Source organism: Prunus mume, linkage group LG5, assembly GCF_029339155.1.
Source record: "Prunus mume cultivar Tortuosa linkage group LG5, ASM2933915v1, whole genome shotgun sequence".
NCBI classification, from domain to species: Eukaryota; Viridiplantae; Streptophyta; class Magnoliopsida; order Rosales; family Rosaceae; genus Prunus; species Prunus mume.
In genome coordinates this window covers 12,980,518-13,046,480 of record NC_142702.1, presented here as the reverse complement: position 1 = coordinate 13,046,480, position 65,963 = coordinate 12,980,518, and the positions used below count along the sequence as shown (strand labels likewise).

The following is a 65,963-nucleotide window of genomic DNA, read 5'->3' as shown; positions in this document are numbered from 1 at the left end:
CGTGGTAGCCTGAAACACCAATAAACAGCGGTGTTAGATGCTTTTTCATACACTGACGGCTCGTTCTCCATCATCCGCCACCATTTCCGGTGATCCAGTATGGAAACTCATCTATTTCTCGAGCCCTAGCTGCTGGTTGGGTAGGATTTCAGAAATTTCTAGCGTAGATAACTCGATCTTGGATCCAAAGTTTAGCCGAATTTCGGGTTGAGATTCCAACCACTTTCGGCCAGTTTTTTTGGGTAGGTCCAAGAACAAAAGTCGCTCCAAATAGGGTGTTATACCTAGGGTAGGAGTCTTGAGCCGTGGTTTAGAGTTTTTCCGGCGGAGTGTTATCGCTTTAGGCACCACGCGCCAGCGCTTGTGGCGGCATGTGGACAGCAGGGTGGGGACCAGAGTTAGTCCTAGAATGATCTCTTAGTCCTCACGAGCACGTAGGATTTCGCGGATCTCAATTTGGATACCGTTTGAACCCGAACGGATCTCGCCTACTGTGCGATTTCCGGATTCAATACGTTTGAACCGTTGGATCGTAGTTAATTCCAAGTATGTTGATCTAGACAGTTCCAGGATCATATAGTAGTTGACAGATCGTAAAACGAAGTCCCAGTTACTCCATAAATGTCAGCCCTAGAGTGAGGTTTATAATAAAACAAACTAGTTATAGGTCAGGTACAGAGGAAAGAACTACGTGTGGCTTGATCCCTCGTAAAGTGCGTACGAGCAGCCTACGATTATCGGCGCAGCCACGAGTTAGGGCTCTGGGGTTTATGTTATTATTTTCAGGCATTTTGGTCCTTACGACCCACGCTTGCAGTGTCGGTTTTAAAGCTGGATTCGCCCGATTTCAAAGTGGAATTGGGTCGGGTCGTTTCACCTCGAGAAAGAAGGATAGAAGAAAACAGAGGATTTTAATGTTTCAGTATATATCTCTATCGAAAACGCAGAGGTATTACATGACTATATTCCTATCTCAGTCAAAAAACAGACCCTAGTTTTTAGGGAGCAAGTACTCATCTCCAGCCATTCGACCATAGGAGGCTACGATCTTTCCACTTGGAGAAAGATCGGATGACCCAGATACAAACCAAATAGGACAAAAATAACAGCTGTGCTGGTTTCTAAAAATAGAAATAAAGCTGTTACATATTTAAACTAACGGCTATTTAAAAAAAAACTAATTCCTCATCTCTTCAATTCCAATCTGCAGGATTGTCATCTGCAGGTTGATTTAAGCTGAGTATGCAGCTTAATTCTCAATAGAAAGGAGGTGATGTCGTTCTAAACACGTGGTTCCCCTCAGGTTTACAATACTAGGGTTTGCTGGATTGTTATCCGATAGGAAATATGAGTCCTAACCAGTCTTGTTGTGCATTTAAGCTCACCAAACGACGGACAAGATTGTAATCCATTTTAATTGAAAAAGTCTTGTCCAGTCCAGCCCACCAAACAGGCCCAAAAGGATTAGGAATTTAGGACCGGGAACCATTCGATGTACCAGACCCCTACAATTACGTTTCTTTGGAATTTTACCATCTCTGTTGTCCGCAATATGGATTCGTAGGTCATCTCCTCCTTCTAGAAGATTATAGATCTGGGTAGTAAATTTCATTTGTGATCTTTGTGCTTGAACCAATATTCTTCCTTCTTAAAATTCCTAGAGAACACTTCGGGTGCAATGTATCCCATGGTGCCTCTAACTGTAGTCATTGACACTGTAGTCTGACCCTTGGAACATAATTTGGCCAAACCAAAATCATAAATTTTTGGAGTGAAGTTGTGGTCTGGCAAAACATTATGGGGTTTAATATCAAAATGGAGGATTCGTTGATCACATTCCTGGTGAAGATTTTCAATTCCTTTGGCTATGCTTATTGCAATGTCATGCAACATTTCCCAACCAAGGAAATGGCTTACTATCTGCTGATGAAACGAAATCCTATAGCGAACCATTGGGCAAGAACTCATAAACAAGAGCTCGTCTAAATCCATCAGCACAAAAGCCAACCAAGCAAACTACGTCTACGAACTCTTCCCCATTTCCCTTAGAATTTTTATGTACTTCCACAACAACAAAGAATTCAGAAGAAAGCTTTCCTTTAAAAATAGTTCCTAGGCTCCTTGTTCCAACTTGTCTAAGTTCTATCATGTCTTTGAATCTCAAATATTAACCTTGATCAGACATTGTGAATAAAGATCTTCTTCTCCTACTTGGCACTTTATCTCTATCTCTGGATGGGGTGAGTTTTCTATTATGAGTGTTTTTGCTGATAGGGAAGGGACCTTATTTATAAGGACCTGTTCCAGTACCTTACCCATCAAGGAGTACTCGGACAGATTCTGTTTGCTTAGGAATTTGATATTTTAATCCATATATAGAATTAGGAATTCTTAAGATATTCCTATCTCAATGTAAACACACTATTTGATTGAGTATCCTACTGGTATTAGGATTAATACTCCCTGATCAATTAGAGCTCCTCCAAACTAGATATGATTATAGGACCACAATTTAGACTAAGACACGGATTTGTCTTACAGTCTCCCACTTAGTCAAATAATCACTAAGGAAAACTCGTATTGATCACTTTAAGGCCTTATGAAAGTATAGGAGACTATCGAGATTTATTGATCATACAATTATCAAAGTCTTTATAATCACACTTAAAACTCTTCAACACCACATAAGTCTTCGATCAAGATTAAAACTATAGAATGTAAATGACCTTACTGAAAGTGCTTTAAACAAAGGTCATCTAATTCCTCTGTCCCTATAAATGACTACCAAGGTCTCAATTTGCATAACCAAAAAACAAACTGTCATTAATACAATCCTCTCTTGGCCACCTTAAACGCATGCTATGCCACCCACATATATTCAAGTAATCACATGTGCATATAAACTAGATTGCAATTAATTTATTCTGATCAGTCAATTTTTTGTGTAAAAACATCATTTTTTCGTTCATACCTGTACTTACCTTTTCGGAATCTGCTTCAAGGGATTGAACCTCGTTTGCAGTCTTGCTATTTTCCAACTTCAACTCAACAACAGATTTGACGAACTTGACATTTTGTTTATTGAGTTTTTGTGACGCAGGGAGCAAGTCATCCTACTTCTTCATGATAAACTCAATTTTCATATCTTCACAATCATCATCCTCATGTGATTCATCCAAGCTAATTGTGGTTATGAGTGCAACCGTCTTTTCTTCATTCTCTGATTCCGATTCACTATCACTTGTATTCGATGTTTTGTTCTTCCCGTCCTTTTACTTCTTCAAAGTGTTATCACATTTAGAAGATGTGACCATAACCTCCACATTTGAAGCATTTGACTTTTCCTTTTGAATTTTTCTTGTCATTTGACCTGCAAGATTTAGAAACAAAATCAAAATTATAAATATTTCTAATTTTTCAAAATTCATACCAGAGTTGTTTCGTGGGTCTTGATACTAAAAGTTTCGATTCTTAAGAAAATTCTAGAGCTGTCTCAAAGTAGCATGATCCATCCTACAATATTTTGGACCTCGCTAAGTGTGTATAGCGACCTGCTTTGATGCCAATTGAAATTACCTGTAGGATGACTAAGACTGCCTAGAGATGTTGTGTAGCATCCCACATCAACCAACGAAGAAGAGGTGATGTGCCTTATATGTATATGCCCATCTCCATCTAGGACGAGGCCTTTTGGAAACTCACTAGCTTCGGAGTTATGGGAACTTCGACATTAAGCGAGTTGGGGCTAGAGCAATCCCAAGATGGGTGATCCACTGGGAAGTTGCTCGTAATTTCCTAGAAACAAAACTGTGAGGGTAGAGAGGGGGGGACTAAAGCGGACAATATCGTGCTATGGCGGAGCCGATCCCGGGATGTGACAATTTGGTATCAGAGCCACTCTGCCGTGTGGTGCGAGTATGCCGACAAGAACGTCGGGCCCCTAAAGAGGGTCGATTGTAACATCCCATATCGACCAACGGAGAGAGGGTGATATGCCTTATATGTACATGCCCACCTCCATCTAAGCACGAGGCCTTTTGGAAGTTCACTGGCTTCAAAATCATGGGAACTCCGAAGTTAAGCGAGTTGGGGCTAGAGCAATCCTAAGATTGGGGACCTACTGGGAAGTTGCTCGTGAGTTCCCATAAACAAAAGCGTGAGGGTAGAGAGGGGGGCCCAAAGCACACAATATCATGCTACGGCAGAGCCGATCTAGGGATGTGACAGGGGGAATAGACCAATTAAAGATTATAATCAATAAACAAAAAATAAACTTGGGTAGCAGGATTGATATGGCTTATCAATCCTGAAAAGTGCTGAATATAAAATAAAGGAACACGCAGATAATTATTTTACGTGGTAAAACCCCACCTCTAGGGAAAATCCACGAGACTCCTCAGCCCAATACAAATCCACTGTACAACGATGATTACAAGATCACAGGACCCGCCCCGAATTTCCCGAAACCCGAGATGAATCCTGTGGAAACCTCGGCATCACACCCATGCCGGGCTCACTCACTAAAAATGTAGCCTCCTTTTGCAAAAGGAGTAGGGGCACGAGACTTTCTCGAAATTTCAGCAGAGTATCCCCTGTAAATTAAATATTCCCCAAAATTTCCACCTGCAAAAAAACACATTTTAATAACCCAACCAAAAGCATGCACAATATAATTTCATGAAATTTAAATAATCGGCCTCCGGCCTTCACATAACATAAATTAACTTCCCAAATTTAGCATGCATCCTCTATCATCTAACTCCCCCAAAATATCTAACATATGAGGTTTAACCTCCTAACACAAACACAAGTAGTTTAGGGCCTCAACCTAAACCGTGCAACACTCCAAAAAGGATTTCAAACCTAACTGAACCACAATCACACAATAATCACACTCACTTAGTCCACCGATCAAGCCTCAATTCAACCAAGTCTTAGGACCAACAACAAGGTCAGGTTTAACCCGCGGCTGCACCTAGTAACCCTAGGCTGCCTACGTACCCTTACTGAGGGATCAAGCCACACGTAGTTCTTTCTAAAACCCTTTTACTTTAAATCACAATCTCACATATCTCCCCATACGCCGGATCTACCAATGCCACGTATGGAGTCTGCAACACTCTGGCTACTCAAGACACGTCGACCTCAACACAATACCACATATCTCCCCATACGCCGGATATACCGACGTAACATATGGGGTCTGTCAACACGCCGACTACTCCTACGACACGTGCAACCTCAACACAATATCACGTATCTCCCCATATGCGGATATACCAACGCCATGTATGGGAGTGCATCAATACGTCGGCTACTCCTACGACACGTGTGACCTCATCATCACACGTTGGTACTTACACAGTAAAATTAAACATCTTCATATCTTTATACTATATTTATATATACTTTCCAATATTGCATAAAGCTCAACCCTAATGTAGCATCCGATAATCCCCCAATTAAAGACAATAAATTAATATCTTAAATCCACATAATCCACATAACTCCACAATGCTCAAAACCTGTCACTAGGGCATTATAATCCTCCTAGCAAGGTAAGACTACCTCGGAAGACCCAAGCAAACTACCCACACCTGGTCAAACAGGCCCATGAGGCCCACGACCTCCAAATTTCGATCCGAAAGTTTCCATAGGTTCTACAAGGCTTAGGACACAAGTCCTGCAAGTTTGGTCCAGATCGGACGGTCGGATCGCTTACGATCGCACTATCGGACAGTTACTATAAAATCCAAACTTTAAGTTGTTAAATCGGAACATCCGGGGCTCCGATTCACTATCCGTAAATTCCTATACGATCCTAGAAATACCTTAATCAACATATATTAAATCCAAGACTATCCAACGGTTCAAACCAAACGAACCCAGATAACGCGCAATAGGCGATATCTGTTCGAGACTCATACGCTATCCAAATTTAAATATGAGCACACCTACGCTCTCGTGAGGACCAGCAGATTACCTTGGGACATAATGCCCCTTTCTACAGTGCCCACGGGCCGCCAGCACGTGAGTGTCCAAAGCGATAACCCATCATCGGAAAAACCCAAAATCACGGCTCAAGACTCCTACCCTAGGTGTAACACCCTATTTGGAGTCACTTTTGTTCTTGGGCATACCCCAAAAAATGACCGGAAGTGGCCGAAATTGCGATCCCAAAACTGGCCGAATTTCAATTCGTAGATCAAGCTACCTAGGCTCAAAATTTATGAAATCCTACCCAACCATCAGCTAGATCATGAAGAAAGGATGAATTTCTATACCTGGATTGCCAAAAATGGCGGCAAGACGATGGAGAACGAAGCCGACGAAGTTTCGAGCGAAACCGGCGTTCTCTTCGTTTTCCGCGAAATCACGGCGGCGGTGGGGCCTGGCTGGGGTTGGAAGAGGACGGTGACCGGTCATTTTGGTACCTGCCCCATCAACTGTGGTGGCGAGGAGAGCACGGCCGGCCAAAACGTGGCCAGCTATTATAGCCATCGCCAGAGAGGAGAGAGAGAGAGAGAGAACATGCGGGGAGAGAGAAAGAGAAAAAGGAGGGAATTTCTGACTTTTATCCAAAAATCCCTTTTCCTAATAATTACGATTATGCCACTGAGTTTCATTCGATCATAACTCTCTCGTTATAACTCCGATGTGAGTCCACTACGTCTCTACGTCAGTATGACCTATGTAATGGTACAGCCGGAATTCCCAAATTCCTTTCGAATAAGAAAATGACCAAAATACCCCTATCCTAAGGGTAAATTCGTAATTTCACTCAAATTAATTAAAACAGGAAATAAATTTGGAGTCGAGGTGTTACACAAGAAGTACTCACACACTTATCCTAGACACATTACTTCTTCGTAACTCAACTTCTGTCATGGGATGATCTTCGACACTCCTTATGTTGAACGCAATATTGGTTACCATTGCTTCAAGCTCGCTGGAGGAAAATCGCCACCACGGTCTTGGTGCCCTCAACCATATGAGTCACCGACATGCATATGAATGCAATGTTAATGATGAAAGGATTTGATAAATCACCAAGTAAATATGGAACACTTGATGACTTATCTAAAAAATATGCACAACAGCTTTCTTAAGAATTTTAGATGCTCAAACAAAATATGAAAGCTGTATCAAAACCAAGGAGAGGCATGCCCTCTTTATATAGATCTTCTCCTTATGTCAAGGGAATTGCTTTAAAGCCTAAAAAGATTAATTATTGCATAAAACCCAATTGATTCTATCAATTGCGCCAGGTTTTATGCATGCCTTCAATTACCTACCAATCCTATTCCAATCCCATCTCTTAATATAAGGAAACCAATTATAGCACGATGCAAACAATGAATCATCAAGGACGTGCACTCCAAGTTTGGGATACAAAGGAATATTTTAACTTAAATCAAAATAGAGTCCAACTAGGAAAGTAATTTTAAGATATAAAATCTATTAACATAAAAATACTTGATTGAAAATAACTCAAACTAGGAATCCTATAATGAATGCATGATTATGTCATGATTTACTTGAAATCAGTTTCCTCATATCGATCAAGTCACACTTTGAAAATTCGGAATTGAATGTGTTGCATCAAAACTTCCAATAAAAGATATTCACACCCTAATTCCTGACCTATACTAGAGTTTAGAAAATGACAATACAATTTTGATACTAACACAAAGAGAAAACTAACTAGGAAAAACTTAGTTAGAAGGCCATCCACACGTCACCACCTGGTGCATGTCAGCCTCTAACCACCCAAACACGGAAAAATCTACTTTGAAACCTTGTTATAGAATTTTTATGGAAAACGATTCTGCTGAAGTTTTGTACATTAGCTACAAATGTAAGCCCAATAGTCATGTCGACTATCTGAACACAAAGCAAATTTTCCGCGTCGTTATTATAAGTGCCTTGCAAACGATCTTTTCCATCATTTTTCTGTCGTGTGGACTGTGTCAATAGAATTTTCACATAATTTCTTGGCAGGGTGCCTTTATTTTCTCGTGGAAGAAACAAACGGGAGAAAATGACCTCTCATGAATAACAAAAGTCATTAAAAAAAAATCATTGAGTTTTCCGCTTTTAACTCAATTTTTTTCTACTTACCCGCCTATGTAATTTGTTTTTGGTGAATTGAGCCTAATAACCGGAGTCCAAGCTAAGCAACTTTATTTCCATAACTTGTTCTTTTTTTTTTCTTTTTCTTTTTTGGTACTCTAGTTTACTTTTTTGGCGTGAGGTTTGGAATGTTCATTCTTTTTGCTCTTTCACCGAACTTCTTCTTGGTCTTCTTCCGTTCCTCTCTCGTTGCGTCAAAGACGTCGTTTATTCTTATTTTGTACCATATTATAATATATGAGTAAAGTATTTATTTATGTTTTTTTTCAGTTTATAAAGTGACAGTCAAAATTACTGAAGAATCTCCGTTTAAGTAAAGCTAAGAACCTTACATTTCTCCTCCATCCTAACTTTTATTACAGTCGAATGATGAGAAAGCATTCTTCTCCTCCATCTCCTTCTTTTCCCTCTTCTTCTTCTTCTTCTTCTTCTTCTTTTCACTCAATCATGGACATACGATGTGTTTTTGAGTTATAGAGGTGAAGATACACGCAAAACTTTTATCGACCACTTATACACTGCTTTGGATCGTCAAGGAATACACACTTTCATTGACGATGAGCTTCCAAGAGGAGAAGAAATATCACCTGCACTTCTGAACGCAATCGAAGAGTCAAAGATTTCTGTCATTGTATTTTCAGAAAACTATGCATCTTCAAGTTGGTGCTTGGATGAACTTGTTAAGATCCTTGAATATAAAAAATCAAAGCAACAACTTGTTATGCCAATTTTCTACAAGGTGGATCCCTCATATGTACGAAATCAAAGAAGTAGTTTTGGTGATGCACTTGCTGACCATGAACGCAAATTCAAAGATGACATGGAGAAAGTACTTGAATGGAGAAGAGCTCTTACGGAAGCAGCAAATTTGTCTGGGTTGCATTTCAAGGAGGGCGGGTACATAATTTCTAATAATTATTGCATGACATAATTCCGTTATAATAATTATTGCATGACATAATTCCGTTATATATATACATATAGGACATAATTTCTAATATGGACTGTTTGATTAACAATGATTGGACAGTTAGATCCACTTTAAATATTGATATCTTGTTGCTGGTGGTACTAGGAGGGTGTAGAAACTGATGGATCGAGAATCAGACGTTTGTAGGTCCCAAATCAATGATTCTTAGTGATGTGGTCAGATGGTCATTATATTTGGCGATAATCGGGCCGTTAGACCGTCTTCTACTTTTAGTATCCCCTTGTGGGTGTTTTCTAGGATTGTGTATGAACTTTCAAGTCAAGAATCAGAGTCTGATTCTCGTTGTCGTGTTCCAATCGTGCGATCTACAAAAATTCGACTGTTGGATTATGGCCAAATTGATTGGATGCACTTTTGTGATTCATTTTGGCCTAGTGCAACTTTTGGATCGGAAATATGACGTTAAGAACCCGAGTCAGTTTTCGAAGGTGTCATGATGTGGGGCGCATTCAACCTCAATTAGTGTAAATGTCCGACCCACCCTACCCTCTTAACTCTCTCCATAAAATCTGATGGGTTTCTTTGTTTACTTTGTTTTCACTTCCATCAACTGATTAAAAACCTTGTAATTTTGTTCCTTGAATTACTATGATCTCAGATGGAGAGTTATTTGATCCATCTACTAGTTTGAGTCCAAATGGACGCACATTTTCTCCGACTATGACTGTGAGCCCCAAAGAAGACAGAACTTAGAATGAAAATAATTAAAAATTAAAAGAAAAACAATAAAATCTCTCCCATGATCACCATGTCGGCGATCTTCCCATCGCCCCACCCAACCAACCCCATCCTTCCTTCTCCCATTACCCGACCACACCCAAACTGGCAGCAACCCTCAAACTCAATCAATTTCAACCTAACGTTAGAGCTGGTTGGGCCAGGCTTTGGCCCATCGGTCCTTGGGCTACCCAATTTGGTACGTGGGCTGCAGGCCAAATGATGATCCATATGGATGTAGTGAGTTTAGTTACGTACTTTTCTTAAGGTTATTGGCGTGTTTAGTGGTCACTGAGGATTTATGAAAAGGCTTTGAAATGTTAAAGAGGGGAATTATGAAGTGAACTAAGTATACTTCCCCGATTCAGCAATTCTGGTAAGTTCAAAGTTTGCGGGAATGTGTTTCATACAAGTGTGTGATAAGCAGATCCCTCCCTCTGCTTTTGTGAATGTATTTCACACAAGTGTATGGCTAAAACATTTCTCGCCCTACTTTTGTGAATGTATTTCAAACAAGCGTATGACCATCAGATCTTCGCTCTGCTTGTGTGAATGTTTTTTCACACAAGTTGATGACCTATTTCACACAAGTGTATGACCAACATATTCTTTGCTATGCTGAGTGAACGTGTTTTACACAAATGTATGACCGGCAGGTTCCTTGAAGGGAATTTCTATTGTAGGGATTTCTAAAATCCTAAGAAGCTATGAGAGAATAAACCATCTACCATATGCATATCTAATATGAAATCAAATAAAACGAAAGTAAGGAAATAACTAGAGGTTCAGACAAGTCTCATCTTAGGTCCTAATCTTTATAAGTTTATGAAAGTATGACCAATGACTCTCTAATACAAATATTGTATGAAGGTTAAGAACATATACCCTTTGAGCAAATCCTGAAACCAAGGATGGTGTTCAAGTAGAGTGAATGGTCCCTTAGTTGTTGACTCTCCACTTTGTTCTCCAAATAGGCACAATGAAGTTATGTTTCCCCAAAGTATCTTCACCAAGGTAGAATAAGAATAGAAGAATGAGGAACCAAGAGCAGAAATGGGTGCTAGCCTTTTCTTTTCTATAGTGGCCGGCCAAGGGACACTAGGGAGGAGGCTTGATGTTTTCCTCTCTTCCTAAATGTCTAACTTGAAACCTTAACGAGGTGTTGTGCAATGGGTATGATTATATACAGACATATTGTCACACATGTGCCACTAAAGACCCATTTGCTGCACCCTCCTCTTCCTTGGCTTTTTTGGGCTATTTTGGTCTACCACATTAATCTTACAATGTGTCTCACTTTGCCTGAGTCTATAAAGTCTGTTTTCCCATAAATGCTTAAGTCATGTAGGACCAAAACTAAAGTTCCATAACTTTATTTAATTCATTGAACTAATCCAATTAGTTTAATTGATTTAATTACTTAACTAATTAAATCACTAACTCGTCTAACAAACATTAGTCTTAGTCAACCTTTTGTTGACCACATCAAGTCTCAGGTCAACAATTTGACCTTTGACTTTTGACTTTGACCAAGCCGCAGCACGATATTGTTCGCTTTGGGCCCCCCTCTCTGCCCTCACGGTTTTGTTTCTGGGAACTCATAAGCAACTTCCCAGTGGGTCACCATCTTGAGATTGCTCTAGCCCTAACTCGCTTAACTTCGGAGTTCCCATGACTCAAGCCAGTGAGCTCCTAAAAGGCCTCATGTTAGATTGAGGCGAGTATGTACATATAAGGCACATCACCCCCTCTCCGTTGGTCGATGTGGGATGTTACATACAAGGCTTCCATGGCTACCCAAGCTAAATAAAATTCATTTAGGGAACCTAGTACGTTTGTGATTACAATGCAATTTGGTCATTCTCTATTACAATACTCTATGTCCTATTGTTGGGATATAGTTAACTTGTGTCAAATCCCTAACATGACATCTCAAGGTTATATAATTCAGTTGGATGCAATTGCAAACATTTTTGTTTCAATTCTCTTCCTGTACTTTGGCCAAAGATTCAAGAATCATATCTTCAGAGTATACTCTCTTTTTACTAAGAGTATAGATTCCTTGTTGTACATTTACATGCCTCTGTGCATATGCTGAGTATCTTGAGGAAGACCTTTAAGTCACGTTGACAGACCCGCCTGAATTTCCCAACCCGAGGCGGATCCCGTCTTAGTGCCGACATCATACTGATGCCGGGCCCACTTACTAAAACCCAAGACATCCTACCAAAATTTTGGCAGAGTCTCCCCTGTAAAATGCCCAAACCAACAATAAACAACCTGCAAAATTTACATCAAAACACAACCCAACTGCCAGCATGCTTTTACATACTACAATCTAACACAAAATGGCCTCCGGCCTCAAGTAGTAGCCTAACATGGGCAATAACAGAGCGTCTACAGAATTTGTTTACAACAAATAGGGGAGTAGAAAGAATTTATACAGACCCTATCAAGCAGACAAGTTCGAGCTCGTGACTTGCTCGAATGCCTTGAGAGCAACTCATGTCATGGCGCAAAAGAAAGATGTGAGTGGACAGAAATAAAGTTTCACTTTAAATCAACATAGTAACCCCACCATGTAAAAATAATGCTCTAGCATGCAGTTTCACAATTCAGAAACCAAAACTCAAACACAAAAATCCCAAGTCCAAAACATCTCCACATCTCAAGCCCACAACTCATTTCCCAAAATATATGCAACTCTCAACAACCCGTAAATACCCATATATAAATATATATATATATAGCTAGGATTCTAATATAAAATATACTCCTCTCCAAACTAATGTACCGGGGAGACAATCCAACCGGGGGATTGTTAGCTGGTACGCAGGATTTCCGAACACTAACCCGCGTCCGGGGATGAGTAGTCCAACCGGAGGACGGAACTCCATAGCTCACACGCCGGCACTGCCAACGACACGTGTAGCTCACAAATCTCATAACAAGTCCTACGCGCGCAGACAGTATCATCACCCCACCGCACCGCCAACGATGTGTGTGATGATACTCAAGCAATATACATACTCTCCCATACGCACGCCAACGACACGTATGGAAAGTGTCTCACACCGCACTGCCAACGCCATGTGTGAGACCCGTAATCTCATGGCCTTCCCACCCCACCGGCACTGCCAACGACGTGTGTGGGAAGCCTAGTAACTAGGGAATGGTACTCACCTACCATACTCATACATCTCACAACCATCCCTCAACTTCTATCTTTCCACAATCTCACCACAACAACCTCTCATACTCTATACATAGACAATATAGATAGCCATCCCAAAATCCATATCAACATAATCATCGTACTCAAATATATATGTCTATACTCAAATATATAGCCAAGATATATAAACATATTCAAATCATCAACCAAAGGCTTATTAAATCAAAGTCACCATCATTTAAAGTATATGCACAAAACTTTCATAATTAAAAACCATGCATATGCTTAAAACAAAGTCCACTCACAAGTAATCCCAAGCTGCCCGGCCCCGTGAGGGTCCCGCCTGCTGCGAGTGATCAACCGAAGTACCTATTCCAAGATACAAATCCTTGATTAACATCACGTACTTCCAAAACGGAAATTCACGAAAGGAAATACTTAAATCCCCAAGTTCCCGGTGCGCTCACGTCCAAAGGAACGTCCTAAGGTCCGATTCTGATTGGGATTCGCTTCCCAATCGCACGGTAAACGCGATTTCCTAAACTTCACATTATTGAATCGGAACATCCGGGGCTCCAATTCACGATCCGCGAATTCCTACAGGTTTCTAAGAGTACCTAGATCAACATACTTCAATTTGGAAACGATCCAACGGTCAGAGCTTATCGAACCCGGATAACGCACAATATGCGAAATCCGTTCGATAGTCAAACGATATCCAAATTGAGATCCGCGAAATCCTACGCACTCGTGACAACCTAAGGATCTCAACAGGATGGAAAACAACTTCACCCACCTTGCCCACGCGCCGGCAGCGCGCGGGTGTGTAGAGAGATTTCCGGCGACGGAAAATCTCCAAACCAACGTTCACCCTTCCAATCCTAGATACTACTCGAAGAATGGAGCGACTTTTTCAGCTACGGCAACGTCCAATTCGGACGGCAAGTGGCCGGAATTTCAAATTGAAATCCGGCCAAAACCTAGGTTTCCAATTCGAGAATTTAGCCTGCAAATCTATCAAAACCTATCCCACAGCCAGCTAGAACACACAAAATGGATGAGAAACCTCACCTTACCCGTCGGAAATGGTGGCTGGAGGAGAGAGATCGAGCGGCTGGAAGTTCCAATTCCGCCACGATTCTGCATTTTCCGCGAGTCCCGAGGGTTTCTGTATCTTGGCCGGGAAGAGAGAGGGAGAGGCATGGTTCGAACGGACCGGTCTCGCTCGGACGGGTGGTCTGAGGTGGCGGGTGTGTGGTGGTTTCCGATCGGTGAATGTGACGGAAGGGAAAAATCGCAAGGAGAAGAAGAAGACGGGAGGAAGAGAGAAGAAGACGCGGGAGGAAGAGAGAGAAAGTGAGGTAAATGTGAAAATCTGATTTTACCCCAAACCGACTTCAAATAATTACAGTTACGCCACCGAACAAGTTTTGATCGCCAAAGCCGTTAAATCTCCGATTCAGGCCTACCGCCTGTCTACGCTTTCGTCTCAGTACCACTTACGCAACCACACCACTCACGGTCCCAAAATCTTCCCGGATAAGAAAGTGACCAAAATCACCCTTAACCCAGGAGTAATTTAATATTTTCCCCTAATTAAATTAAATAGGAAAATAAACGGAGTCGGGGTGTTACACACGTCCTTTTGATACGACTGTATTGTGCTCTCAAAAAACAAACAACTCACCCATAAGACAACCGTGATGTCTCAGGTCTAAGGACTAATTTGCATTATCATAACTTAGAATTCTTTGTTTGATACTTCTGAGTAGGTCTTCCATACAAGAATTATTGATTTGATCAGGTTCAATGAACTCCATCTCTATAGAGCACCTACACACCTATCTCAGTGCTTCTAGACGAATGACTTGAGACTAGTCATCCTTTCAATTGAGCAGACATAGTAAGTACTAGTCCTTGCGGATTACCATTGTCCAATTGGTGATCATATGACCAAGAACAGTTTACGATTCAATATTACTATGATGGAAAGGTCTCTTGAATCTAACTTCTTTAGACTTTATCCATGAAAATGTTACTTTGTGTATGTTATGTATATTAATGTAATATCCTTTGATTATTCATTATATTATATTCTTAGAATATTCCATTTTAAATTGGCTTCTAAGGCATATATCTAACATTCCTGGCTCCGTTGGCCTTTTAATATATATATAAATATATATATATATATATATACAGAGAGCTTCTATTGAGGGATCCCTCAAATAAGCTTATTTGAGGGATACCCCTTGTAGGGCCCACTCCGGATTGTATTTCACTAATCCAAACCGTCTATTTTGTAGATACACATTCAAAGATCATCTCTACAAAAAATAACTTGAATCCGATATCATTTGACCATTCAATTGAGTTATTGAAATTTTAGTAATTTCTTGAAGCACCGTGTTCATTGATTTTGTAGGACACAATTGGATGTTGAAACGGTTTCCGATTTGTCTAATTTTTTGTAAGGATGATCTATGAATGAAAACCTAAAAAATAGATGGTTTGGATTATTGGAAAAAAAATTGTAGGGTGCCCTAAAGGGCGTCCCTCAAATAAAATTATTTGAGGGATCCCTTAATAGAAGGGGACTGTATATATATATATTCCAGCAACTTATATCTATTCTTTTCATACGGTTTTCTTTATAATAAATATAAAAATATAAATATATGAATACACATTGAATCTATCATGTGCTTTTAAAATGGTAGGTATGAAGCTAAATTTATCAATAAAGTCGTTGAGGAGATTTCAGTTCAAGTACTCAACAACACATATTTGGATGGGCCAGCATACCCAGTTGGAATAATGCCTTGTGTAACAGATGTCAATAAGCTTTTAAGTGTTGATGGAAACGGTCATTGCATGGTTGGTATATGGGGAAGTCCTGGAATAGGCAAGACAACAATTGCGAAAGCTGTTTATAATTCAATTGCAAACAAGTTTGAAGGTAGCTGTTTCCTGGCCGATGTTAGAGATAAATCAATGTATGGAGGACTAATCAAATTACAAGAGGCTCTTCTTTGTCAAGTCCTAGGAAGCATAAACTTCCAATTGTTCAGTCTTGATAAAGGAATCAATGTTATCAAGAACCGGCTGAGCCGTAAGAGGATTCTCTTAATTCTTGACGATGTGAATCAGTTGGATCAGTTAGAAAAGTTAGCTGGAACTGGTTGGTTTGGTGAGGGAAGTAGAGTTATTGTAACAACAAGAGATAGGGGATTGCTAGCTCGTCATGGAATTGAGTTAATATATGAGGTCAAAAAATTAGCTCATCGAGATGCACTTGAGCTTTTCAGTATGATTTGCTTCAAAAGAAAGGAGCCTCAAGGTGATTATTTGGCACTTGCAAGGCGTGCAATAGCCTATGCTCAACACCTTCCATTAGCTCTGACAATTTTAGGTTCACATCTACGTAATCAAAAATTAGAGTATTGGCATGCTACATTAGGAAGTTATGAAGCTGATCCTTACTTAGATATTCAGAAAATACTTCGAACGAGTTATGATGGATTGAATTATCATGTGCAACAAGTTTTTCTGGACATTGCATGTTTCTTCAAGGGTGAAGATGTGGACTATGTGATACAAGTACTTAAAGGCCCTAAGCTTAACTTTCCTGAGAATTGTATTCGGGTGCTCGTAGAGAATGCCATCATAACTCTTGAATGCAATATGATTTTGATGCACGACTTACTTGAACAAATGGGTAAGAATATTGTTCATGAAGAATCTCCCAATGAGCCAGGAAAACGTAGTAGATTGTGGTTTCATGAGGATGTGCGCGAGGTTCTAGCTGACAATTCTGTAAGTAGAATATACATATGTATCCACACATATTCTTATATTCAGTTGAGAAAAGGCTTCAAGTAACTTATATTTTTCTTATCAAATCTCCTAGAAAGTAAAATTCGAAACAGTACTCATATTGTTATTTGATAAAAGGGCTTGGTTGGTTAATAATATTGCTTTTCAATACTACGTACAGGGGACAAATACACTTAAAGGCATCATAGTAAATTTGCCGAAACCCGATGAGATACCTTTGAATGCAAAATGCTTCTCAGCCATGAAGAACCTTGAATTTTTTATAAACCATAATGCAAGCCTTTCTGGAGATACCGTTGATTATTTCTCCAACAAGTTGAGAGTGATTCATTGGGGCAACTGTCAGTTGCAATATTTGCCATCCAGTTTCCAACCAAAGGATCTTGTCCTATTCAGTATGCCTTGCAGTCGTATCAAACAACTTGGAGACGGGTGTAAGGTACTTTGAAGTTTTTTTTTTTCATCCATTATCATTTCAAAGAGTTTTTATTATTTATTTATTTTGGAACCTTATCATTTGATTATTTCCTTTTTGTTTTTTGGTCTCACAGAATCTGGCCAAGCTGATGTCCCTAAATTTAACGGACTGTAAATTCCTAGCAAGAATCCCTGACTTGTCTGGAATGGAAAACTTAAAATACTTGACCCTTAGTGGATGTAAGAGTTTAATTGAGGTCGATTCTTCTATAGGATTTCTTGATAAACTTGCTACATTGGACCTCTCAAGATGCTCCAACCTTGTCAATTTTCCACCAATGATTAGGTTGAAATCTCTAGAGATGTTGATTCTTAGCGGTTGCAAAAGGCTTGAGAATTTCCCAGAAATTGTAGACAAGATGGATTCCCTTAGGGAATTGGAAATCCAAGAAAGTGGCATAAGAGAATTACCTTCATCAATTGCATATCTCAGTGGACTCGAAAGTTTATGGGCATATGGTTGTGAATCCCTTACAAATATATCATCTAGTGTTTATGATCTTCAAAATCTGAGTGATATTGATCTCAGAGAGTGCCCAAAACTCGGCACATTTCAAAACATGATAAACTCGGAAATTTCGTCCTCATCTGGATCAATGCCACTTTCAGCTAACTCAAATATTTCACAAGACAAGTGTAATCTCTCCAAAAGTGGTCCCTTCCTGAGTCTTAATCTTTCGGGAAACAATTTTGTTGCCCTTCCTGTGTGCATAAGCAAATTGGTCAATTTGGATAGAATTTACTTGTTTGGTTGCAAGCTGCTTCGAGAAATTCCAGAAGCGCTTCCAGAAAAACTGAACGACCTCAACCTTGCCGATTGCAAATCATTGGAAAAATTTTCAAAGCTGCCAAGTATATTCGAACATAATGAGTTACCGGAGCTTCAGGGTCTAGACTTGACTAATTGCCAAAGACTATGCGCGGACAAGGGTGATTATTACCTGGCAAAGCTGGAAATTTTTTACAAAATCAGGTTGCTCTCTCTCTCTCTCTCTCTCTCTCTATATATATATATATATATATTAATATTGTTAAGTTTAATGCCTATATTCTTATCAAATCAAGATTCTTAACTACAAAAAATGCAGCAGGAATCTCAAGCGCTCTCGTTTCGAAATTGTACTTCCTGGCAATGAAGTCCCCAATTGGTTCAGTTGTTGTGTAGTGCATGAACCTGTTTTAGAGTTCCCCTCTTCCCGGTTTATTAAAATTCCTCGGAACTTGGTGTGGGAGAAGGCAGGATTGGTCGTGTGTGTTGTTTTCGAGTATACCAAAAGGGATGACAGATTTACGGAGAGTGGGGAATATCGTTTGATGTGCGATGTGCACGTTAGGATCAATGGAAGACTTGTGGAATCATTTCCCCATGGTCATTATTTGACAATGACGGAGTCCACTCATGTGTGGTTCACTTACACTCCGTGGAATATATCCTGGGGACAGCCGGATGGAGGGAGCTGCTGTGAAGTAACATTCACATTTGATTGGGTTGGGAGGTCCAAATGCGTCAAATTCCTGAGTTGTGGGGTCCACCTACTATACCCTCAGGATGGTGATGGTAATGGTGATGATACTCAAGTGGATGATCATGAACCCTCAGCTGTCATGACGGTTGATGATGATTGTGGTGAGGACAATGATAATACCAACGTCAATACTGAGCTTTCCTTGTCTTTTGGACGAACAAGTCCTCGAAAGAGGCCTCATGGAGCAGTGTCTACTACTAACGACAACGTTGATGATCAAGAGCAATGGCATTCTTTGCCTTTGGATCAACCCGGGAATAATCTTCGGAAGCGGAGGCATATTGATTTTGATATTGCATCCACTTCACACCCCAACCTATGATTTATTTACATGGGTACGTAATTTACTTTCAGCCAAATTAAATACTTGTCTTTCTCAACACAAGTTTTCATTTTAGTTTTTTTTTTTTTTTTTTTGGTGTTGTTTTAGGCCACTTCTTATAAACTGGCATTCTCAAGCTCGTGTTGCTTTTTGGATTAGCTGAATGTGCGTTGCAGTATTCGGCAATATACTCCTAGTTTCCAAAATTAATTGGAGGAATAACTTTCTCTTGGATTGAAGGATAAACATCTTGTGTTGAGCTTGTAAATAATAAGACATCCTTTGTGAAGAGTAGCGTTGTTGTTTGTTTGCGAAAATTGACTTTTAGCTTCAGATAATATATGTTGCAAAAGGTACCTAAGAATTGAAGTATTGGGAACCGATGCATATGATATAGTCATACGCTTCGGATATTATCCGTTGCTAAAGATTATTTACGACTTAGCTATTTACATAATCGCCGATGCTTAAGTTGTTAACATGTGCCAAAAGAGCGTTGACCTCCGATGCCTGCCTTGCATCCCCATATTTTCAAATGTTTCAAGCTTGGTTTTCTCTTATTCCAAACTCCATAAGGGATATTGTTGATACTCTTGGTTGGTACTCAATTGAGTATGTAATTTGTTGTTTTCAAAGCTTCTTGTCACACCCCAACCCTCGGATTTACAAAACCTTGGGTTACGACGTGATTCACACCTTAATTATAGAATTTAATAAAAACTATAACTAAAATGTGAAGAAGACATTTAAATAAATAAAATAGATATTTCACATAAAATATTCAGCAGAAACGCGGAAACGATAACGTTTGAAACCATAAAATTTTTACATTATTTTACAAGTTAGAACTACTCGAGAGTTCACTTAAAGAGTAGCTCATTATTCAACCACAAACTATGTTACATTCTATAGACATGCCAAAAATCATCACAAGCTCTAGATTTCAGGTTCGGTACCTGCAAAATCTATTAGGGGGTGAGCGAAACCACAGCTCAGTAGGGACATAAACCTTTTTACTATAAATTGATATAATTAAATTAAGTGACAAATAATCAAGCAGCCAAATTTCACATTATTAGTAACAATGCATGAATACTCTTCATCTAATCCCGTTAATTCATATAACTGGACAAGCAAACCTGCACGTTCCATACCATGCTTTTACCACTTGGTCCCGAATGCCCATTTATATGAACTAACACCCATTTCAACTGTCCCATAATTCCCCTTTTGTTAGTCATCTTGTCTAACTCCCTTTCGCCAGTCCCGAATCACCCAATAAAAACCATGTGCACTGTGGGATCCCTGAGACTTGGTACCTGCCAAGAGTTAGACTCAACTACACAAAAGACTATTCCCATTACCCTCTTTTTCCACCATTATTTTCTCTACCCAAGAACTCCAAATAATTTCCATGACATTATATAGTTCACATATCTCATAAAAACAATGTAATCATTTAAATATCACCAATGTACATATAATCATGCCCACATTGTTCAAACAGTTAAGAGTACGTAAATCAAACAGTACCATGTATAATATTATGCTCACGAAATTTAATTAAATCAATCTCTGAAAAAGGCCCCCCAAGAAACCCCTACCTTATTTCCAAAGCTAACTCCAAGTTAAGAAAAACACAAGCTCCGACCTCTAACTCCTCCAAAAATATTACCACTCTCTCTCTCTCTCTTTCTTTTTCTCTCTACCAATATGGTCTTCTCGTTTCTTAAGCAAGCTATGCATGCCCTTTACAAGATGTGTAAACATTTGTACATGCAACTCTCTATTTATACTAGAAATAAGGCGGCAACTATTAGTATATCATTGGTTGATATGTTTGGAGGTTGGAGATAAGTGCTAACATTTGGTTTTGAGATGATATTTTGATGAAGTAAAGCCAGCTAGCATTTGGATAGCAATGCAACAATCTTATATGTTTACATGTCCCTTAAGTAACTAAGAAATGGTGCCACCTCAAGCTTAAGTTATCCACCTCATGCTTCCTATATAATTAATATAATAAAATATATACTATAACAAGCTATGCATGCAGCAAGCTAGGACGTTTGTGTCTTCTCTACATTTTTAATATAATAATATATATATATATATAATTATTAAAATGGTCAAACAACTATATATATAATTAAAATTATTAAATTTGCATTAAGTGAAGCAAATAAAACATAGACTTCCATAAAATAATTTATAATTTATAATTTTAATACTTACCAAAATAAAATATTAACACTTTTAAGAATAAGGATTCTCACACTTCTGCCCACAGAAAAATTGGTAAGTTTGTGCAAGACATCATGCTTCTTATCATATCTTTTAGAGTTATGTTTCTCCTTTCTGCAATTCCATTTTGCTGTGGAGTCCCTGGATTAGTGTATTGAGCAATGATTCCTTCTTGATGTAGAAATCTTGCAAAAGGACCAGGATTCCTCCTAGTCTCATCGAATCTCCCATAAAACTCCCCTCCACTGTCAGACCTTACAACTTTTATCTTTTGGTCTAGTTGGTTTTCCACTTCAGTTTATAAATTTTGAACATATCCAAAGCACTTGATTTTTCTTTGATCAGTTAAACATGTCCAAATCTCGGGTAGTCATCTGTAAAAGTGATGAAATAGTTAAACCCTTAGTGAGTTGGAGTTGGGAATGGTCCACATATGTTTGCACGGATTAATTCCAATACACTTTGACTTCCCACAGCACCTTTCTTTCTTAGGTTGGTCAATTTTTCCTTTGTGCATTCTATACATATATCATCTGCATTATCATGATTCAATGGTGGTAGAACTAATTTTTTGCATAGTGTATTGATTAATTCTTTCCTTTGAAATATGTCCAAGTCTCTTATACTACAGTTTAAATGATAATTCTTTGCATGGTTTGGATTGAACTGAGTTGATTTGCATAGTTTCTTTGCAGTTTAATCGAAACATACCATCCACAATACTTCCTTTTCCAATTAAACTTTTATTTCTGAAAATAGAACAACCAAAATCATCAAAGTTCAAAGTGAACTTTGACTTTACAAGCCTAGTAACTGAGATGAGATTCTTCCTCATTGAGGGAACATAAACCACACCTTCTAAATCAAAGACAAAACCACAATCTAGCTTAATCCTAACTACTCCAATATTATCTACTTGCACTTTTTCTCCAGTACCTATGAACACCTTCAATTCATCGTTGCTTGGCAACCTCCTCTTTATGAACCCCTGCGAAGAATTAGTCACATGAATAGATGCACCACTGTCTACCATGAATCATTAGTAAAATCAACTAAATTAGATTCAAAGCAAACCAAAATTTGATCGCTTTTACCTTTAGTTTTCTGTTTGTCCAACTATTTCTTATACCTTTTGCATTCCTTTTTCATATGTCCAGTTTTCTTACAGAAGAAGTATTTCAATCCCATTGGTTTCAGATCTTTTGAACTGTTATTTTCCTTTTCCTTTCTTTCTCTTTTCCAGCAGCAGTGCCTTTGTTCCTATATTCCTTATTTTTCTTTGACTGCACCAGATTCACCATTTTGGTACCTCTTTCTCTTATTATATTGTGTTCTTATTGAACGCATCTGGTGATAAGATCATTCAATGTCCAGCTTTCCTTTTGAGCAATGTAGGTATCTCCGAGAGACGTAAACTCCTTAGGCAGCGAATTCAAAGCAAGATGAACCATCATATCTTCATCTACATTCAATTCCAAATCCTGCAACTTAGTTCCAATGTCAATCAGATTCATGATATGAGCTCTCATACATCCTTGTCCATCATATCTCATATTAATCAACTAATTTATTATAAGGTACTTTTGACAGCTTTCTCATACTCCTTAAATCTCTGTGCAATAGCTTCATAATATTGTTTAGCATTCTCAAATTTGGGGATGCTACCTCTCACAGATGATGCCATTGACCTTTGCATAATCAACATACTCATATGATTAGCCTTTTCCCACTTGGCATATTTTGGTTCTCAATGCTGCAGAAGCATCTGCAGCTAGTTCTTGACCTCTAAGCACATAGTCATAATCAAGAAAACCTAAAGAAATCTCTAGATCTTGCTTCCATTTTTGGTAGTTCGATCCAGTCAGTATTTCAATGGATTGATAGTTTGAAGGATTCACTGTAAACATATAACAAATAATAAATAACTATCCCCACTAAACTTTACTTAAACATTATCAATTCACGTACACCTGTGGGTTGTGATTTGAACATGTTCCTAAATACTGGATTTTGAGTTTGAATAAACTTCCTACACAAGTAGAACTTCTCATTTGTGGATTGAGAAGTCTTCTTGTTAGTATGTTCAGTCCCTTCATCCGTATTGTACCATCACATCTATTATCAATATGTGTACTTACTATTTGTGGATAGAAGTAATCACAAAAGGCTACCAGTTGTGATGCAAGTATAGATCAATCTTTCGATTGAAAATTACTCTTGCAACAATTAAGCAGCTGTGGCTTACTTAATTTACGAAATAATAATTCACAGTCTTTGACCAATATCCTTTCAAGCATGATCGAGCAAATATTCTTGATGTCCTTGATCATACCTTATCACATAAGATATGCAATTGGTTAAAGTCTACATGCTTCATGACTAATGATCAAAATTTTATTTTAGTAGCGATCTTTTATAAATCAGTAGGATAGATTAGAGAGCAAGACCTAGTGCTCTAATACCACATGTAAGTTCTGTCATGTCTTTGAGTCTCAAACACTATAACATTGATCAGTCATTGTGAATAAGGATCTTCTTCTCCTACTCAGCACTTTATCTCTATCTCTGGATGGGGTGAGTTTTCTGTTATGAGTGTGTTTTCGCCAATAGGGAAGGGACCTTATTTATAAGCATCTGTTCCAGTACCTTACCCATCAAGGAGTACTCAAACAGATATCGTTTGCTTAGGAATAGGATGTTTTAGTCCATATAGAATTAGGAATTCTTAAGATACTCTTATCTCAATGTAAACTCACTATTTGATTGAGTATCCTACTAGCATTAGGATTAATACTTCCTGATCAATTAAAGCTCCTCCAAACCAGATATGAAGAAGACCACAATTTAGACTAAGACACAGATTTGTCTTACAACTTGTCCTTTGATTGATTTGTGATCCTCTTAATATATACGTAGGAATATCTACTTGGCTTGAAAGCTTTGTAATCCTATAAAAACTTTTCGATTTTTAATCGATTCTCTTTTTCCTTTTGATCAGCACTATAGATACCATGCACTGCAATGACCAATACTAAAAAAATGGGTGAACCCAGCATTGCACCTGCAAGTAAATACAATCCATGAGCAAACACATATCTTCCAATATCTTCTAGACTAGACATGTAACTGTAGGGGACTTTTTCTTCCTGCAACTACAATGGGCTGGGCTGCCGTAAAGGCATCGAGAAGATCCCCTTTGTTCGGGTTCAAAATTAAACCCCAAGAATACTTCGAAAGGGCAGCAAAGCCTTAGGAAATATTTTGGCTATCTTCACCAACCAGAATAATGGTAACTTACAGATGGTTTTGGCATGCTTACAAATAATCCTTTTAGCTCAGCGTGAGTGGCATGTGGCATGGGAGTAAAATCAACATGAGTTTAGCACTAAAAGAGAATTTAGGCTTGCTTTATGAGAAAAGAAAGTATTAAGGTAAGGAAGGAGATGTTTTGTGAGGGATTTGGCTAGGAAAGAGAAAATGAAGAGTAGAGTTCTTCTGGCAGCTGCTAGAAGAACAAAATGGAGAAGGAGATGAACAGTGCACGAGGTTGCTAGGTTTTTGCAAGTTAGATAAAAGGTCTGCTCTCTGAATCTGAGTTGCCCTCGTTAGGTAGGAGAAGCCTCAATTTATAGCCGCTAGAAACCACCATTTTTCAAGAAACCCTAATGGCTTCTACCCATTTTGGCTAAGCTTTTTCCTCCTTTCTCCTCTTCTACTTTGACTTCCCTATCTTGGCAAAAATTGCCTCTGTCTATTTGCACGAATTCAGGAAATTTGGGAGCTCAATACCCCCTTTCCCGCAGCTATTCAGTGGGAACTTCCATTCTTAGCTACTATTTTTTCTTCTTTCCTTCCCCCTTCTTTGGCCAAATCTGATGAAGGAAAGGAAGTGAAAATATATGCCGGTCCAAAGGGTGCTTCTGATAGCCTGCAAGCTAGTATTCCTTGGTTCTTTGAGCGTCTCTGGCTTGGAACTTGCTCCTGCATGTGATGGAACCTCCCAGCAGCTTTGCTAATGAATCTGCCAACCTTCCTCACGTGGCTTCTATTTTTTCAAAAAGGCTGAGGCTTTTGTGGGTTATTTTTTGGAGTTTTATATGGGCTAAGGTGGTTCCCTAAGCAAATGGGCTTTTTGTTAAACATTGGGCTTTTTGTTTGTATTAATAGGCTACTTTGCTTGGGCTATAGGGCTATTTTCTCTCTTATTCTTACAAACATGTTTGGCCCTAAGAAATGGGCTTGAGTCTCGAGGCTCCCAAGCAACCCGAGACTTTCCATTTCCAGGCACATTAATGGGTCTCATGTTGATTTATTACCGTCCATACCACAACCCACTCAAGCAAGCCCCGGTGTTTGAGTGGCTTGGGCCCACTTAGGCTTGTAGCGTGGTTGGGTGTAAGATAACGATTTCGTGCTTGGCATGACATGTCGATTGACATGTTTTAATTTATCGTCCTGCGATGTTTAATGTAACACCCCTACCCCAAATTTATCTCATGTTTTAATTAATTAGAGTGAAATTAAGAGGATATTTTAGTCATTTTCTTATTCGGAAGGAATTTGGGAATTTTTGTACCGTTGCGTAGAGCACGGTGAGATGAGTCAGTGGACACGTAGTGGGCTCGAATCGGAGTTGTAACGAGAGAGTTACGATCGAATGAAGCTCAATGGCACGATCGTAAATATTTGGAAAATGAATTTTTGATAAAAAGACGGAACGCCCCGTCTCTCTCTCTCTCTCTCTTTTCCTTCGCGCGACACCCCGGTACTTATTCACCGACGGCTCGTTTTGGCCACCGCCGCCACGGTGCACCACCGACCACCACGATCGGGTTCGAACCGCCACCCCAAAGAACCTTTCCCGACCATCCCCGACGGCAAGAATCACCGGAATCCGCCGAAAAAGCTCGGAATCGCTCCGGTTTTGAAAGAAACTTCGCCGCCCGCTCCGTCGTCGTCATCCGCCACCATTTTCGACGATCCGTATGGATCTTGAACCTCTCAAGCTGTTCTTGATGCATGTTGGGTTAGATTCGGGAGATCTCTGCGTTTTGGAGATCGATTAAGAGAGGGAAGTTTGGCCGGTTTTTGGCCTCCGATTCCGGCCACTTCCGGTCAGTTTTTGGGGTATGCTCAAGAACAAAAGTGGCTCCAAATTAGGTGTATTACCTAGGGTAGGAGTCTTGGCTCTCGATTTGGAAGTTTTCCGGCTATGCGATATCGCTTTGACACCCACGCGCTGCCGGCGCGTGGCAGCACGTGGGCATTGTAGTTGAGGGGCATTTTTGTCCCACTGCGATCCTCTCAATGTCACGAGCGCGTAGGTGTGCTCGGATCTCATTTTGGATACTGTTAGAGTTCCGAACGAATATCGCATATCGCGTATTTTCCGGGTTCGCTAGGTTTGGACCGTTGGATGGTCCTGAAATTATAATATGTTGATCTAGGTATTACCAGGATCGCGTAGGATTTGACGGATCGTAAAATGGAGTCCCGGATACTCCGAAAATACCAACCCTAGGGTTAGGGTTTTAGTGACCGTCCGATCATGCGATCGTGAGAGATCTGACCGTCCGATCTGGACCAAACTTACAGGACATGTGTCCTAGACCTTGTAGAACCTATAGGAACTTTCGGATCATAATTTGGAGGTCGTGAGCCCCGCGGGCCTGTTTGACCAAGTTTGGGTAGTTTGACCCTAGGTTGACCGCTAGACTTTTGTTGTAGTTCTACCATCCCAGGAGGGTTAGAATGACCTTAGTGACAGGTCTTGAGCGTTGTTGAGTTAAATGGTTTATATGCGAATTTAGGATATTATTATATGATTTAAATTGCGGAATTATCAGATGCTATATCAGGGTTGAGGTTTATGTAGGAGTAGAAATTATATATTATATATTTAATTGTGTGGATGTATACAGCTAAATAAAGTGATCGAATGTTAGTTTACAGTGCTATACGCACTACCCACGACTCCATATTGTGATTATGTTGAGACCTTTAAACCCGTTGGTGAGAATGTAGTCAGCCCAAAGGGAAAGCAGTGTGATGGTGGTGAGAATGTAGCCAGGCCTAGTGTTGAGGTCGCACGCGCTTTTGGATTAGCGGCAGTTGATGCGGACTCTCACGTGGCGGGTGCGTCGATGAGTGGAGATGTGATTGTGTGTAGGCTGGTGAGAATGTAGCCAAGCCTGTTGAGGTCGCACGCGCCTTTGGATTAGCGGCGTGTTGACACCCATCGTGGCGGTTCGTCGGCGATGAGGGGAGATGTGATTGTGTGAGGGTCGTGAGAATGTAGCCTGTGCCCAAGAGTTGAGGTCGCACGCGCCTTTGGATTAGCCGGCGTGTTGATGCACCCCACGTGGCCGGGTGCGTCCCGGCGATGAGGGGAGATGTGATTGTGTGAGGCTGGTGAGAATGTAGCCAGCCCAGTTGAGTCGCACGCGCCTTTGGATTAGCCGGCGTGATGCACCATACGTGGTGCGTCCCGACGATGAGGAGATGTGATTGTATGCGGGCTGGTGAGAATGTAGCCAGCCCAATATTGAGGTCGCGCGCGTCTTTGGATTAGCGGCGTGTTGATGACCATACGTGGCGGTCGCGCCCGACTTATGAGGAGAGATATGATTGTGTGAGGGTGGTGAGAATGTAGCGGGCCCGGTGTTGAGGTCGCACGCGCTTTGGATTAGCGGCGTGTTGCACCCCATACATAGCCAAAAAGTGCGTCCGGCGTATGAGGGAGATATGATTGTGTGAGGCTGGTGAGAATGTAGTCGCCCGTGTTGAGGTCGCACGCGCTTTGGATTAACCGGCGTGTTGGCGGACCTCATCGTGGCGGTGCGTCCCGATGAGTGGAGATGTGATTGTGTAGGCTGGTGAGAATGTAGCCAAGCCCGGTGTTGAGGTCGCACGCGTCTTTGGATTAGCCGGCGTGTTGATGCGGACTCCTACACGTGGCGGGTGCGTCCCGACGTATGAGGAGATGTGATTGTGTGAGGGCTGGTGAGAATGTAGCCAGCCCAGGTGTTGAGGTCGCACGCGTCTTTGGATTAGCCGGCGTGTTGCGGACCCCATACGTGGCGGGTGCGTCCCGACGTATGAGGAGATGTGATTGTGTGCGGGCTGGTGAGAATGTAGCCAGTGCCCAATATTGAGGTCGCACGCGTCTTTGGATTAGCCGGCGTGTTGCGGACCATACGTGGCGGCTGCGTCCCGACTTATGAGGAGAGATATGATTGTGTGAGTGGTGAGAATGTAGCCAGCCCGTGTTGAGGTCGCACGCGCCTTTGGATTAGCCGCGTGTTGATGCACCCATACATAGCCAGGCGTCCGGCGTATGAGGGGAGATATGATTGTGTGAGGCTGGTGAGAATGTAGTCGAGCCCGGTGTTGAGGTCGCACGCGCCTTTGGATTAACCGGCGTGATGCACCCATACGTGTCTGGTGCGTCCGCACGTATGAGGATATGTGATTGTGTGAGGGCTTGTGAGAATGTAGCCCGGTGTTGAGGTCGCACGCGCCTTTGGATTAGCCGTGTTTGGGGTGCGTCCGTATGAGGAGATAGGATTGTGTGAGGGTGGTGAGAATGTAGCGTGCCCGTGTTGAGGTCGCACGCGCGTCTTTGGATTAGTCGGCGTGTTGACGGACCCATACATGGCGGGTGCGTCCGACGTATGAGGAGATATGATTGTGTGAGGGCTGGTGAGAATGTAGCGGCCCGGTGTTGAGGTCGCACGCGCGTCTTTGGATTAGCCGGCGTGTTGACGACTCATACGTGGCGGTGTGTCCCGACGTATAAGAAATATGATTGTGTGAGGCTGGTGAGAATGTAGCCAGGCCCGGTGTTGAGGTCGCACGCGTCTTTGGATTAGCCGAGGTGTTGATGCACCCCATCACGTGGCCGAGTCGTCGGCGTATGAGAGGAGATGTGATTGTGTGCGGGCTAGTGAGAATGTAGCGGACCAGTGTTGAGGTCGCACGCGCTTTGTATTAGCCGTCGTGTTGACGACCCCATATGTGGTCGGGTGCGTCCCGACGTATGAGGGGAGATATGATTGTGTGAGGGCTGGTGAGAATGTAGTCGAGCGCAGTGTTGAGGTCGCACGCGTCTTTGGATTAGCCGGCGTGTTGACAGACCCCATACGAGGCCGGGTGCGTCCCGTCGTATGAGGGGTGATATTGTGATTGTGTTTGGTGAGTTGTGATGGATAAATCATAGAATGTATGTATTTGTGTGGTGGTAATGGTTTATTTGATATTAGGGGCCAGGATAGATGCGAAAGAGTTACATGTGGCTTGATCCCTCAGTAGGGTACGTAGGCAGCCTGAAGTTACTAGGTGCAGCCACAGATTAGACCCCACTTAGGTGGTCTTATTGAGATTGGTTCGGACCTCATTGTTGGTCCCGAAACTTGGTTGAATTGATGCTCGTCCTGGGGACTAAGTGAGTGAAGGTGTACATAAATAGATCTTGAATTCATTATATGCATATTTGATGCATTAAGTTATTTTAAAAACATTGTGGGCAGTTCTGCTAGAATCGTTTGAAGGCCGGAGGCCATTTGTGTAAATTGCATGAGATTATATTGTGCGTGCGGCCGATTGGGTTATAAAATGTGTTTTATGCAGGTGGAAATTTGGGGAAATGTTCAATTTACAGGGGAAACTCTGTCGAAATTTTGGCAGAAAGTCTCGTGCCATTAATCCTCTTTGGTAAACGAGGACATAGTTCTTAGAAGTGAACCCGGCGTGGGTGTGATGCCTAGGTCTGTGCAGGGGTTCTTCTTGGGTTCTGGGAAATTCGGGACGGGTCCTGTCATTTAATTTTGGCATGGGCTTGTAGACCCAGTATATTTTATCTCAACTCTTAGCGAATTTATTTATTTAGCATGGCACATGAACTATAATTCGCATGTGATGGATTTTTGTGTACTCTTCTTTACGCTTTTTCTTATTGGACTGTCGTTTCGGGCTGATAATTTATTCGGGCCCAATCATGAATTTTTTGGATCTCAACAGTAAGAAAGCAAAAGAAAAGATTGGTCTTAGAGCTCGTTTGGGAGTGCTTTTGGAGCAGTGAAAAGTGCTTCTAAATGGGTGAAAGTGCTTCTGTCTTTTGAAAATGTTGTTTGGCAAAAATTGCAAAAGAGCTTTGGGTGAGATCCAAAAGCACCTTGAGTGGTTTTGGAGGAAGCACTTGAGAGGTGCTGCTTCTTAAAAGTGCTGCAGGACAAAAACAAGGGAAGCACTTAGTTCCTTTTAATTAAACTTTTAAAATGCCAAAAATACCCATATTTTTTTTTTCAAATGCCAAAATAGCATTTCTTTCCTTTTCTTCTGGCACGTTCTATTGAAATAGGATTAAGGATTTAAAAAATAAACTGAGACGATTGAAAACCCACCACGACCCTCAAACTTGGAACGCATTTCCTTCAGCCCTCACCCATGTTTCGTAGAGTAATAATCCTCATCTACTCACTGCATAATAGTAAGGGGGCAAACAGACTTAGCATCACCAATTGTAGACAATGGAAGAGGATCCACTCTTCCATTGATCGATTATACTAATTCAGTTCTGTATTTCGTACAAAAAGGTTTGAGGTTTTCTTTTGTTTTTCTAGGTTCGTTTCTTCCTTTGTGATGTCGAAAATTGAGAAGTAAATCATATGGTTTGTTGTCACATCCCGAATCGGCTGCGCTGTAGCACGATATTGTCTGCTTTGGGCCCCTTGCCTTTACGGTTTTGTTTCTGGGAACTCATGAGAAACCTCCTAGTGGGCTACCTATCCTAGGATTGCTCTAGCCTATCTCGCTTAACTTCAGAGTTCCCATGACTCCGAAGCCAATGAGCTCCCAAAAGGCCTCGTGCTAAATGAAGGTGGGCACAAATGTACATATAAAGCACATCACCCCCTCTCCATTGGTCGATGTAAGATGTTACAATCCACCATCCTTAGGAGCCTAACGTCCTTGTCGGCACACTCACACCACACAGCAGAGTGGCTTACCATTCTGTCACATCCCGGATTAGCTGCGCCGTAGCACGATATTGTCCGTTTTGGGCCCCTTGCCCTCATGGTTTTGTTTCTGGAAACTCGTGAGTAACTTCCCAGTGGGTCACCCATCTTGGGATTACTCTAGCTCAAACTCGCTTAACTTCGGATTTCCCATGACTCCGAAGCCCGTGAGCTCCCAAAAGGCCTCGTGCTAGATGGAGGTGGGCATGTACATAAAAGGCACATCACCCATTCTACGTTGGTCGATGTGGAATGTTACATTCGTTGTCACAAGGAGGAAGATCGAAGGAAAAAGAACTTGGGCAATCAGTATAGGAACCACAAGTCTGCTCATCAATATGGTAGTTCATGTCTTTGTGTGGCTGATTTTCTCTTTGCATGTGTATATTTTATTTCAGAAATTTGGTATGATTTTGTGTGCTCATTTATTTATTTATTTATTTATTTTGGTCGATTTATAGTATTTGCAAGATGTTGCAGTGTATGCGAGAGTCAAGAAGAGGCTGTGAGCATGACGAGATTCTTGGCAGGCTAGAAAAGGTTGAAAATGGTTTTTCTTTTTCTTCCTGTTTTTGTAACTCTAATATTATGTTTTTGGCAGACATCTATTTAAATACAATTCTGAAAAAATATTTATGAAACAAATATTGCATAGGGGCAATTGATGATACACAAATCCTAGTAATCATGCTTAGAGAAAGACAAGTACCATATATTGGAAGAAAACATATCACTACTCGAAATGTTTATTACAATATTTTTAAAGTACTTTTGAATTTGGGATTCTTTAGGTGAAATTACATGTAGAATAACTAAGAATGCCTAGAGGGGGGCTGAATAGGCCAATTTAAAATTATAATAAATAAATAAAAATAAACTTCAGTAACATGATTGATATATCAATCTTGAAACATGTTGAGCATAAAATAAAGGAACATGCAACGAATTATTCTATGTGTAACGATTCGGTCCAAAATAAATTGGTAATTATTAATTTATTAAGATAAAATACCATTTTGCCCCTAAAATATTTTATTAGGTTTAAAGTCGACTTTTTGACTGTGAAGGAATTTGGGAATTTCAACTGTACTGTTGCATAGAGCAAGGCGAGATGAGTCCGTAGACACGTAGTGTGGCCGAATTGGAGTTGTAACGAAAAAGATATTATCAAAATACCCTCAATGGCATAATCATAGTTTTTGTGAAAAGGGTTTGATAAAATCTGATTCTCTCTCTCTCTCTCTCTCTCTCTCTCTCTCTCCGTGCGCAGCCTCTCCCTCTCCTCGCGACAACAACCACAGCTGGCCAGCTTTTGGCCGACGATTCTCTCATCCGCCACCAAAGTTAACGGGGCTGGTACCAAAATGACCGAGGCACCATTCTCTTCCAACCCAGTAAGCCCGCCACCGTGATTTTGCCGAAAAATCGAATAGAAACGGCTGATTTTTTGCTCGAATTTCTCCGACTTTGTTCTCCGTCATCCGGCCATCAATTCTAGTGAGTGATGTATGTTTTCTCACCTATTTTTCATGATCCAGCTGATGGTTGGGTAGGTTTTCATCAATTCTGAGCCTAGGTAGCTTGATTTTCAAATTGAATTTCGACCAGTTTTGGGATTGCGATTTGGCCACTTCCGGTCACTTTTTGGGATAGGTCCGAGAACAAAAGTAGTTCCAATTACGGTGTTACACCTAGGATAGAAGTCCTAAGCCGTGATTTTGAGATTTTCCGACGAAGCGTAATCGCTTTGGACACCCACGCATTGCCGGCGTGTGTGGCGGCGCGTGGGCACTTTAGAAAAAGGGCATTGTGCCCCGACGTAATCTTCTGGTCCTCACGAGTGCGTAGGTGTGCTCGGATTTCAATTTGGATACTGTTTTAGTCTCGAACAGATTTCGCCTTTTGTGCGTTATCCGAGTTCGATAAGTTTGAACCGTTGGATAGTCTTGAATTTAATATATGTCAATTTAGACATTCCTAGGATCGTGTAGGAATTCACAGATCATGGATTTGAGCCTCGGTCTTTTTTAAGTGGGTCCGGCATCGGTGTGATGTCGGAATTTCCACAGATTCGTCCTCGGGTTTCAAAGAATTCGGGGCAGGTCCTGTCATTACGTGGTAAAACCCCACCTTTTCTAGACTAGCTCGTAGACTTCCCCAAGACATCTGCTGCATCATCAAAAGAAACAACAAATTGTTTCTTCCCTTGTGGAACCCACATACCCATATTCTTCATTTTCTTCTATTTTAATTTTTTTTGTTTCCATGTGGCTGACTTCTCTCTTTGGATATGCAGATTAAGGAGGTGCCTTGCCATGGGCCATATTGAGAGCTTTGAGATTCCTTTGTTTGTTGAGAAAGCGATTTGTCTTCTTGTTTCATAAACCAAAGACAAAGCTTGGTTGGGTATTTGCTTTTGCCTATTCTTCTTTTCTTGTCTCCTCGTATTTGCTTATTTTTCAGTGTTACTCCACCGAATATGTTTTCTTTCTTCAATGATAGTCCACCAAATTTGTTTCCATTTTTCAGTGATCATTTACCGAATCCGTTATTGAGTGTGTTCTTAATATTATTATTTTTAGATATGAAGAGGACTCACAGAGGTACTACTGAGGCTTCATCATCTCGACCTGATAGACAGTGTCCCACAGCCTCATCAAGGAGATAGAGAGCGGCTCCCCAAGATCACTTTGATGATACAACAGAGGTTGAAGATGTAGCTCCTACTCTTGATAGTAATGTTGACACAGAGGTTGAAGATGTAGCTGCTACTCTGTAGGTACTATGTGGGGTGCAGTGAGCAATTTTAATTTTAATTTTAAATTTTTTTGTCCTAAATGGTAATTATGTACAAGGGTAGAATAGGCTATTCATGTTTAAAATTAATATGAGGTAGAGCAAATAATGAGGTGTCAATAAAATCTCCCTTTTAATTTACTTGAGCAAGCAAAAAGCAGTTACCAATTTCTTAAATTGAATTTGATACCAAAGTAAGGTTGTTCTATTTAAATCCCCATGTCGATTTTCCAACTTTGTTCACCTCTTAGTACCCGTTTGGTATTGCTTATTTGGGGTTATAAGTAATTCTTAAAAAAATTTGAGAACCCAGCCCGTTTGGTAAATTATGATAAAATCACTATTTTAAAAAATTGGTGTGAGAGAAAGCTATAAGGAAAAGCAGCTAATGAAGTGTTTTCATTTTCTGATTATATGGCAATCAGTTTCGAAGAAACGCTCGATTATGATTATATGGGAATTAGTACCAACACTCTTAACAAAAAGTTTACTAAAAGCCAAACTGTTTTCTCTCCAGCTCCTGCTCAGTTCTCCCAGGATCTCCCGCCTAATCCTCACTGGCAACCAGCCGTGGTTCACCGGTAATTTACCACCGTCCGGCTAGAAACGACTCGTCGTGTGATGGCGAACTCGGGGTGAGTTTGAGACCTCTTTTCCTTGCTTTATCTCCTAAGTCTTGCTTCAAACATGGCACTCTTGAGATACCCATTTTGAGTTATGAGGATAATGTGATTTGTAGTGTGGTTTTGGAGAGGTGTGTTGGGTCTTTGGTTGGTGAAATGGTGGTGGAAGATGTGGAGATTGAGAGTGGTGGTGAGGCTTCAAAGAGGGAGTTCAGGAGGCGTTTGAGGTTTAAAAGAGTGCCCAATTTGGTTCAAACGGAGGTACGTATTGTTCCCAACACGGGTTTTGGCTTTGATTATGTGGAAATCGGAGAAGTCGAGTTTAGGCTGGATAATAGTATTTTAGTGCACCCTTATTTGGTTCCTATGTTGGCAAGTCTTCAGTTGATTGCTTCTTATATTGAGGGACGGATTCGAAGTGGGTTTAGGCCGAAAGCTTTGTGTTTAGGAGTTGGAGGTGGAGCTTTGCTTGGATTTTTAAAAGCCGAACTGGGATTTCAGGTTGTGGGTGTGGAGGCGGACAAGGAAGTTTTAAGAGTTGCTACGAAGTATTTTGGACTGGAAGATGGTGGTGAGCATGTCAATGTTTGCGTTGGAGATGCAGTAAAAGTTATTGAGAAACTTGCGGGTCGAGGTAATGGACAAAGTTCGGGTTCTTTTGGTGCTCATGAGATAGAAGGTGGTTGTGGGATGGGTGATGGCAATGACATTGATACTAAATTTGATGTAGTGCTAGTTGATTTAGATTCAAGTGATGCTGGAGATGGTATAATTGCTCTGCCATTTGAGTTTGTTAGGAAGCATGTCCTTTTGGCTGCCAGATCAGTTCTTTGTGATAATGGGATCCTCGTATAAATGTTATCCTCCAAATAGATCATTTTACACAACATTGATACAGGAGTTCAGAGAAGTTTTCCACGAGTTATATGAAATCAATGTTGGAAATGGGGAAAAATTTATTCTTATTGCTCTTGTGTCCCCTGTTACATCTTCTACTAGTGATTGTGAGAAGTGCTTCCTTAATAAACTAAGAATGATTATATCAGGAGCATACATGAATTCCATAAAGAAGATCTGAGATGGGGTGCAAAGAGAAGGTGGGATAATCAACCCCTTGGGATCCAACTGTTTTTTATCACCCCGCTTCTGGATGGATTGGGAGAGGGAATACGAACATAAGATAGCATTGTCTTCTCAATTTTATACCTATTTGTTTTATCACAAACCAATTAGAATTATGATAAGAATAATAAAATAACTTTTCTAGGATAGCTTGCATCTGAACTTTCCACTGTACCAAACAACTCAAGGGATGAAGAATCCCCACCATACCTGCGTACTGTTCATCCTTCCACTTTCCATTCCCCTCATTTAGCATAGTGTAAAGGTCTATGGGTCAGGGAAGTTTAATTGTGGGCCCTCGTATCCAGAATTTAGGTAAGCTTTAAAGGTAGTTTGGAAATTATGGTCCTCTTATGGGTACTAGGCTGAAAGGGGAAAAAAAACTATATTTACATGATTCAAGTAAACTTGTAGTTTCAGTCATGGATTTTGTTCTTTAAAAGGAAGACTGGCTTCTGAAACTGTAGATTGAAATTAACTTATCTAGTTAATGTAGAAGTATCTTCTGCTTGCTGTTGCTTTAAGAGTAATTGTGATGATAATTATGTACCGTAATAGTGATTCAGATATTAGCGGAAATCTGATCTTTCAATCTTTTTCAGGTAAGAGGTAGATTGGGATAGCATGCTGGAGAGGGGTTTTGCAGAAATGGCAAAGAGTTTAGTGGTGGTGAGGCTGCCACGAAAACTTGGGCAACACCACAGTTGGTGGCATCGAATGTGGATGTCGTCCTGGCAAAGAGTTGGATTAAGGAAAATGACCTCAACTGGACTTGTTTTCTCCTTGTCTAGTGATTACAAGGTAAATGAAATGAACTGTTTCTCTCTTTTATCTTTGTTATATTTTACTCCAGTGACACTTGTAGTGGTGAGGGAACTCTTTGAATTTAGTTTTCATCTAAATCAATTGATTTACTGCAAGTTCCACGTTTCTACAGGAATGGTTCACATATGATCTTAACATCATTTCTGTGCAAAGCCTGATGGTCATAAAATAGTTTGGGTATTATGTCTTAGGAGGTCTTGCTACTTAGAGGTTTATTGGTGATTTCAAAGATTTCCATACATAATCAGAAGTTTAGATATACATACATTGAATTTGTGCCTTTTTTTTTCTTTTTTTTTTCTTTTAAAAGGGAATTCTGGAAGTCTGGTACTCTGCATTGATAAGTGACTTCATCAATGTCATTACAATGTAGAAAGTAAGGCCAACTAAATTTTAAAGGTTGACTGACTTCGATTGATAGCTCGCGGCTATTTAAGTTCAGAAATTTTGGTGGCCAGTCAACTCAGTTTTCCAATAATTGGCTTAAGATTTTTTTGTTAATAGCATATCCAAAATTAGTAAAGTTCCAACTTACAACAGTCTTAGAGATGGTTTAGTTCAGCTAATGTTGGTAGCCAATTAGATGAAGAAAGAATGGAAATTCAGGAGATACTTGGCTACACGAGTGTATTAAAATAAAGTGGTTTGGACATTTCCTCTATAATTTTCTGATTTGCTGCAACAGTTAAATAAAGACCTCCTTTTGTTAACAGTGACATTTCAGTTCCTTGATGTTGTAGTTTCTCAGAGCTTGTTCCCATGTGCGACACAAGGTCTATGTCTCGCTGTATACTCACCTTAATCCTTAAATAATAAATGCAGTTTCTTTCAGTGTTTTCTCGATCAGTAATTTTTAGTCTTGCTTTCTCCAGTCTCCCAGCGTGGAAGGGTAACCAGGGAACTCTCTGTCATTCAATGGGAAAACTTGGATCGATAGTGATGGTACCACTTTGCAGGTTCACTAGTTGAACCCAGTTGGAGATCATAACTTGGTCAGAAGCCCTTGAACCATTCAACTTACATATTGAAGCAAAGGATAAGAGGCAAACCCATGCAAGGTAGAAAACTGTGATATAAGACTTGGACGAAAATTCACTGGTTACCTTTCTAGTTAGTTATTTATTTGCTCATATCAATTAGTGCAACCAGCATCTTAAAACCGATTTCTTGCTTTCTAGAAAGTTGCTGATGTTTCATCCTTCCAACCCCACTACCTCCCGACATTATTTCTGTCAACATGTAACAACTAACAACTAAAAATCAAATACTGTAAGAAAAAAGTTCACAAAACTGGTCTAATTTAAAATGGGAAGCTTGGAACCTTGAAAATTTCAAGGATCATGATCATGATGAAGAAAGCTTCATACCTCGATTGGGCAGTATGTAAGTTTAAATCATGTCGTGCCTCAGTTCGTTCTCTGTCATGATTTTAGGACAGCTATTCATTCTTTATCTGATCCGCAGCAATATTCAATGAGAGCATATGCTGGAGGCATATGGGATGCCGGGTATTGGGCTAGTGCCAAAGCACATGCTTCAGTCAGAAACACACTGAGCACTACATACATGCTCGGGACCATAAGAGCATCCCTATCACTAAGTTTATGTTAGGTTCATAGGTTCATGGGTTCATAGGAGCACTCCTATTACTCAATGTAGTGCTAGGGTCATAGGAACACCTCGTTCACAAAACTGTTCTCAAACATGAATACAATCAAATAGCACCACATGCCTTATTGTGATTGTTGTTTGTTTTTCGTTTCTAATTATCCCAGGACATTGCAGGCACGTATTGTTGAGGAAGAATAGTTACACTTCCCGTGAGTAGAAAACAGAACCAATGGAATTATGAATTTTACATACATAAGTACATAGACATATATAAGTACACATGTTACTCCAACTCAGGAATCACTTCTAACTGAATGTTAAGATTTCTTGCAGGCCTACTCGCATTTGTTTGTGTGGCACCTGTAGAGGCAAAAGGATTGGGAGGCACGGTTAGGTTTTCTCCTTTTTCCAGCATCTGAACCACAGCTTTCATTGAAGGACGATTGACTGGATACCATTGGATGCACCAGAGTCCTACAATTGCAAGTTTGTTTGGAATTTTACCATCTCCTTGTTCACCCATATGGATTGATAGGTCATCTCCCTCTTCTAGAAGATTATAAATCCATTCAGGGTAGTAAATTTCATTTGTGTTCTCTGTGGGTGAACTGACATTCGTCCTTCCTCCTACTATCTCAAGCAGTAGCATTCCAAAACTACACACATCTGACTTATAGGACACATTTCCAAAGTTCCTGGAGAACACTTCAGGTGCAATGTAGCCCATGGTCCCCCTAGCTGTAGTCATTGACACTGCTTTGATCCTTGGAACATAACTTCGCCAAACCAAAGTCTGATATCTTTGGAGTGAAGTTGTGGTCTATCAAAACATTACAAGGTTTGATATCAAAATGGAGAATTCGCCGATCACATCCTTGGTGAAGATATTCAATGCCTCTGGCTATGCCTATGGCAATATCTTGCAACTTATCCCAACCACAGAACCCATTCTTGTTGCCCACTGATGAAATGTAATCTTGCAGTGAACCATTGGAGAAGAACTCATAAACAAGAGCTCTTCTAAATCCATCAGCACAGAAGCCAACCAAGCGAACCACGTTGACATGGTGGATATGGCCCATTGTTCCCACTTCATTTATGAACTCTTCCCCGTTTCCGTTAGAACTATTGAGGACCTTCACAGCAACGAAGATTTCAGAAGAAAGCTTTCCTTTATAAACAGTTCCGTAGGCTCCTTCGCCTAACTCGTCCGTGAACTGATTTGTAATCCTCTTAATATCTGCATGGAATAGAGTGGTGATTTCCCCACTCCCTTTTCTCCTATTTTATCCATTTACACTCTTTTTTTATAACTAAAAAAGGAGTGTAAATGGATAAAATAGGAGTGGGGAAATCATTGCCCCATGGAATATCTATACTTGGTTTGAAGACCTTGTAATCCTCTAGAAATCTTTCAATTTTTAATCGATTCTCGTTTTCCTTTATATCATAGCTATAGACCTGATAGACTGCAACAACCAGTAGTAAGAGGACGAATGAACCCAGGGTTGCACCTACAAAACAATCATTAAAAAGTAAATATATATCCCCAGTCTTCTAGACATGACAGCAAAATAATCAGTTAGGTGACTCACTGGTAGCCGCTAATTTCGTTGCTGCACCTGTAAAAGATAATGACACAACTCAGATCGTCATGTTTGTGAAATTCATTTATACATATTGCCTCCTGGGCAACATCCCCTGAATAATTGTCGGCACTTTACAAGATGTATAAAAATTTGAGCAGGAAATATGTGAAGCAAAATATGTACTATTGCCTTACTTGCTTTCTTCAAGTCAACACATTCAATTTCAACTCTGGTGCCATTGTTCTTCAGCATACACTTCTTGCCTCCTGCTTCACATTCTGTGCAATTTGGTGTAGACCATCTCAAAACACTAAGAGATCTGTCTGAATTTGAAACTGGAACTGATAAAACATTATGCATCTTTGTGCAAGACTGGAGGTTATCAATTTCGTAGTTATCATAAACGGCATAGATTTGATTGCCAAGGTTGCTGTGGCAGGGGCCATTTAGAACCTGATCATTATATGGCCGTCTTTCAAGAACAGAAGAACAATTGAATAAGGTAATGTTCATGGACTCTTTTGAAAAGTGGAAAGGGAAGATTGACATGTTGAGGATTTCTGAAACTTTTACTAGCAGGCAATTATCTGGGTCGTACAGAGAGATTTGCTGATGCTCATAATCTATGCTTTTGACAGAGAGTTTGACTGGAATTGGCAGCTCAAGAACCGTCTGATGTCTCTCATTGCAAGACACAGCAAACCCACGATAGCCACAGTGATCTGGTTGCCTATCTTTGAGGCTGAATGGGAAATGGATAGGCGGGCCTTTATCCCCGCACTTGAATTCTTTGCAGGTATTTTATGTTTCTCCAAGAACTTTGGAGAAAGCCATTAACAATATGCAACAGGAAGCGATGAGCATTTGCTGCATTTCTGAGGTGTTAAGTGTAAAAAAAAGGGTCGTAACTGTATCTGATATGTTTGGATGGATTGTTTGGCCAATAAATCTGACCTTTTTTCAACTGACCAATCAAGTTACGGTGCTATATAATATGACACTTCTAAATCTTATTGGAATGGCTTTGTTAATTATTATTCCCTATTTACTGCTATTCACACCTCCTCCCTATTTGTTATGAGAAATTATTGTATGGTACTGGAATACGGTTACATAATACTATAATTCGTTCACGTGTTATAATGTGGGTGGTTGATATGGTTGATATTAATCAATAAATATCCACTTATATCATAACACATAAACGAGGTACATCATGTGATTGTACTCTAATACCATACTATAATTACTTGTCGTTCTGCATCCGTATTTTATTATTTAATAACCCTAATAGATGGACTGCACTATTCACTTGGGTTCTATAAGATTGTTCATTCTTTCGACATGTAGAAACAGTATGAATGCATTTAAACCATCAAGAAGCAATTAGTCACTTTGACCGAAACAAAACCAAGTTGAAGTAACTAATTCCATATTTTGACTTAAAAAGTAGTGGAGCACTTAACTTCAAAACGTTTTCTTTACGGCTAAGTCCCCATTTAAGATCTAAATAATTGAAGCAACTAATTCCACATTTTGACTTGAAAAGTAGTGGAGCACTTAACTTCAAAACGTTTTCTTTACGGCGAAGTCCCCATTTAAGATCTAAATAGTTGAAGCAACTAATTTCACATTTTGACTTGAAAAGTAGTGGAACTTAACTTCAAACATTTTCTTTACGGCGAAGTCCACATTTAAGATTTAAATAATTGAAGCAACTAGTTCCACATTTTGACTTGAAAAGTAGTGGATCACTTAACTTCAAAACGTTTTCTTAACGGCGAAGTTCCCATTTAAGATCTAAATAATTGAAGCAACTAATTTCACATTTTGACTTGAAAAGTAGTGGAACTTAACTTCAAAACGATTTCTTTATGGCTAAGTCCCCATTTAAGATCTTTACGGCTAAGTCCCCATTTAAGATCTAAATAATTGAAGCAACTAATTCCACATTTTGACTTGAAAAGTAGTGGAGCACTTAACTTCAAAACGATTTCTTTATGGCTAAGTCCCCATTTAAGATATAAATAATTGAAGCAACTAATTTCACATTTTGACTTGAAAAGTAGTGGAGCACTTTAACTTACAAAACGTCTTCTTTACGGGGAAGTCTCCATTATTGAAGCAACTAATTCCACATTTTGACTTGAAAAGTAGTGGAGCACTTAACTTGAAAACATTTTCTTTATGGCAAATTACGTATTTAAGATCCAAATAATTGACGCAACTAATTCCACAATTTGACTTGAAAAGTAGTGAAGCACTTAACTTCAAAACGTTTTGATTACGGTTAAGTCCCCATTTAAGATCCAAATAATTGAATAAAGCTTCATTAGAAAATACCATCTACTTTAATGCCGGTCTTCATAGCTTGCTCTCTCAACGCTGTTTTGACTTGTTCGTCCAGATATATGGATTTCAAGAGCTGTAACTTTCAACAAGTGTGCGAATCCAGTGAATTCATCTATGTGGACACTGGTCCATGCATGAATAGTACTACTAGGGCTAGTACTACTGGGGGGGCTACTTCTTTGTCCCAACCGAGAACGTATAGCTACGTCGTCATGGGCCCAACAGTTGCATGGGATTTGGAGGAGGGGTGCAGTATAAGGAGGACGGCTATGGCTTCCTTGAATGAAAAACACCGAAACGCTTCTTATAGTCGCATACACAATGCTCTAGTGTACGTCTTTGAGCTTCAGTACAGCACAGGTATGTGAATACACACACCAAGTCTTTATCCAACTCACTCTCGCATAGAATGACCTCCACTTGGTTCTATAATCTTGAGGGTATTTGATTATGGATTTTAACATGATAAATTTAATTACATAATTTTTTTATTGTTAATAAATGCAGTGAAAATTAGTAATTGAAATGATTCTAATACCCATGTACTAGTAAATAGACAGGAAAAAAAAAAAACTAAAGTGATTCCAATACCCATTCCTGATAGTAAAGATGATGGCCCATCCCTCTTTAGTGAAGGAGACACATGGACATGAATGTGGTGGGTGGCCCAAGATGGATTACTAAATGAGTATTCTCACTCATGCCATGTATAGCTTATTTGGAATGAATATTGGAATTTTTAAAATTCCTTGGGTTAATCATTTTATTAGTCCCTGAACTTAAACCCAATTTGCATTTGAGTCCCTCAATTTTCAAAATCGCTTCTGTGGTCCTTTAACTTTAGTTTCGTTAGGACAAATGGTCCTACCGTTAATTTTGTTAACTTTTCTGTTAAATGCAGGGGCAAAATGGTAGTTTTGTATTAAAACAAAAAATAAAAAATAAAAAATCATATCTTTAAAATATCAATAAAAGAAAATCAAATAAAAAACCAACCAAAAAAATCAAGTTTGGGGGGTGTAGATATCGGGATAGAGGGGAAGAGAGAGAAAGTTTAATTTTAAATTTTAAATTTTTTATTCATATTTTAATCAATTTGATTCAAAAATACCATTTTACCACTGCATTTAACAAAAAAAATTAACAAAATTGACGGCATGACCATTTGTCCTAACGAAACTGAAGTTGAAGGGCCACGAGAACGATTTTGGAAATTCAGGGACTCAAATGCAAATTGGGTCTAAGTTCAGGGACTAATACAACGATTAACCCTAATTCCTTAATTCCTAGTGTTTACAAACAAATATAAGAATTATTCAAATTCTTGACTTCTTGCATTTACCAAAGGATAAGAAATAAATAATTATATGTGGGCTCCATATTAAAATTCATGTATTGTACCCTTAAAACTAGAAATTGGATCGTCTAGGAAGAGTAATTGATTCAATTTCAATTTCGTTAGGATAAATATTTTGAACAAATAATATATTGACATTATTACTTTAAAAGTATTTAAAAGTTGGTGATATCCAGTTGTGACTGTTAAAAAGTGTTTAAAAGTTGGTGGTATCCAAAAAGTTAATGACTTTTAAAAAACTTAGTCAATGAATGACTTTCGTATACTTTTAAGGCTAATTATTAATTTGCTAGTGATTTTTATCAATTCTATGGAAGTATTTAAGAATATGTCAATTCTATGAAAGTCACTTAGTTAATTACCCAAAGTCTTTATAAGTATGGATTGAATACATTCTCCTAAATTTAAACACTTAGGATCTGTGACCTTGTACCTAAATGGACAGCAAATAATGTACCAAACTTCAAATAAAAAAACTTATTACTAGAAATTGGTACCTGCCAAAACCTTATTTTAGAATTAATTTCAATTTGGTACCCTGCAGTTGTACGTTTAGGACATGTTTGTCTTTACATTTTCAATTTTAACAATAAGATATCTCCATAGTGAAATTAGGTGATGACGTTTCATTTGTGGGTCCACTTTTTTTCGCTTGTCTAATGAAATATGAATAAATGTTTTTCAAATTAATTAAAAATTAAGAAATAATATTAAAATATTAAAATAAAAAATACAAATCATATTAAAAGATGAAAAAAATTATTGATTATTAAACGACACTTGACACATTCAACCCTCAAATGAGACGCCCCCATCATTATGGAAACAGTTGTGTTTGCGCATCCAAACAACGCATTGTTTTTCCCCCTCTATATGTTGTTGAACCACTAAAAGGTGCTCCTCGCTGAAGATCACCATTTTTCAAATCATGGTTGCCCCTGTGCAAGCGACCTCAGTGGAAGATAGTTCCCCTAACAAAGAACGTGGGGCCTCTTACATGATGTGCATGCCAAAAAAACAAGAAAAGGAAGAAGAAGAAAGAAGGAAAGACATGCTCAACCGAATAAGCTATTTTTGGCACAACCGATTTTATCGCGACCAAGTGAAGTCTTTGACCAATGGGCTTTTGATAATACCAAAGGAGGCCCAAAGAGTTGCGACTTTCCACACCTAAGGAGGCCCTTAGGATGTAAAAGGCCGACTAGGCCTATTTCACTTATGATGTCGATTCCAAAAGGATGATGCATAGACCTCACCGCCCTCGGAACGCCCAGCGCCTAGGTGCTTCGTTCGATATACTAAAAATTTGGACTCGCCTACTCTACCACCATTTTCTAGACCACAATACTCAATTCTCTCACCAACGGACTAGAAACAATAGTGGAACTGCAATGGAAGACCTAGAAATAACCAAAAACACAAGACACAAGCAATAACACACATGGAAGTCACGGCAAGTAACTCACTTAAAATACTAATGATGGAGAAATGACACGAACGACGACAAGTAAGAATCGGTAGAGAAATTTAGAAGAGGTTCTCGCTTAGAAATTCAGAAGGCAGAAATGAAGTTTCTCTGCCTAAGTGTTTCTATTTATACACAAGAATGTGGAATGGTGTACCCATTGATGAAAGTCGGACAAGTGGACACAAGGAGATTGAGGTGATTGTTGAATGCTTTAGACATCCAACTTTCCGTGCCTAAAGAGCCCCTTAGGATTTAAAAGGTCGACCATACCCATTTCACTTCTGATGTCAGATCCGAAAGGATCATGCGTGGACCTCACCACCCTCGGAGAGCCCAACGCCTAAGTGCTTCATCAGATACACTAAAAATATGTACTTGCCTTCTACTCTGCCACCATTTCCTTGACCACAATACTCAATTCTCTCACCAACGGACTAGAAACAATAGTGGAACATTAGTGGAAGACCTAGAAAGAACTAGAAACACAAGACACAAGTAATAACACGTATGGAAAGTCACATCAAATAACTCACTTAAAATACTGACAACAGAGAAATGACACGAATGACAACAAGTAAGAATCGGTAGAGAAATTTAGAAGAGGTTCTAGCTTAGAAATTCAAAAGGCGGAAATGAAGTTTCTCTACCTAAGTGTTTCTATTTATACAAAAAAAGTGAAACGGTGTGCCCATTGATGAAAGTTGGACAAGTGGACACAAGGAGACTGAGGTGATTGTTGAATGCTTCAGACATTGAAGCCTCAAATAATCCCATCATGATGAAAGTAGTTGCTCTTGCACAGCCAAACAACATATTGTTTCTCCCCTCTCTATACGTGGCAAAAGTCCTCGATCAATGGGACTACTTAAGGACTTGGGGGTCTTGTGTATATACCAAATACAAAGAAGGCCTACGCAAAAGAGTCGAATAACTAGCCCCCATCATTTATGAAAGTGACAAGGCCTAAAAGGCTAGAACAAGGCACAAAGAGGCCCTTATCCATGCTTAAGGAGGCGCACATGGTAAAAAGGTTGACCATGCCCATTTCACTCATGCAGTCGGTCTCGAAGGAAAACGACTCATGGACCACATCGTCCTTAGTGCTCTGAGCACTTTGGTGCTTCACCTAGACGTCCACGTGCTGCTTACTTGAAAGGACCAATTATCCCATGAATATTCCATTGAAGTTTGATTCCTCCGAAAAAGGAGACACATGTCTGCCTACAACTGACCAATCACCGAGAAGGTGCCATGTCACTAACGAACCTTCACTCCAACATCGAAACAACACAAGAAAAGAAGCCATCTTCTGAAGTATAAAATAGGCGTACTTTTCAACCTTAAAGGTACTATAAATTTCCTCCATTTTGAGTTCAGTACTTTTCATAGCTTCTTTTAAGAAAGCGCCAAGTTAGACATTGGAGGGTGGTTAATGGCTCTCTCGCCACCATTTTGTAGTGACCATTCTTTGTCTTCTTGCACTTTTTGGTAGCTGGAATCTCACCCTTACTTGGCCACTCCAAGTAACACTAAAAATACATCTTCAAACACCCAAGTCAGCTGAAGAACACTCTTAAGGGAGAATTGACTGGGGGTGACTTCATCCTAATTGCTTATGCGAAATTCACGCATCAGTAATGCACATTCTCATTCCTAAATTTTGAGGATTATACTGATGATTTGGGAATCAATTTTGATGCATTAAATCAAGTGGCATTCTCAAACAAGTGGGTTCTTTCTCGAGCTACAACTCTCAAGCAATCAGATTTTGATCTCTTTCTTACGCTTGGATTGGCCACTTGGGATGCTCAGAATAGTAAAATAAGTTAGCAAAAGGACGTTACCCCTGCTATTGTTTGTCATGGAGTTGTGCAATTAAAAAAGTTTAGGCGAACGAACTCAATAGATAGAGGTGCTGCTCTCCACCATTTGAAGACATAATTGTGGAACAAAACTGCATTTGGTAGTCTCAAAATCAATATGGATGGGGTTCGAAAGTCAGGTGGCACATAAAGGGGAGTGGAGATAGTAGTTCACAATTCAGATGGGCATTTTGTGGCAGGTTGAACAATACACTATGATCATGTTTTTCCGGGCCTTTAGGTGAAGGCAATGGCATCCAGGCTTGATGCAGCTTTGGTGGTGGAAAAAGGCTTAAGTTACGCAGTTTTTAGAGTGATCATCTTCAAATCGTCTCAACTCTTAAGAGTCGCTTCATTGATATGTCCTTTGTTGATCTTGTGATGAAGGACCCAAGAGCTTGCTATCACAAATCACTTGAGAAGTTTTTACCCATATCTGCTCGACTGCAAACAGAGTGGGTCATGGTATTGCACATTTTTCTCTTCTTCAAGTGGTGGCAGTAGGGTTTATGTGTTGCTTTAGGGTTTCTGTTATTTTGGGTTAGTGAACTTTATTTGAGATTATGCTTAATTGTAGTGATACGGGATAGTAGTTATTGTTATGTTTGCTTTAATTCGGCTTCTTTAGCATGTTAATTTTGTTGCATTCTCTCGCTTGGTGATTTACATGTCTTGTTGATGCTTTAATTGTATCATTGAAGTTATCCAATGAAGTTCTGAATTTTTATTAAAAAAGAAAAAGAAAAAGAAAAAGAATTGAAGTTTAAAAAAAATGAAAATTTTGAATTTTAGTGACCAACTGTGCTATATATATATATTTTTTCCTTTATCATTGTAGGTATTCATGCGTATTCGTATGCAAGGTTTGCACGTAAGTGATCTCTCTTCTAAAGTTTCTTCTTTCTATAATGTTTTAATGAATTACTAGTGTCTTGGTACCAAGGTCTAAAATATCGATGATATCGGAAATATCAGTAGTCCAAAAACATAGAAATTTCAATGGAAATATTAGGATATTATCGATATCGATAAAAATTGAATAAAACCCACAGAAATTGTAAGAAAAACTTGGAAATTTTTATTGAAACTTTGGAAAACGTTTATTTAGTCAATTATCTATTAGTTTATCACAAAAAATTAGAAGAAAATGCATTGCATGATGGATTTAACTGATTTAAGTTGATTATATAGCAAGCTGGCAAACACTGTGAGTGCAGAAAATATGTAGCAATTAATGAAAAAAGATTAAACACACCACAATCATTTATATATAATGATTTACTACAATATTTTATACTTCATACATTGCATGGTAAGATACATGAGTGACTTAGTACCACATACAGTTCTTATGAGGTTCAAATTTTTCACTATCTTCATCATCTCTATGTGTAGAGTAAGTGTATTGTGAAGAGTAGTCATTAAATGATAAATCCCCAAACTAGTTTTGTATGTAATTGTTAACATGTCACCCATATAAATATAAATATTTTAGCATATTATCACAAAAACATAAGTGATATGGTGATTAAGGTGTCGGATGAGTAAAATGGGAGGGGTTTAAGTCCCCTTTGTGTTTTTTTTTCTCCCTTTTTTTCCCTTTTTTTTCCTTTGTTTTCCTTTTTTTTTCCCCTTTACATCGATATTTTTGATATTTTTGATATTTTTGTGATATTACACCAATATTTTGACAAAATATTGCTGAAGTTGAGCGAAATTATCAACATCGATATTTTCCGATATTATCGTCGATATTGTCGATATTTATATGATATGTATATGAATATGTTCCGAAATATCCGTGATTCGAAAAAACCGAAATATTCTCAATATTTCGTCGATATTATCGATATTTCAGGCTATGCTTGGTACACACTCTTTCTTTTAATCTTTATGTGTATTATATTTGTAGTTTTAATTATTTAAACAAACGAAAAAACAACAAAGGCTGAGATATGGAGGTAAATGTCACATCCTGAGTGGGTTTTGTGTTTTATATTTTTAGTTTGACTTAAATGATAAGCATTTTACCATTTTACCATTATAATATTAAATTATTAAGGATATTTTTTGCTTTTTCAATATTTTACCATTTGGGGCCTTTGCCTTTATATATAGATTCACATTAACACCCTCTTAGGGTTTGAGTTTTTGCACAAACCCCAAGGTTTCAAAATGTTTTGACAAAACCCCTTGTTTTAATTTTTCATACAAAATCTCTATATAAAAAATTCATACAAAAATTTGATGCACATAATTTTTTCATTTCAGGGTAATTAACTCCTTGAGGTTAATTAATTTTTAATTTGAAGAATCTTTTTAATTATATCAATAATTTTGCATGAAAAATTAATGGAATGTGTGAGAATGTGAAGGTAAAATGTTCCACATTGGAAAGTTGAGAAACCTAGTAAGGGCCTATATGGAGTTGGGCTACTCTCCCCATTGTCAATTGGTTTTGAGGTAGAACCTCAACTTCCTTCATAAGGAGTTTTGTGAAAATAATTTGAAACATCAGGGAGTGCCAATGTAATTTCCCAAACCTTAAGGGGTGCCAATGTAATAACTCAATGCAAAATGTAATTGACCTATTATCATGAGTTGAAATAAAAAAGACACATCGCTCACCGCAAAAGAACTGAGAAAGAATGAGGAAAGCAAAATTGCGGATTAAATTTCTAATTTCGGACTGGGGTTCGTTCAGTGTGGCAGCCAAGTAATTAGTACTGCAAGTATGATTTTGCTATTCTGATATAAACCACCTCAAATGGTCAAGCATTGTTCATTTCAGAGCAAGCTGACAAACTAATTAACAAAGTAAAAGCAAGGCCAACGGGTAGTCTGTGTGAAGTTGATCATCTTACTATCTTTGGGCTTTGCACTTCTCAAACGTCCTCAGGTCTCTTGATACTGTCCACTTTTATTGTATTTTTTGCAGGAGGTAGATTGATACTTTGCACTTTTATTGACATAAGTAAGGGCATATAGGCATATATCCGGTGTGCCTTTTGAAATCTGTGGATATAAAGCACCAAAAAAACGTTTATTTACTCATGATTAATTAGTAATGTTACTGCGCAGGACTTATTATTTTGAAATTTAAGTTTGGGGCTCCATTTGTGATTTGGCACCTGATCTATAAATGGCGGAGAAGGAAATTGTCAATGCATAGCACCATAGAAGATTTTCTGCTGGCTGATAACAACTTCATCCCAATAAGGTACTCTTACTCAGACATTAAGAAGATGACTGGTAGATTCAAGAACAAACTGGGTGAAGGTGGCTTTGGCACTGTATTTAAAGGAAAATTGCGCAGTGGTCGTTTTGGAGCAATTAAGATTTTGGGCAAGTCTAAAGCTAATGGGCAAGATTTCATAAGCGAGAGGTAGCTACAATTGGGAGGATTCACCATGTTAATGTGGTGCAACTTGTTGGTTATATATTTATTCAAAAGAAGGAAGTATTGTTAGAATACAGAGACTATTATCTTGTATGTTAACTCTTAGATGAGAAAATGTGATCTGGAGAAAAATGAGAGAGAGAGAGCTTAGGGAAGAAGAAGAGCTAGCTGGATACTAGCTCACCTCCAACACAAATCATACGTATATTGCATCTGACAAAACCGTTAGGAATTAGAACATTCCTATTACATCATTTACAACTCAGCCATTCATTCACTACCCTATGAGATAGTGACACATGGCAAGCACAATTACATCCTAATTGCACAGCTGGACTGTTATCCAACGGCTATATTTTCAAACTGAAATAATAAACTATCTCAACAGCAGCACTTATAAACTAACACTCCCTTCTAAGTGTTGTGCTGAGATAACACCTAAAGCCTTCCTTAGATACTCATACCGATCCCTTGCTAGAGGCTTGGTGAATATATCAGCAACCTGTTCTTCAGTTTTGCAATAAAGCAAATCGATCTCACCATTCTGAAGAGCATCTCGAATGAAATGAAACCTGCGATTGATGTGTCTAGTTTTGTGGTGATGAACTGGATTCTTTGATATAGCAATAGCCGAAGTGTTGTCACACAACAACTGAGTTGGTTCTACCTGTTCTTCACCAAAATCTGATAACACAAATCTGAGCCAAACAGCTTGAGTGGTTGCCTCTGCTGCGCTCATGTATTCTGCCTCTGCAGTGGAGAGAGCCACACTGCTCTGCTTAATTGAGGCCCAAGAAAACACTCCTGACCCCAAATTAAATGCATAGCCTGATGTGCTTCGCATATCATCTTCACTACCACTCCAATCGCTGTCACAATAGCCAATTAACACAGCTCCTTTTCCTTTCTCATAAGCAATGCCATAGCTTATCGTACCTTGTATATATCTTAGCACCCTTTTCGCTGTTCCCATGTGCTTCTTGGTAGGATTGTGCATGAATCTGGCCAAAAGACTAGATGCAAACATAATGTCTGGTCTTGTTGCAGTTAGGTAGAGCAAGCTTCCTACCATTTGTCTATATAAAGTCTCATCTGCTAAGTCACTCCCATCCACTTTAGACAACTTTTCATTCACTGCCAATGGTGTTGCAACCGATTTGCAGTCCTTGAGTCCAAACTTGTCTAGCAAAGTCTTTGCATATTTCTTTTGATGCAAGAAAATGCAATTGTCAGTTTGTAAAACCCCAAGGCCGAGAAAGTGATGAAGCAATCCAAGGTCTGTCATCTCATATTGTCTCATCATCTCATTCTTAAATTCAAGCATCATCTCCTTCGAGCTTCCTGTATAGATAATGTCATCTACATAGAGTGACACAATAAGAATACCACTTGGAGACCTCTTAGTGTATAAAGTAGCTTCACTTAAGCTCCTATGAAAACCAGCTCTAGTAAAATAGGAATTTATCTCTTCATACCAAGCTCTTGGAGCTTGCTTCAAGCCATACAAAGCCTTCTTAAGCCTATACACCTTATCTTCACTTCCTTGAATCACAAAACCAGATGGTTGATCCACATACACCTCTTCACTTAGTACTCCATTGAGAAAAGCAGATTTCACATCTAACTGAAAAAGCTTCCAATTTTTCTGTGCAGCTAATGCTACCAAAGCTCTCACAGTGTCAAGCCGAGCCACTGGTGCAAAGGTCTCATTGAAGTCTATTCCAGGCTTTTGAGAATATCCCTTTGCAACCAGCCGAGCTTTATTCTTCTGCACAGATCCATCTAGGTTTAGTTTAGTCTTATAGACCCATTTGACTCCAATGATTGGTTTATCAAATGGTCTAGCTACAAGCTCCCATGTATTGTTCTTTTCAATCATGGTGATTTCATCTTCCATTGCTTTCTTCCAAGAGTCATCCTTTGCTGCCTCTTCAAAACTTTCTGGTTCTATAATGCACATATTGCATTTTTCATAAATTTCTGCAATGCTCTTGTATTTGAGAGGAGTATGATCAACATCCTGTGGACCTGTGACCCTTTCTTGATCACTGTTTTCAGTGTTTAAACTGGGCACTTCATTCACTACCAATTGTTCTTCAAATTCACAAGAACTCCCTTCTCTGTTTCAATATTGTACAGCCTGTAACCTTTCTCACAGCTGCCATACCCCAAGAAGATACACCTCTTGCTTGCAAGATCAAATTTCTGTCTTTGTTGTTTTGGTACATGAGCATAACACAGTGAGCCAAATACCTTTAGATGCTTAACCCCTGGTTTCCTTCCACTATAGGCTTCGAATGGTGTCTTTTTGCTCAAAGCTTTAGTTGGACACCTATTCAAAATATACACAGATATGTTGATTGCCTCAGCCCAAAAATCAAATGGAATTTTCTTCTCCAACATCAAACACTTGGCCATTTCTACTATAGTTCTATTTTTCCTCTCTGCCACACCATTTTGCTGTGGTGTGTATGGGGTTGTAAGCTGTCTTTCAATTCCTACATCTTCACAGAAACTGTCAAACTCCACTGAAGTGTATTCTCCCCCTCTATCACTTCTCAACTTTTTCAATTTATAACCACTTTGCAATTCCACAGTGGCCTTGAATTTCTTAAACACAATTAGAGCTTCAGACTTGTGTCTTAAGAAATAAACCCAACACATCCTTGTGCAATCGTCTATGAAAGTGAGAAAGAACCGATTTCCAGCTTTGGTAACTGTCTGCATAGGCCCACAGATGTCACTGTGAATGAGTTCTAGTGGAGTTAGTGCTCTAGTGGTAGCCTCTTTTGGAAATGCTTCTCTACACTGCTTGCCTAGAACACACCCCTCACACACCTCTTTAATCCCTTTAATTTCTGGTAGTCCTACTACCATATCTTGTTCTTTCAAAAGTTTCAGACTACTCATATTGAGATGTCCAAATCTTCTATGCCAAAGTTCAGTGGAATGATCTACACTTGCTCTATAAGCTAAGTGCATTTCAGCCTGCAGTTTCAAAGGAAAGCTTCTATTTCCTCTCATTTGTACCTTTGCAACCAGATTTGAATGAGAGTTTTCATTGTAGATTTCCACCTTGTGATCTCCAAATACCAAATAGTAGCCATGCTCTATCATCTGACCCACACTAAGTAAGTTCTCTTTCAGTCCAGGTACCAGCATTATTTCTTTGATATATCTCTTGCCTACTTTGGTTTCAACCACAAGAGTGCCTTTTCCAGTTACGTCTACAAGCTGTCCAGTTCCCATTTCAACCTTTGCAGTCACATTTCAGTCAATATCCACCAACAAGTCCTCTTTTCCTGTCATGTGATTACTACACCCACTGTCCAAATACCAGATTTCTTCATCCCTTGTTATACCAGCACCAATTGCATTACCAGCATAGAACATAGTTGGTGCAGCTTCCACTTGAGTAGCATAGTTAACCTGCTGTGGTGTTTTCTTGCTATAGCAATCCTTTGCAATGTGGCCAAGCTTATCACAGTTATAACACTTTGGTTTGCCCTTGAATCAACACTCACCAAAGTGTAACTTACCACAGTGCTTGCAGGGAGTTTTAGTGCCTTCACTTGTCTTGTTATCCCATTTCTTACCTTTGAACTTCCAATTCTTATGCTGCTTATTGTTCTGATCTCCAGTTTTAATCGGTTTAGCATCTAGACTAAGGCTAGCAAATGCCTTCTCTGTTTTGTTTTCAGAGTGTCTATCTAATCTCAACTCAAAACTCTTTAGTGAGGCTACAACCTCCTGCACCTCAATCTCATTCAAGTCTCTCGAGTGTTCAATAACGGAGCAGATAGAGTCATAAGCAGATGGTAGGCTAATCAACAATTTCTGTACTACTCTTTCTTTAGGCAGTATTTCTCCATAGCTACGCATTTGATTAATCACATCAAATAGTTTGGTAATATAGGCAGACAAGGATTCATCATCTCTCATTCTAGTGTACTCAAACTCCCTACGCAGACTCTGTAATTTGACACTTCTTACCTGTTTGTCACCTCGAAATTCCTGCATCAAAAGATCCCAAGCTCCTTTAGAAGTTTCTTCATGAGAGATCCGGGGAAAAATCTCATCAGATACTGCCCCTTGAATCAGCCCCAATGCCTTTGCATCTTTCATCAGCTTCTCTGTTCCAGAGCCACTTGAAACATCCCTTTTCATCTTCTGCTCACCAGATTCACCAGCTTCCTTTGATTCTTCCTTTTCCTTCTTCTTTTCACCAGATTCATTAGCTTCTTTCGAATCTGACCACTCTAATCCCTTTTCAACCAGATCCCATAATCCATGAGACCTGAAGATGGTTCTCATCTTTATGCTCCAAAACTCATAATTATTTCCATTGAAAATTGGCGCTCTCACCTCGCCTCCAGATCCAGATCCAGCCATGGTAGACACAGACCTTCACACACTAGCTTCAAAACGCAGCTTCCTTTCTTCACAGATTCAAACGCCCAGCTAAACAATCCAACCTGGCTCTGATACCATGTTAGAATACAGAGACTATTATCTTGTATGTTAACTCTTAGATGAGAAAATGTGATCTGGAGAAAAATGAGAGAGAGAGAGAGCTTAGGGAAGAAGAAGAGCTAGCTGGATACTAGCTCACCTCCAACGCAAATCATACGTATATTGCATCTGACAAAACCGTTAGGAATTAGAACATTCCTATTACATCATTTACAACTCAGCCATTCATTCACTACCCTATGAGATAGTGACACATGGCAAGCACAATTACATCCTAATTGCACAGCTGGACTGTTATCCAACGGCTATATTTTCAAACTGAAATAATAAACTATCTCAGCAGCAGCACTTATAAACTAACAAGTATGCCTTTAAGTTGCGATAAAATGTATGCGATTTCTATTGGAGTGGCTCAAGGGATTGAATATCTGCATGAAGGTTGTGATATGCTAATTCTGCATTTCGATATCAAGCCTCACAACATTCTTCTTGACGAGAATTTCAACCCAAAGATTTCTGACTTTTGGGGCTAGAAAAACTATATCCAACAGATAACAGCGTTGTCTCTATGACGGCAGCTAGGGGAACAATGGGATATATGGCTCCTGAGTTGTTCTACAAAAATCTTGGAGGCGTTTCGTACAAAGCCGATTTCTACAGTTTTGGAATGTTGTTGATGGAGATGGCAAGCAGAAGGAAGAACTTGAATGCCTTGGCAGAGCATTCAAGCCAAATTTACTTCCCTTCTTGGCTGTTCGATCAATATATCAAGGGCTTTACTTGGAGATGGGTGATGTCAATGAAGATGAAATGAAAATAATTAGAAAGATGGTCATAACAGCCATATGGTGTATACAATTGAAACCAAGTGATCGTCCATCAATGAAAAAAGTCATGGAGATGCTTGAAGGGCTTGTTGAATACCTATAATGCCTCCCAATCCCAAGCCTTTTATGTGTCCACAACAGACGCCGATAAGCGATCATCAAAATATTCCAAATCTGGCATGTTCTAACTTGGAGCTAACATGGACCTTCTCAGTTAGGTCATGATCAAGCATGGACTCTGTTTTTTTTTTTTTTTTTTTCCTTTTTGAAACCCTAGACTCTGTTAACTAGCTTGGTGATGATCAACTACTATGGAATCTGCCGTTTTGAACAAAAAAGAAACAGAGCGTTTCACATATGTAGACCACAGTTTTAATAGACTTGTTTCATACAAAGCCCAAAATGGTGTTCAGAGTGTCAGAGTAATGAGGTATAACTTTTTGTTTTCCAAGTTTGAAGAGACATGAATCAGTGTGTGCACGCCCAAACCACAATGATGTGAGCTTAACTTGACCCCATTTTAAAATTTACCTTCACCAGTTGCTTCTGTTTTTCATCAAAGACTCTCCGACGGTCATCTCAATTGAAATTGTGTCTATTAATTGACCTTCGTGATGAAATCTTTCTAATGGAAAAGGCCAAAGGTCATGGAAGCTAGAGAACTGCAAAACGAGGAATCAAAAAACAAAGGTCAATCTTTCTCTCTATTTCATTAAAAATAAAAATAAAATAAAAATAAAAAGGTTCAATGGTTGCCTTTCTAGGCATTTTAGAAAGTTGTCGCTGATGATTCAACATTCCAACCCCACCATCCTCTCAAAATTAATCTCTCAATCAACTGCGGTTGCGCTGAGTAGGCCGAGATTTTTTAACACTTGTATGTTAGGCTTCCATCTCCAACGCAAGATACTCTCTAAAATACTAGAAGAACAATATTGCTGCAAGACACATTATTGGGGATCACATGATGAAGCAAGCGGGACAACGGCAATTTTATGGAAGCTGGTGGACTGTCATGTCAAAACTTGAATCTAGATTGTTACACAATAGTTTATGTGCACAAGTGATGCATAATATTGGATTTGGCAGCCAGTGATTGTGTGGTAGCAATAGGTCCAATGTTAGGGTCATTGAAACGCCACTATTTCTAAATTCTATGTAATGCTGGACCATGAGGCATGTGCTGGTCAAGTACAAACACCAAGAACTATATGATCATAATTGATTGCATACATTAGTGTGTTTACATGTAATGATGTAATTATAACTAAACGTGTTACTCCAACTCAGGAATTGCTTCTAACTGAATGTTTAGATTTCTTGCAGCCGTACTTGCATTGGTTCCTGCAGCACCTGTAGAGGCAAAGGGATTGGGAGGCACGGTTAAGCTTTCTCCTCCTTCCAACATCTGAACCACGGCTTTCATTGAAGGGCGATCCACTGGATGCCATTGGATGCACCAGAGCCCTACAATTGCGAGTTTCTTTGGAATTTTACGTTCTCCTTCTTCACCGATATGGATGCGTAGATCATCTCCTTCTTCTAGAAGATTATAAATCCATTGGGGATAGTAGATTTCATTTGTGTTCCCCGTGGCTGAATCGACATTCTTCCTTCCTCCTACCATCTCAAGCAGTAGCATTCCGAAACTATACACATCTGACTTATAGGACACATTTCCAAAGTTCCTGGAGAACACTTCAGGTGCAATGTAGCCCATGGTGCCTCTAGCTGTAGTCATTGACACTATGCTTTGATCCTTGGAACATAACTTGGCTAAACCAAAATCAGAAATCTTTGGAGTGAAGTTGTGGTCTAGCAAAACATTATGAGGTTTGATGTCAAAATGGAGGATTCGCTGATCGCATCCTTGGTGAAGATATTCAATTCCTTTGGCTATGGCTAGAGCAATATCTTGCATCTTATCCCAACCAAGGAAACTGTTCTTATTGTCTGGTGATGAAATGAAATCCTGCAGTGAACCATTTGGTGAGAACTCATAAACAAGAGCTCGTCTAAATCCATCAGCGCAAAAGCCAACCAATCGAACGACATTGACATGGTGGATATGACCCATTGTTCCCACTTCATTGATGAACTCTTCCCCATCTCCCTTAGAACTATTGAGGACTTTCACAGCAACGAAGAGTTCAGAAGAAAGCATTCCTTTATAAACAGTTCCGTAGGCTCCTTCCCCTAACTTGTCCTTGAAGTCATTTGTAATCCTCTTAATATCTGCATATGAATATCTGCTAGGTTTGAGAGCTCTGTAATCGTCTAAAAATCTTTCAATCTTTAATTGATGCTCTTTTTCTTTTCTATCAGAACTATAGACATGATAGGCTGCAATGACCAGGAGTAAGACAACAAATGAACCCAGGGATGCACCTGCAAGTTAAACCTTTGTAAATATCACCACGATCTCATATATACAGATGAAACAAACTGCAACTCCAATTAAATAATACAAATTTATAAATAAACCCAATCCTAAACATGTATTTATAAAAAAAACTCAAACACTATTTAAACATAGAAACACACCCAAAATCAACCCCAAAGTCAACAATTGTATATTTTTTGGGTGTTTTATAAATGGGTTTTGAGTGTGTGTAATGATGGGTTTTGGGTGTGTTTATAAAGTGTTTTGGGTGTTGGGTTTTTTTATAATTTTAGCTCCCATTTTGGGTGTTTTAGTGAAACTCCCATTAAATAACTCACCTGTTGCCACCCATTTCCTTTTTGTACCTGAAAAAAAAAAAAAATACACTGTCAAATTAAGAATGAGGATTGCAAATGATAATATCCTTTAAATAAACAGTGCTGCTACTTTGCTCTAAACTTCCAAATAAGTAAGCAAAAAGTGGATTGCAAATGATAATATCTCATTTCATGAATGCGTTGTATTATTTGCATCTGCAGATCACTGACTAGTATAGCAGAATATTAAGAATCTGTAACAATTCAAATATATAAGAACCCATTAAATATATGTTAGCCAAGTTAACCTGGAGGACCACGAACACAATAAATTTATAAATAAATAAATAAATAAATAAAAAAAAACAAGGATACAACTGGATAGATTCATCAGGGACATTTTGCGATAAAAAGCAAATAAATAATGCTGCTGCTCTGCTCTCAACTTCCAAGTAAGCAAAAAGTGACTAGTATAGCAGAATATTAAGAATCTATAATAAGTTAAATATATGTGAATCAAACTAAAATATATGTTAGCCATACCTGCTTTACTGAAGTCCACACATTCAATTTCACTTCTGGTGCCATTGTTCTTCAATCTACACATCTTGCCTCTTGCCTCACACTGTCCACAATTTGGTTCAGACCACTCCAAATAAAGATTGGCAGGCTCGTATGAAAAATATGGAACTGATGACAAATTATACATCTTTGTACAAGACAGTAGGGGCAAGTCCCCAATTATTTTGGAAGAAACAACAGAATAAACTTGGTAGCCAGGGCCACTGAAGCAGGGGACTGGTTCATCTAATTGCCTCTCAGCTAAGGAACAATTGAATAAGGTAAGATTAGGCATGTAATCTTTTGAGAAGTGGAAGGGAGAGATTGACTTGTTGAAGACTTTCAAAAGCTTCACCAGAAGACAGCCTTCTGGATCATATAATTGGACTGCCTGAGCCTTATAATCTATGCTTTTGACTGGGAATTTGAATGGAATTGGAAGCTCAAGAATTGTTTCATGCTTCTCATTGCATGACAGGACAAACCCAGGAAAGACACAGTGATCTGGGTGCCTGCCTTTGAGGCTGAAAGGGAAATGGACAGCTGGGCCTTTATCGCCACACTTCAATTTTTTGCAGGTATCTTGGGGTTCTCCATGCACTGTGGAGAAAGCCAGAAAGATTAAGCACAAGGAAGAGGTGATAATTTTTACCATATCTAACTAAATCTTTCTGTGCTGCAGAAAAAGAAAATGGTGTCTAAATCTTTCTGTGACTCATATATGTCCAATAAGATGTCCTCTCATTATTTAATTAACCCAATCGTGTTTGGGATCTTACCAGGAAAAGAAGAACAAAAAAATACTTTGTTTGCGATGAAAAGACTATAAAAGTCAACAGTTGACTTAGAGGTCCCACGACATGTGACATTCTTGATTGAATCAAATGTTGCATTTCTTTATAAAGAATGTTAGTAACTTTCTCTCTAATTTTCTCCCTATTTTTATGACAAGTGTCACTTTCCTTACACTTAAAACAACATCATTAATGCATCACACAAATTAGTTTTTGTTTTCCAAATTTACCTTTATTGAATGTATTAACTCTTTTTAATAGCAAGCTAATTTTTTTACAACTTTCTTACCACCTTATTAAAAAATTAAATAAGATAATAAATACTGAAGTTTTTATTTTGTATTTTTTTCAAAGAGGACGTATGTTTTGTTAAACACAAAATAATGATAATATCACTTTCATAATAACAATGTCATGAAACAAACTTTTTTTCTTATTTTTTTTTTCTTATTTAATTTTTAACAATATGCTAAGGAAATTGTAACAAAACTTGGACAAGTTGAAGGAAATATAAAAGCTAATACATTTAATAAGGGTAAACTTGGAAAACAAAAACTATCTTGTGTGATGCATTAATGATATTGTTTTAAATGTAAGGAAAGTGACACTTGTCATGAGAAGAAGAGAGAAGGTCCAAAATGAAGGTTGGAGAAAAGGTTGCTAGCATTCCTCTTTCTTTAATCGTTTGTTTACTTTGTCTACGTTGACCATTATAGAATGCAGCGAAACTTCCAAGGCTGCTGTTTGAAATGAGTTAGCAAGCACAAAACTAAAGATAACATAGTCACGACTCACAAGATAATCACGGCACCAACCTTACAAGGGGATGACCTGCATTTTTCTATTGCGGTTGGCTGGTACTTGGAGGACAGTTGCAGAGTAGATGAGACGGCTATAAGAGCATCCACAATAATGCTCTCTTTTCTTAGCTAAAATTTAGCTAAAAATATAAGAAAGCTATTTTAGGAGCTCTCTAAAAAATTTCAACTCCAACCATACTCCCTAATTTAGAGAGTCGTAAATGTTATAACTCTTTTTTAATTGATCCATCTTTATTAAAAATAAAAATAAAAAATAGTTAGCACTAAATAAGGGTTTAAAATACTCATTAAATAAAGCAGCATTAAATTATAAGGAGCCACTAGGAGTTCTTTCTCTCCTCGATTTAGGAGGTCCTGAAGACTTCTTATTTTAGAAGGTGGATAGGGAGTATAGTTGGAGTTGCATTTTACGATTCTTTTCTAAAATTCGTCTAAAAATGTGATTTAGGGAGCCCATTATAGATGCTCTAACGATGTTTTGGTGTGAATTTAATAGATGGATCCAATGGAATGGAGGATATTGAAAACTGTAAGACGCGGAATGAAAATAGCCAAACACCTGTCCGTTGACTGAGTTTCTGACATCAATAATACCAATTTGAGCGGACGGTATATCTCCAGAATATGCGTGTGGGCTTAGCATTACCTGCCCGTTGACTGACTTTCTGACCAAGGTTTACAGTGGCATTACCTGCCGTGGACGGTACAAAACTGATAGATATCTCCAGAACTTGTAAACCTCTCTCTCTCTCTCTCTCTCTCTCTCTCTCTCTGGGAAGTGGAACAAGGCCCTTTACTTTTACACCTACATTCTGGAAAATACTTGGTGCTGGCCATCAACTACTTTTACACATATATCCGAGTCGTAGATCCTGGCCTTGAAAAGAATAATTGCTCCTCCATTCCTCGTTATCCTTTAGCCAACTCTAACTTCAGTCTGGGGGATCTGTATTATCCGTCAAGTCAGTCTGTAACTTTTTTCAAGTGTGCAAATCCAGTGAATTCATCTCTCAACGTAGTGATTGCTCAATGCGCTAATAATCTGAGTAGGACAGGTTATGTCAACATTCACGATTCAACGACGTCGGATCTGGAGGACGGGTGCAGTATAGAGTGGACGACTATGATGAGTGAATCCTTGGACAACGAAAACTTCCATAACGTTTCTGACAGATACATACACATACACAACGCTTTGACGCATGGCTTTTTGCTTTATTATCATAACTTAGATGTTGCCTTTGTTGAATTTGGCCCACACCAATGGATCCCACGTGGTTCTATTCAATTAAGGGGTTCTTAAATAAGGAATACATTTACCCATAAATACATTTTTTGGGCTCACACTCTGTATTGTATTTCAAAAATTGAAATGGGGCTCACACTCTGTATTGTATTTACCCATAAAGTCTTTTGTTTTTTGTCTTTGTTAACTTTTGTTGTATTTTGCAGATTATGAGGCGCAATTCTTTAGCTCAGGTAACAGCTTCTATTTCTTTAATTATTCAACACTATATTTTATTTTATTTTTACTTTATTCTTTTTCCAAACATATAGTCGGAAGTCTTTGATTGATTTTGTCTGGCTTTTGTCTTATTGCTTGAAGGTGATTCATGGCGAGGAATTACGCTACTAATAACCATTATCTTCGGTAAGAGCGTGTTTTAGCAATTCAATTTCACTTTTTACACTCCTTCACAACTCACACATGAAGAGCCCATGACGTAATTTACGAGCAATTATAGAATGCCAAAATCATCACCCTGAATTGATAACTTACAATAATTTGCATAGCTATTTAATAGACGAGGAAAAATGAAGATGATGAACTGCACAATAATTTACATAGCTATTTAATAGACATAAGAGCACTTCCACCAGTTAGCCTCTTGCCATGGCAAGGGGAGCCCTAGGCGCATTATTCACGTGAATAGTGGCCCTAGCTCCCAAAGAAATGTGTGTTTCAAAGATTAGCCCCTTGACATGGCAATTACTATTCATTTATTTATTTTTTTTCACAACTTTGTTTTTTTAAACAATTAATTTGGATAATATTTTCGGATAAGATTTTTGGGTTCCTACGTGTCAATACTATTCATATCGGATAAGATTTTCGGTTTCAAATTTCAGATAAATTTCAGATAAATTTCAAATTTCAGATACATTTCAAAATTCAAATTTGAGATAAATTCAAATTTTGAATTTCAGATACATTTCGAAATTTAAATTCCAGATACATTTCCAATTCCAAATTTCATTTGAATTTCAAATTTCAGATAAGATTTTCATCCTCTAAAATTGCGCCACGTGTCATCTCTATCTGTCTAAATTTTTTATAAAACCAGAGGCTCAACTCATACCTCCCACACCATATCTTCTCTACATCTTCATTTCTGGATTTTAGATTTCATTTCTCAGATTTTAGATTTCATTCTCCATTCTCAATGTCAGACATAGAAGATGTTTTGGATAGGCAAGAGCGAGAAAGGCGAGCAAGAATGCGCAGAAGAGCTGCAAGCAAAAGGGCGCAGAGAGAACTAGATGAGCAACTTGGTGTGGCCGTTGCTTTGATGGAGGAAGAAAACCAGAGCCGTCGTGGTTCACGAAAGGCCGGGCATCGAATGTGGATAGATATAGACATTCTCGGGATAAGAATCTTCTGGAAGATTATTTTATCCCACAATCTCTGTAACTCTGATGTTCATTTTCGAGCAAGATATAGAATGCAACCCCATTTGTTCAATAAAGTCATGCATGATATTTGCAATTATGATGACTACTTTGTTCAAAAGAAAAATTGTGCTGGAGATTTGGGGATGCTTCCCGAGCAAAAATTCACAGCTGTGATACAAATGTTGGCGTATGGGTCATCTGTTGATCAGGTGGATGAGATTGCCCGAATGGGGAAGTCCACCATTTTGGAGAGCTTGATGCGATTTTGTGATGCAGTGGAAAATCTGTACATCATGGACTACTGCAGACCTACTCCCGGGACTGCAACGGCTTCTACAAAGAGCCGAGTCTCGTGGATTTCCTGGAATGATTGGTAGGATTGATCGCATGCACCGGCAATGGAAAAATTGTCCATCCGCTTGGCAAGGGATTATGGTAATCGGAAAGGGCGAAAAGTATCATCCTCAAAGCGGTTGCCGGTTTGATACCGGTTTGGCACGCTTTCTTTGCAGCTGCTCAAAATGATTTGAACGCCCGGTCAATCCTGTTCAATGATATTTTGAGAGGTGAATGCCCAAATATCACATATCAAGTCAATAATACCGTATCGAATGGGTATTATCTAGTCGATGGTATCTACCCGAGATGGACAGCATTTGTGAAATCAATTCCACATCCCCGATCCCGAAGGAAATTTTTTTGCTGCCTATCAAGAGGGGTACAGAAAAGATGTGGAGAGGTGCTTTGGTATCCTTCAAGCTCGTGGGCTATTATCAGGGGCGCGGCGCTCTATTTGACGAGGAGGTGCTCAGAAGTATAATGATGACTTGTATCATCCTCCACAACATGATTGTGGAAGATGAGTATGATTACGATGTTGATGAAGTGTATGAGCCAGATCCCATGAACACGACCTTAACACGAATTTATGAAAAACCTATGGGGCCAAATGGAGAACCAATGCAGCATGATCCGTTGGTTAGAGACGGTACTTTCATGCATCGTATGATTGAGCACTACACGGAGATGCAATCGTCGTATATTCACGAACACCGTCAAGTTGACTTGATGGAACATTTGTGGGCGGTGAAAGGCAATGAAGGTCAATGAAGTCAAGTGAAGATGTTTTTTTAGTGCATTATGTTTATGTTGTATTTTTAGTTATGCTTTGTTGTTTTTTTATGCTTTTGTTGTGGTTTGTTTATTTTTTATGCTTTGGTTGTGGTTTGCTTTTTATGTATGGAATGTTTTGAATAAAAAGGAATTTTGTTGAATATTTTCTTCATTCACTACAAGAAAATCAATACAACTCATAACATAAAATACATGAATTACCACCAATCTTTTTTTTTTTTTTTAAATACAATGAAATGAAAGGCAAGCAAACTAATTTAATGGTACAATGAAATGAAAGGCAAGCAAACGAACTTAATTGTTTTGATCATTTAACCAATCCGTGTTGCTAGGTCCATCGTCACGAAAAAGTCTTCGTCTCATAACATCCCTTCGTTCTAGCTTCCAATATTGTTTCGTTTCAGGGGACATATGGGTTGTATCCATGGCCATTGTTTCCCGATCCTTATTTTCAATCTTTTCTTGGCGTGCATACTCCCTTTCTTGGCGTGCATACTCCCTTTGTTGGCGTACATACTCCCTTTCTTTTGCATTTTCTATATCAATTGCCCTATCGTGCTCTTGTTGTTTCATGTCCATTTCAATTCTCATGGCTTGCATCTTTGAAAGTTCCTCCAAAAATTTAGATGATGACTTGGTAGAATAACTCCCTCTCTTCGCCTTCGCTGTCTTCCTTCCAATAGGCCTCGGCTCCTTTTCGATAGGTGAGTCTTGACTCATCGGGGAATCCGTAGGCGAAGCGGTTGCCGGTGTCTCATGGAGTGGCGCCTCGTTCAAGACTACCGTCGGACCCGTTGGAATAATTTGGAATTTCTTACAATTCTTCACCACCTCCCAACAATGGGTATGGTTGAAACTTTTTTTTCCTTGCCCAGTAGCACCAAAAAACATTTGTGCTTGTATAGTCTATAAAAAAAAATGAAAATGCAAGAAACTTTAAAAATTATTGGCAATGCAACAAGTATAAAAAAATAATAATGGAAATACAAGAAACTTTAACAATTTATTAGAAATGAAAAACAAAATTAAAATATTGCAACAAACATTCATATTAATATTGGAAATACAAGAAATATTAACAAAATATATAAATTGCAAGAAATATTTAAATAAACTTAAATAAGACATAGAAATTAATAAAACAAAAATTACAAATAATTTACCTCACTGGTAAGGTTTTCCCCGCTTCTATGGTTGTCCATCGCCTTTACCAAGGCATCCCTCCATTTCGCCAACTCTTTGTTAAGAATTTTCCACCTACTAGATAGTGCCTGATCTGTACGGGTTGAACTAATTACCCTTTCACAAAAATCCGGATGAATTTTTTTCCACATATGACAGAATTTCATCTCATTGCCCGTTACGGGATAATGACTAATGTGGAGCCAAGACTCACACAAGCTAACATCTTCCATGACACTCCATGCCCCTCTGGTTTCACTAGAAGAACCCATAAATTTTTATAGAAAAATTCAACTTCAAAGTGAAAAAAATATTGACTACAAAGTGAATAATGGTAGAATGAGAAGAAAATGTA

At 39.0% G+C, this 65,963-nt stretch overlaps 2 protein-coding genes and 4 pseudogenes across 4 annotated transcripts in view; 4 read left to right on the top strand and 2 right to left on the bottom strand.

Moving 5' to 3' along the window:
• Window positions 1-5,982: 5,982 nt before the first annotated feature.
• On the top strand, window positions 5,983-19,178 carry LOC103331260 (disease resistance protein RPV1-like). Its single transcript, XM_089052341.1, has 6 exons — window positions 5,983-6,016; window positions 8,565-9,030; window positions 15,737-16,832; window positions 17,014-17,292; window positions 17,405-18,303; window positions 18,419-19,178. Exons 1-6 carry the CDS (start codon window positions 5,995-5,997, stop codon window positions 19,176-19,178), a joined length of 3,522 nt encoding a protein of 1,173 aa, XP_088908467.1. The 5' UTR covers window positions 5,983-5,994.
• A 15,501-nt stretch (window positions 19,179-34,679) lies between these two features.
• LOC148916977 (uncharacterized) lies at window positions 34,680-39,860 on the top strand (annotated as a pseudogene).
• On the bottom strand, window positions 38,238-40,880 carry LOC103331258 (rust resistance kinase Lr10-like; annotated as a pseudogene).
• Window positions 40,881-55,302: 14,422 nt separating this feature from the next.
• LOC148916976 (rust resistance kinase Lr10 pseudogene) lies at window positions 55,303-55,846 on the top strand (annotated as a pseudogene).
• Window positions 55,847-56,927: 1,081 nt separating this feature from the next.
• LOC103331238 (rust resistance kinase Lr10-like) lies at window positions 56,928-59,739 on the bottom strand. Of its 2 annotated transcripts, XM_008233856.3 has the most exons (3): window positions 58,987-59,738; window positions 58,465-58,491; window positions 56,928-58,131 (listed from the first exon to the last, which is right to left on the bottom strand). In XM_008233856.3, the coding sequence occupies exons 1-3, from the start codon at window positions 59,657-59,659 to the stop codon at window positions 57,020-57,022; spliced, it is 1,812 nt and encodes a 603-aa protein (XP_008232078.2). In that variant the 5' UTR covers window positions 59,660-59,738; the 3' UTR covers window positions 56,928-57,019. The 2 variants fall into 2 exon arrangements, with proteins under 2 accessions (XP_008232078.2, XP_088908995.1); XM_089052869.1 differs by lacking the exon at window positions 58,465-58,491 and having other exon boundaries at window positions 58,987-59,739.
• Window positions 59,740-61,991: 2,252 nt separating this feature from the next.
• LOC103331237 (rust resistance kinase Lr10-like) overlaps window positions 61,992-65,963 on the top strand; it is a 5,784-nt pseudogene continuing 1,812 nt past the window's right edge. Inside the window, exons 1-3 of the transcript XR_016126985.1 lie at window positions 61,992-62,007; window positions 62,072-62,098; window positions 62,226-62,270. The product of XR_016126985.1 is annotated as a rust resistance kinase Lr10-like (transcript). The remainder of the gene's footprint in view (window positions 62,008-62,071; window positions 62,099-62,225; window positions 62,271-65,963) is intronic.

Coding starts and splice junctions, on each gene's coding strand:
- LOC103331260 (XM_089052341.1), top strand. CDS start 5,995: ATGCCCCTTTCTACAGTGCCCA. Junction 17,293..17,404: donor AACTTGGAGACGGGTGTAAG/GTACTTTGAAGT, acceptor TTGGTCTCACAG/AATCTGGCCAAGCTGATGTC. Junction 18,304..18,418: donor GAAATTTTTTACAAAATCAG/GTTGCTCTCTCT, acceptor CAAAAAATGCAG/CAGGAATCTCAAGCGCTCTC.
- LOC103331238 (XM_008233856.3), bottom strand. CDS start 59,659: ATGGTAAAAATTATCACCTCTTCCTTGTGCTTAATCTTTCTGGCTTTC. Junction 58,492..58,986: donor TGTGGACTTCAGTAAAGCAG/GTATGGCTAACA, acceptor TTTTTTTTTCAG/GTACAAAAAGGAAATGGGTG. Junction 58,132..58,464: donor AAGGAAATGGGTGGCAACAG/GTGAGTTATTTA, acceptor TTTAACTTGCAG/GTGCATCCCTGGGTTCATTT.